This window comes from Pan troglodytes, chromosome 1 (assembly GCF_028858775.2).
Source record: "Pan troglodytes isolate AG18354 chromosome 1, NHGRI_mPanTro3-v2.0_pri, whole genome shotgun sequence".
In the NCBI taxonomy this organism is placed as follows: Eukaryota; Metazoa; Chordata; class Mammalia; order Primates; family Hominidae; genus Pan; species Pan troglodytes.
Window position 1 is genome coordinate 99850847 of NC_072398.2, and position 72089 is coordinate 99922935.

Genomic DNA, 72089 nt, shown 5'->3' on the forward strand with positions numbered 1-72089 from the left:
GTTAATTTTCCTTAACAGGGGTTCCTGGCAAGTCATTTCTCCCTCAGGCCTTCGGTTTCCTAACCTACAAGATGAGAAGGCTGCACCAGATGGAAATTCGGGGCGTAAGGCGATGTCTGCGCGCAGCCCACCCCGCCCACGGGCCCCTTGAGCCTCCATCACAGTTCCCAACACGCACCCGCCCCACAAATCCTGCCCAAGGTGAGGGCTGGTCCCGGGTCCTCCGGCCGCCGCATCAGCGACTCCAAGAGGGAGGAGAAGCCTCCAAGGGGGTGACGCGGGCTCAAGGATGCAACTCGGCCAGGAGTGAACTGGGGCCCCGAGGGAGATGTCCAGTCCAGTGCTAGAGCCCAGCCCTGGTCCCTGATCCCCTTACCTGCATGGTCCGTATCTCCTGCTGGGTGAGGTCCTTGGACACAGCGCACTTGGTGCGCAGCCCGCGCAGGCTGCCAAGGGAGATGCCGATGAGCTTCTGAAGCTGCCCGCACTGCTGCAGCACCCGGCTGGCTGCGGCCCCTGCGCCTCTCTCCGTGATAGCCGCGTCACCCCCTCCACCGCTCTCCTTCTTCTCTCCCATCGGGCCGAGCGCAGCGCAGCTCTATGCAGGCTGCAGCTGCCCAGGAACAGAGCCTGGGGCGCGGGTGTCTAGGCAAGGAACCCCCGAACCGGGAGAGCTGGACCAGGAGTGACCCTCGGCGCTGCCTTAGCCAGGACGCAGGGAGATCTGGAAGCTGAGTCTGCTGATCCCACCCTCAGACCCGCGGCGGTGGGGGCAAAAAGTCAGGGCGGTGGGGGCAAAAACCCACGACCGCGGGGTGAAAAAGCCGCAGTGGTAAAAACCTGTGGCGGCAGGAGTAAAAAGCCGCGTCGGCAAAAAGCCGCAGTGATGGGGGCAAAAAGCCGCAACGGTGGGGTCCAAAACCGGGGGCGGTGGGGGAAAAAGCCGGGGCGACGGGGGCAACAAGCCACGGCGGCGGGGGCAACAAGCCACGGCGGCCGGGGCAACAAGCCACGGCGGCCGGGGCAAACAGCCGCGGCGACAAAAAGCTGCGGTGGCGGGGGCAAAAAGCCGCGGCGGCGGGGGCAAAAAGCTGCGGTGACGGGGGCAAAAAGCCGTAAAAAGCCACAGCATCGGGGACAGAAAGCCACGACGGCGGGGACAAAAACCGCGGTGGCGGGGTAAGAAGCCGCGGCGGCAAAAAGATGCTGCGGCGGGGGCAAAAAGGCGCAGCGGGGGCAAAACGGTGTGGCGGCGGCAAAAAGCCGCGGTGGCGGGGGCAAAAAGCCGCGACGTCTGGTGCCAAAAGCTGCAAAAAGCCGCGGCGGAGGGGGTAAAAAGCCGCAAAAAGCCACGACAGAGGGGGCAAAAAGCAGGGGCGGCAAAAAGCCACGATGGTGGTGACATGAAGGCGCAAAAACCCTCAGCGGCAGGAGCAAAAACCCGTGGCGGCGGGGGCAAAAAGCAGCTGGGGTGATAAAAAGCCGCGGCGGCGGGGGCAGGAAGCCGCGTATGGGGCAAGGAGCCGCGGCAGCGGGGGCAAAAAGCTGCGGTGGCAGGGGCAAATAGCAGCAAAAAGCCTCTTCTCTCTGGATCTGTGAGTAATAAACCTACTTCTGTGATTTCCCATGTTTGGTTCTGTGGGCTCCATGTGTCTGAGCTGACCTACACTGGAACCTAACTCTCCTCCTGGCCAGGGTCTCTGAGAGTGGCTCTTGTCAGAAATACACAGGACACAGGTCAGGCAACAGTCACCAGGCATCTCCTAGTCTCAACAGATGTTCTGTGAGAGGGAGGCCTGGTCGTGGGATACGCACCTGGCCATTGCTGGGGTAAGGAAGTGTCCTGTGAAAGGCACATGTTTAGCATCCACAACCCCCTGACCAGAACCCCAGAAAGGCAGGGCTGCAATTGTCAGTCACTCTCCAGAGACAAACCTCAAGCCCTAACTGGAGGAAAAGAAAACAATGTAAAAAGTTGAATTTATCTTACTATTTCAATGCTCCAGTAAAGACATTCTATGCCTGTACACCACATATTTTCTTCGATTGTGGATTTATTTTAGATAGAATTTTAGGTCTGGCTTTCACTTTAGCCTGGTCCCTACCTCAAGCATAAGGTAAAGATTTTCCATGTGTTCTTTTCTGGTACTACTACCTGCCAGTGTGGGGTCATGTCCTAGTCTATCTTGAGGGAATCCCCCTGTTCATTATTGTCAGAGTGCGACTGTTAAGTCTTGATTTCCCTGGACAATTTCACTGCATGACTTTTAATATGATTTTTTAATATACCCTTTACTGGACAATAAATTCTATAGTTATCTGAGTAAGAGATATGGTCAGGAAGAGGCATTGCCTCATTCAGCTTTTCTCTTAGGTGAACTCGCATATGTTCTCCTCACCCGCCAGTCACCTCTAAACAGTATTGTTCCAAGACAACAAACAGAACTCGAGTGTGTATCTTTCACCACTGGATTTGTGTTTGCTCCATAAAGCTTCATGCTTAACAGGGTTTCTGTTAGCATTTTCTCTATTTATTTTCCCATAAAATATCACAGGCCTTCTTCCTATGGAATTATGGGTGATTTCCTTCAATCTGCATCATATCAAGTTGAGGTTCATGTTGATGAAAAGTAAAGCATACGTTGAAAATATCAGTAAGGATGTTTTCCCCTCCTTTTTAGCACCTGTGCTTGTGATACAAGCACATTTAAATACAATTGTGGTCTTATGCTTTGATCATTCCTATGATGAAAATAACATTTTTAGATAAAATATCTGAGTTTTATGAGGCCTTTAGTATGTGATGTGATAGAATATCAGAAGACCATACTTTTCTCTAGGTTTCCGTGCAATTCTGTCATTATTTCATCTTTACTCCTACCAGAGTAATTTTGCAAAATAGATATCTTGTCATTCTTCCTGTTGTTATCAGTAAATAAGTGAAATGAAAAGCTAGATTATATAATCTATCTAGAACAAGAAAGTGGAATTGAATCTATATTCATTAATGAGACTAACCAGTCAATTACACAGATAGGCATTTTACATTTTGAAGATCATATGGACCCATTGTCAGAAATATTATTATTTATGTCTATATGGACATCACCTGTGCATATTTACATAGAAATCAATGAGAGCTGATTTTTATTTTTATTATATATATTTTTTGAGATAGGGTCTTGCTTTGTTGCCCAGGCTGGAGTGCAGTGGTGCAATCACTGCTCACTGCAGCCTCAGCCTCCCAAGCTCAAGGAATCCTTCCACCTTGGCCTCCCAAATAGCTAGGACAACAGGTGCACATCACCATGCCCACTTTTTTTTTTTATTATACTTTAAGTTTTAGGGTACATGTGCACATTGTGCAGGTTAGTTACATATGTATACATGTGCCATGCTGGTGCGCTGCACCCACTAACTCGTCGTCTAGCATTAGGTATATCTCCCAATGCTATCCCTCCACCCTCTCCCACCCCACAACAGTCCCCAGAGTGTGATATTCCCCTTCCTGTGTCCATGTGATCTCATTGTTCAATTCCCACCTATGAGTGAGAATATGCGGTGTTTGGTTTTTTGTTCTTGCGATAGTTTACTGAGAATGATGGTTTCCAGTTTCATCCATGTCCCTACAAAGGACATGAACTCATCATTTTTTATGGCTGCATAGTATTCCATGGTGTATATGTGCCACATTTTCTTAATCCAGTCTATCATTGTTGGACATTTGGGTTGGTTCCAAGTCTTTGCTATTGTGAATAATGCCACAATAAACATACGTGTGCATGTGTCTTTATAGCAGCATGATTTATAGTCCTTTGGGTATATACACAGTAATGGGATGGCTGGGTCAAATGGTATTTCCAGTTCTAGATCCCTGAGGAATCGCCACACTGACTTCCACAATGGTTGAACTAGTTTACACTCCCACCAACAATGAGAAAAACAAGCAATGGGGAAAGGATTCCCTATTTAATAAATGGTGCTGGGAAAACTGGCTAGCCATATGTAGAAAGCTGAAACTGGATCCCTTCCTTACACCTTATACAAAAATCAATTCAAGATGGATTAAAGACTTAAACGTTAGACCTAAAACCATAAAAACCCTAGAAGAAAACCTAGGCATTACCATTCAGGAAATAGGCATGGGCAAGGACTTCATGTCTAAAACACCAAAAGCAATGGCAACAAAAGCCAAAATTGACAAATGGGATCTAATTAAACTAAAGAGCTTCTGCACAGCAAAAGAAACTACCATCAGAGTGAACAGGCAACCTACAACATGGGAGAAAAATTTCGCAACCTACTCATCTGACAAAGGGCTAATATCCAGAATCTACAATGAACTCGAACAAATGTACAAGAAAAAAACAAACAACCTCATCAAAAAGTGGGCGAAGGACATGAAGAGACACTTCTCAAAAGAAGACATTTATGCAGCCAAAAAACACATGAAAAAATGCTCCTCATCACTGGCCATCAGAGAAATTCAAATCAAAACCACAATGAGATACCATCTCACACCAGTTAGAATGGCAATCATTAAAAAGTCATGAAACAACAGGTGCTGGAGAGGATGTGGAGAAATAGGAACACTTTTCTTTTTTTAACTTTTGATAGAGACCGGGTCTTGCTATGTTGCCCAGGTTGCTTGTGAACTCCTGGGCTCAAGGAATCCTCTCATTTCAGCCTCTTCAACTGCTGGTATTACAAGCATGAACCACCATATGGGCTGGAAGCTGATTTTTAAAATACTGAGATCATATAGATGACAGCACCTGAAAAATAGACAACACCAAGCTTTATGTTAAAAGGTGTGAGGGTATCAATATTGTTGTGGCTATTGGGGAGGAAACCATTAGTAAAACCAGTAAGTTAAAGCTCTTGCTTTAAACTTTGGCTTTAATTTAACAAATGTTCTATGCAGTGACAGTATGTATGTAACCATGCTATGCCCATTCACAGATGCAGTAGAGGGAAGAATTTCTCAAAGACAACTGTTCTAACACTCAAATTAAACCGTACTGGGTTTGAAAAGAGAAAGTCCAGGAATTACCAAATATTTTAGATATCAGATACAAGAGAATGCCAGGTATGCGATGATAATCAGCAATTGTTGTTCACACAATACATCAAATCAGTATTTGAATTAGCTTTTGAATTACAAGGACAAATGGATCAAGTCTAGATTCTTTAGTAGATAAATCTTATTAGGCTGAGATGTGTTTCCCCCTGTTTGTCCACAAGGAGATTACAAATTGGCAAACCTCAGCTGCTCTCATTTTATGCTCTCACCAAGCCAAAAGCTGAAGTTCATCAATCAGTGTGTCTAAGTGTTTACTGGTTATATACCATTTTGTAGTTTCAGCTATCTTTCCAACTTCCTACATCATCACTTTCATTTGATCTTGTTTTTTTCCACTATCACTTCTTATTGACCATATAAAGAATATAAGTAAGTTCTTATTTTGTTATTGTTCATTTTAGTCTAATTTCATCAAAAGATCACAATCTTTTAATTTCATTTTAATTTCAAAGATTAAATGAAACCTACATAGAAATGAGTGTAAGATTTGCATTTGCATTATTTTGGCATCAATTTGCTATCCTCCCTCATGCACATAGAGATCATTTCCATGTACGTGATTTCAAACATCCAAGTGCAGTATTAAAAGCAGTTGTAAATTATGGTTCTCATTTTCATGATACAATTACAATATAAACTTTCTCTTGCTGCTGTAACCAATTACCATAAACTTCATATCTTACGACCGTTAATCCTACAGTTCTGTAGTTCAGAAGCCTTAAATTAAACTCACAGGGCTAACATCAAGTTTTGGGCAGGGCTGCAGTTTTTCTGAGGGCTATTTGGCAGAATCTATTACTTGATTTTTTTCAGCATCCAGAGGCCACCTTTATTCCTTGGAACATGACTTCATTCTTAGATCCTATTTTTCTTTTTTTTTCTTTTTTTTGTTTTTTTGAGATGGAGTCTCCTTCTGTCACCCAGGCTGGAGTGCAGTAGCACAATCTCAGCTCACTGTAACCTCTGCCTCCCGGGTTCAAGTGATTCTTCTGCCTCAGCTTCCTGAGTAACTTGGACTACAGGCACTTGCCACCACGCCCAGTTAATTTTTTGTATTTTTAGTAGGGATGGGGTTTCACCATGTTAGCCAGGATGGTCTCGATCTCCTGATGTCGTGATAAACCCACCCCAGCCTCCCAAAGTGCTGGGATTAGGCGTGAGCCACCACGCTGGGTCCTCATTCTTGTATCTTAAAAGTCAGTGATGTTGAGTAATTTCTCATGCCACCACCTCCAAGGTTGCCTTTCTTCTGCCTTCTTCTTTCACTTATAAGGAAGTTTGTGATTTCATTGATCCCACCCATTTAAGACAATCTCTCTATCATTTTTCCGCAACCTTAATTTCACTTGAAATCTAATTTCACACTGCCGTGCAACCTAACATATTTGCATGTTAGACTCTGGGAATTAGGACATGAAAATTTTTGGGAGGCCATTCTTTGGCCTACAGCAGACAAAATCTGTTTACCTGCAGATTAAAGCGTTCTTTATTTTTCTGTCTCCCTCTCTTAATTTTTTAAAATAATATTAATTGTAGTAAAGAGAAAGAAAGAAAAGAAAACAAAGAAAGAAAAAGAAGGAAGGAAAGAAGGAAGGAAGGAAATAAAGAAAGAAAGAAGAAAGTAAAGAAGGAGGAAATGAGAGAAGGAAGGGAGGGAGGGAGGAAGGGAGAAAGGCAGGAAGGGAGAAAAAAGAAAGCATGAACAAAAGAAAGAAAGAAGGAAAGAAAGAAAGAAAGAAAGAGAAAGAAAGAAAGAAAGAGAAAGAAAGAGAGAAAGAAAGAAAGAAGGGAGGAAGGGAGGAAGGAAAGGAGGAAGAGAGAATGGTAAAAGGGAGGAAGGCACAGAAACAAAGAAAATAAAGAGTCAAAGGAAGGAAGGAAAAAGAGGAAAGGAAGGGAGGGAGGAAGGAAGAAAAGGAGGGCGGGAGGAAGGGAGAAAAAAGGAAAGAAAGCAAGAAGGTGAGAAAGAAAGAAAGAATATGAGAAAAGAAGGAAGAAAAGGGAGGGAGAAAGGAAGGGAGGGAGGAGGGAAGGAAGAATAATAAGAAAGAAAGAAGGAAAGAAGGAAGGAAGGAGAAAAAAGAAAGAAAAGAAACAAAGGTAAAGAAAAAAGAAAAGGAAGAGGAAAAGAAGAAAGGAAGGAAGAAGGCAAGCGAAGGGAAGAGAAGAGAAAGAAAGATGGAAAGAAAGAAGGAAAAACGCAAATGTTATAAATTCTGGGTTTGTTAGAGAATATGCCATACTGTTTTTTTTTTTCACTTGAAAGGAAAGAGTATCTGCCATTGAAGATTGGATGTCTTGTTGGTGATATTGTTGTTCTTATCTTCCACATGATTACTGAGTTAGTGCCTAGTCTTTCCATTTCTAAGACAAAAGTGTTGATGTCGGCCAATATAATTTTGGATTTTTCCAGTTCACCTTTGATTTCTTTCCTGTTTTACCTCATGTATTTGGAGATTCTGTTGTTAGCTGCATACCCTAATTAGTAGGATGTTTACATCTTCTTGAGAATTGATTATTCTATTATCTATTATCTCTCATCTCTGATACTATTTCCTGTTCCGAACTCTGTTGTGTCTAATATCAATGTAGTCCTTCCACAGCCTTATTTTAGTGTTTCCATGATATGGCTTTCTCCATATCTTGATGATAACCTCTTTATATCTCTATATATTTGGAGCAAGATATAAAATTTAGACTTGATTTTTAAAAGATTTTTCAAGATGTAATTCTTATTTCTTTTGGTTCTATTTGACATTCTCTGAGTTTCCTATATTTGAAGTTTGATTTTCTGTCACTTCGTTTAGAATATTTTTGGCAGTTATTTTGAAAAATATTTCTTTTGCTCCATTATTTTTCCCTCTTTTCTTTTTGGGATTTCAATCATAACTAGAGTAGGTAATTTCATCTCAGTCTTATGCAGGTACTTTTTCTCAGGGTCTCAGGAATGTAGCCTTTTCACACTGCTGTTCTTTTCCTGGCTGTGTTGGTGAGCTCAGTGATATTCCTCCTTCACCTTCAAGAGTAGTTTTCTTTTGTTTTTCCTGTTTTCATACTCCCAGCATCAGGAGGATCCTAAGTGTGGCAGTTTTTGTTGCTTTCCCCTACATATTAAGTGGAATATCTTGCTCTATTTGGACTCTTATAACAAAATAACATAAACCGGGTAACTAAAAAACAACAGATATTTCTTTTTTCACACTTCTTGAGGCTGTAAGAACTCAGGTCAAGATGCTCACAAATTCAGTGTTGATGAGAGCCCATTTCATGGTTCATAGGTGGTGCCTGCTTTCTATGTCCTCACATAGTGGAAGGCACACAAGAACTCCATTGCGCTTCTTTTATAAAGGCACTAATCCCATTCATAAGGGCTCGGCCCCCAAGACCTGGTCACCTCCCAAGTGTTCTGCTCTCCCTGATCTGTATCATATACAGACTCTCTTGGATTCCTTACCAATTGCTTGAGAGATCGCAGTGGGTTTGTGGGGAAAAAGTTTTCAAGATGATGGATCTTTCCCAACTTCTGCAGCTGTCAGCGGTCTCCCAATCTCACCAGCCCCACTTTGCCTTTAGGAATTTATTGATTATTCCAGCTTTACTTGTCATAATGGTGTCTATTTGCATCTGTCTTATGTAAGTGCATCCGTCCTCTTTCTCCTTGCAGGTGCTTTTTTTCCCTCACATTTTGACTCAGTTCTTGGCAACCTCGTTGCTATAAAAATAAAGTCATGACTTTGAAGTTAGTTTGGGTCTTTCATTGTTGTCAGGTTAGGAACCCTATTCCATCCCAGATCTCCAAAACCCAGACTTTTTGGGGGGTTGAAATTTTAGGCTTTCTCTTTGAATTGTAGTTTTATCTTCTTTCAGTTACCATTTGCATTTTCATAATGATTAATGAGACTAAGCTTTTTTTGTGTAGTTGACTGTAACTTTGGATTTTTTTCCCAAATACCTTTTTATTTCTTCCTTTCATTATGGTTTTAGAAACTGTAGTTCACATAATTGCAGCTTGATTTTTTACTCAGTTAATGGCATGCTTAATGGAGAGAAAAAATATTAATTATATTTCCCTTTTTAATTACTGTGTTTTTTTCTTTTCTAAGGAAATGTTTCATTATGTTAAATTTCAGTGTTATTCTACTTAGCTATTCCTTAAATATTATAGTATTTTGGATTTCACACGTAAATTTGTAACATATCTTGAGTTTATTATGTATAGAGTAAGGCTATTTTCTCTTTTTGTTTTTTAAGGTAAAAATCACATAATATAAAATTAATAACCACCATTTTAAAGCATACAATGCACTTGCTTTTAGCATATTCACAATGTTCCAGGGCAATTTCATCATGCCTGTTCCAAAAACCCATTATGCATAAAGTTGTTACACCCTAATCTGCTTCCTTGAGCCCTAATGACCACTAATCTGATTTATATCCCAATTGATTTGCCAATTCCTGATGTTTCATGTGAATAAAATCAAGTAATATTTGTCCTTTTGTGCACTTAACATAATGCTTTCAAATTTCACGAATATTATACCATATATAAGTACTTCATTCTTTGTTATAGCTGAAAGTTGGGTGTCCATTTATGAGTCAACAAGCATATGGATTGTTTCCACTTTTTGACTGTATGAATATTACTGCTGTAAATATTCATGCACATGTTTATTTTTTGAGCACCTATGTTTTGTAAGATTAACAGCTGACTTAAGAGAAACAATAGAAGCAAGAGGCAGTAGAATAATATATTCAAAAGATGCAAAGGAAAAAAAACTCTCAGCCACGAGTTCCTTATCCAGCAATTATTTTTCAAAAATGAAGATAACACAAAGACTTACCCAGATAAACAGAAATATTAACTGAAGTTGTTGCTGGCAGACCTACTATATAAAAAAAAAACTCTAAAATAAATTCCTAAGGCTAAAAGCAAGTTACAGAAGACAGTCACTTGAATCCACATTTTTAAAAAAGCACTGGTATAGGTAATGACATTATAAAAGACAGTAAAAATGCATTTTTTCTCTTTATCATAAATTGTTTATTAAATAACATGTGTATAATGGCCGGGCACGATGGCTTACACCTGTAATCTCAGCACTTTGGGAGGCCAAGGCGGGCATATTACGAGGCCAGGAGATCGAGACCATCCTGGCTAACACAGTGAAGCCCCGTTTGTACTAAAAATACACAAAATGAGCCGGGCGTAATGGCGGGCGCTTGTAGTCCCAGCTACTTGGGAGGCTGAAGCAGAAAAATGGCATGAAGCCGGGAGATGGAGCTTGCAGTGAGCGGAGATTGTGCCACTGCACTCCAGCCTGGGTGACAGAGGGAGACTCCGTCTCAATGATAATAATAATAATATGTGCAGAATGTATTGCTGAGTATTTGACATGTAGAAATGGAATACGTCTATAACATATTTTCCAGTAACATCAAAAAGGAGGTAGTTGGAAGAAAAATGTATTGTGATAAGGTAATAACTCTAGATGGTAAAGTAATAATTACTAAAATGTATTGTTGGCTTTGTAACTTTAATAGATGTAATGTGTAAAGTGATAATACTTTAAAATGGAGGAAACAAAAGAGATTTATATAAGAATGATGTTTCTATGTATTACTAAAAGTTTACTAGTATAAATTGGAAGATGGTTTGAATAATTAATTTTCCATATAACTATATGGTAAACTTACAACAACAACAAAAATTCTCAAAAATATCTAATAAAATAATTCATTAGTAATCTAAAGTTCCCTATTTTAGAAAATATTCTTTCATTGCAAAATAAAGCAATAAAGAAAAATATTTGAGAAATATATAAAACAAACGGTAAAATGGCAGACATAAATAGAATTATACCAATTATAATCTTAAATGTGAGCAGATTAAAATCCATTCCAGAGGCAGAGATTGTCAGACTGGATTAAAACAAGTGATCCCAATATACGCTGAGATGCAAGGATACTAATGGATTGAAAGTAAAAAGATGACAAAAAAATATCATGCAAAGAGCAATCATAAGAACACTGAACTCATTATACTCATAACACACAATATAGACTATTACATATGTGAATAGGATTTTAAAAATTTATATTGCAGTAAAAAGGGGGTCCACGCTTTAGGAAGACATAGCTATTACAATCATGTATGCACAGATAGGAGCTAAATTGTTTCCTCTATATAGATGCTGAAATTCTAACCACTGAATATGACCTCATTAGGAAATAGGTTGTTTGCAGCTGATCAAGTTAAGATACAATCAGATGAGCCTGAATTCAATATGACTGATGTCCTTGTTAAAAGAAGAAATTTGAGTAGAGGGAGACATACACACAGGGAGAGTACCACGTGATTATGAGGACAGAGATTAGCCAAGGAATGCCAAAGACTGCCACTAAACCACCAGAAGTGAGAAAGAAGGCACAGAGCAGGCTTTCTTTCATAGCCCTTGAAGGGACCATCCCTGCTGACACCTCAGTCTCAGACTTTTAGCTTACAGGACTATAAGACTATAAGACTATAAATGTATGTTGTTCAAGGCACCCAGTTTGTGTTACTTGGTTATGGCAGCCCTAGAAAACTAATACATGAACTAATAACAAAGCATAATAACATGAAGCAAAAATTGACAAAAGAGGAGCATCAGCAAATTGGCAGTGGAGACAGCTGCAATCTTTCATTTCCCCACAGAAACATCACACAACTAAGAGAAACTGTCCGAATAAACTTCGCCAAAACTCTGGAAAATGGTCAAAAGATTACAACAACCAAGTGAAAGCAGACTCAAGAAAAAGACAACTGGAAAACTTTACGACATTTTTAACTTGCCTTTGCCCCAGCAAATTGGCAGTTCTGAAGGGTCAGAAGCCCACGTTCCCAGTGAGGAAGCCTGGTCCATGGTCCAAAGGAACAAGAGAAGATCTTACCCGCAAATTATTATGTGTCTGTTCTGACTGGTCTAGGGGATACCTAAAGGACTCATGAAAGGCTTTTTTTTTTTTCTGTGTTGCTAGAATACAGAACAGATAAGGAATGGACATTATTAAGAAACTCTGCAAGGAGACCTAACAAACCACAGATGCTTAGGGCAAAAATTAAAGTTTATGCATATAGTAGATCACCTTCAGCACAGCAAGAAAAGTTGGAGAAGAGTATTTCAAAAACTAAGACATACAAAATCATTCACGTACATGGGAGAGTCTACAAAGTCACATGTATTCACAGGTTAAGCCACATGCTGACAAATGTCATAAGAAGACCCTACACTTTTACCTTGGCTGATCCCTCCCCTCAGTGCAAGCTCTGTGCAAGAGTGAACTTGAACTTCACTCAGTGCAAGAGTGAACACACACTTTGTGCCAGCTTTAAAGAACCCAGCACAAAGCCAGTCTGCATGGCCTAGAGACATATTTTGCTGGACAATGATTACTTGTTTTTCTTTTTGTTTTTCTTGTATTTGCCTGTTTGATTGGTTCCTGACATACCAGAAGATCACTGTCAAAACATTAGCTTAACATTTGTTAAGGAAACAAAAAGACTTTGGTGACCACACCTTATAAACCAAACAGTTTTGTAAATCACTTTGGAAAATTTCACTAAAAAAAAAAAAAAATCCTTAACAATATAATAAGTAAAGAAAATTTAAAACCACAAAACATTACTGTGTTTGTAGGGGGGGGCTGATTTACAGAGTAACCACATAGTAATTATAATTATTAGAATGTCCAGTTTTCAAAAAACGTTACAAGGCATACAAAGAATGGGAAAGTGTGGCTCATTCAAAGGACCAAAATAAATTGACAGAAAATATCCCTAAGGAAACCCAGACATCAAACTTACCAGACAAAGACTTTAAAACAACTCTCTTCATTATACTCAAATGTCAAAAGGAAAACATAAAGAAAGAAATAAAGGAATCAGAAAAAATATTAAAAAGTAGGAATATCAGCAAAGAGATAACAGAAATTCTGGAGTGGAAAACTACAATGATAAAAATTTTAAAATCACCAGAGGGATTTAAGAGTATATTTGCACACACAGAAGAAGCCATGAACTTGAAGAGAAGAAAATGGAAAATACTAACTCTGAGAAACAGAAAGAATAAAAAATAAACAATGAGCAGAGACTAATGAATCTGTGGGACATCATCAAATAGACCAACATTCATATTCTAGAAGGATAAATTATGTTGTTAAAAAGTTTACCATTCTTTCTTTTCACCTTTCTTCCTTCCTCCTTCCCTCTCCTCCTCCTTTTTACTTTTCTTCCTCTTCCTTTCTCTTCTTCTTTCTCTCCTTCATTATCCCTTTCGCTGTTTCTCTTTCTCCCTTTCTCTTTTTTCTTTTCTTTCAATTTTCTCAATTACTAAGAGATGTTTAAGTACGCTTACCATGTTAGTAGATACGGTTATTTCTCCCTTTAATTCTCTTTTGAGATTTATAGTCACTCAAATAAAGAGATAACCCAAACATAAGCGTCACAAACAGGCTTTCATACCATTCTTAATTTGGTCCTGTAATTCTTCATTGCTGTATTAACTTTCTGATGCTTTTAAGGATGTTTTATAACAAATTGTGTAGCTTTTGCCAATGGAATGTTTATTCTGAATTATCTAATTCATATTGTAAGTATAGAGGGAGTTTAATATAAAATTATTAAACTAATATTTGTGAAAGAATGTATTTGTGCATTTAACAAATATGTTAATCCTCAGACTGTTATTGGGCAGCTGAGCATACAGGAATAAAAATAACACAATTTTTATGTGTACAATATTTATGGAATACGTTACTGGACCCAATAAATAATTTAGTTAATAACATGACAAAGAACAGAAATTGTATACACTATAGAGCATAGTAATGGAATAATGAATGATTAAAGTTATTAATATTAGGTAGACAATGAAGGGTATCTTTAAGAGCAGAACTCAAGAAAGCAAGCAATTTGCCTTATGAGGAAAGAGTTACCTGTGGATAAAGGAGAAACTGAAAAATTTACAAGTCAAGACTTTTTGAGCAAAAACAAAGAAAAATGACTATTAGTCACCAATTCAGTACAGTGAAAAAAAAGTTGAAGAGATATCTTGGAAGTAAACCATGTTGTGGAAGAGCATGTAGGGTTTTGATAATCATGGGATGATTCTGAATTAATTTTAAATGCGATAGGAATATATGAGATAATTTCACCAGAGAATAACATGATTGTGTTTGCATTTCAAAGGGGTGTATCTGGTGCACTGTGTAGAATAAATAGGTTATGTGAGCAAATAAATTGGGAGGCTACTCTAATCCACAGAAAAAAGGTAGTGACTTAGGTGAGAATGCTGTCAGGATGAGTGGTAGTAGTGGTGAGAAGTCGTTAGGCCATGGATGTATTTCATAGGACTGGCCAAGAGAACTGCAGCTAAATTGGAGTGTAGGGAGTGAAATGGAGAACTCAAAGATGACTCTCAGCACTGGAAGGTGACAGCTGTCACTGAAGCATGCTGATGCCTCTTATTAAGAGAGTTACTTGGGAATGGCAAGATCAAAACTTCTCACTTTCAAATTTATGAAAAATATTGTTTTCAGAACGAGTGACTTTGGGATCAGAAAGCCACCATTCTAATTGATGGTTCCACGACTGCACGGGCTCACACTCCCAAGAGCAAAAGTAAATCATCACAAAGGTGCTTCTTGATAATTCTAGAGAATGGAGAATTACTGTAACATCTTTCTGATTTTAGGAGAGGTAGCAGTTCTCTTTTTAGCCTAAACGCTATGTTTTTTTAAAGCTCAGCCAAGAGACTCCATTATAATTTTCAAATGTGTGTAACTTAAATTCTCATATGAAATACCACTATGCTTAAATTAGTCAAAACATTTTCCCCATCTACAACTCTATCTTGTCATTGCAATCATTTTCAAAAAAGTGACTGCAGCTCACAGACCCTAAAAGGAGAAAATCCAGGGTAGGTTATCTGATCTAGTTAGTTTCAAAGACAGGATCTAGAGATTATTTAATATGAAATAGGTCACCTGAAATGAAGTGTTTACTGAAAACAGCTTGGATCAGCCCAGTTTTCTACCACTGAACCATGCATTTGGTTTAAAAAACACAACAACTCTGGGGAATATCGGCTGCTTCCAACTGTGTTGAAGGTGTTAAAGAAAAGGGCATACAATTTAAAATGATCATCTGAGGCCTTTATAGTCTCTGCTCAAGAGACTAGAGTCTTCCATTCTTAACGAAACACCCAAATATCTTAATAATTGGGCAAAATCTAAATATCAGAGATAATTTTATCTTGAAGATTGTTAAATTATAATGGTGATTCACTACCTTGCCACGTCTCTGAGTCAAAAATTAGGGCTTTGTTTAGGAATCAATCGTAATCTGCAATTTGGAAATAGGAAGATTTTAGAAGACTCAGACATTGACTTTCTTGTGTGCCAAAAAAAAAAAGACGTATTGAGATAAGACAAGTCTTTCCTTGCAAGGATACCTCTAATGCTCATACACCACCTCCCTTAACATTAATATAGCTTCCAGGTCACTAACCAGTGTCAGAGAGCAGCCCATGCAACTAGAAATTCAAAAGATGTCGAACATAGGGTCAAGCTTAGAATAAGACATCTTAGCTAATTAAGTATGCTTTTTTCCCGAAATTCATATTAACAAAATCTTGGATATGTCAGAGAATGCATTCTAAGTTCACTCAACCTAGGAGGGAGAAACATAATTTTAAATTAAGAGCTGAAGCATTCTTGTCCTAACAGAAAGCAAGGAAAACGAAATATCACACCACAGGAGGGATTTCACAAATTAGTGTCAACATCAAAACCTTAAAATAGGCAAGGAGAATGCAGATTCACAATGAACTCTTGTACTTGTTTTGTTCAGAGAAGAGATGGTTCTGAGAGAATGACAGTGAACTAACCCCAGCTAGTTTAGTTGGTGCTTTCAACTGCTGCTTCTGATCAACTCCTTTAGCTAGAATAAATTGATGAGGATTTTGGCATGTGGTATTAGAGATGGTTATTAATTTTTTCCTCTTATTTGCGTTGTTCAATATAGTAAATACTAGCTGTATATGGCTACTTCAATTCAAATTAATTACAACGAAATATACTTAAATATTGAATTTTTTAGTCACTCTTGGTTCATTATTGAATATCTTCAGCTAAGATTTCCCAACTAAAGACACTAAGAGGTGGCTTAGTTAACTGGTCGTCCACAAATATTGAAGCTGTTGTTAACTCCTGATATATTCTCTGCAAAGAGACTATTCATGAGCCTCCTCCTGAAATCAGCAGCCTAGAGATAGTTTTATAAACGGGATATAAGTTGGAAATCTATATACTCTTTAAGTGTTTGAAATATTAGCTTCCCAGGGAAGAAAATCAAATTCATGATATGTTAGGACAATTTAACTCAAGATGTTCAAAACTGAAATGACATATTCTACAACATGTGATAAAACCACCCCCTAACAACTTAAAGCAAAACAGGGATTGACCTTAAAGACCTGCCTTTTCCTCATCCCCCAGCCAATCAGTTTTTAAATCTTGCATTTTATTTTGAAAGGTCCTTATCCCCCTGGTCTCTTGTTTCTAGACTTGGCACATATTTAAGTTTGTTACCTCTCTCTACTGACTTTTCTCTCTTCAAACAGTATCTATGCCTGCCAGATGTGAACACACAAAAAACAAATCAGAATGTGCCATTCTGATTTAAACTGCTTATTAGTTAATACCCTCCAGATAACATCTGGGTTCTTAGCTTCAATGAGTCAAGCCTACTTACATCTTTTTTTGTCTTTGGCTGCACATTTCCTATCACATAGCATTCCAGCAATGCCAAGCTGTGCCGGCCTTCTACCCCATCTCCATTATTTTGCCCCCCCCCACCGCCGCGGCTTTTTGCCCCCCCTGCCGCTGCGGCTTTTTCCCCCCACTGCGCCTCGGCTTTTTGCCTGCGGCAGCTTTTTGCCCCCCCAGCGCCAAGGCTTTTTGACCACCGCGGCTTTTTGACCTTCGCCGCTGCGAATTTTGCCGCCCTGGCTTTTGGCCCGCTGCGGCTTTGTCCCCCACCCGCCGCCGCGGCTGTTTGCCCCCTGCCGCTTTTTGCCCCCCGCCGCTTTTTGCCCCCCCGCCGCCGCGGCTTTTTCACCGCCATGGCTTTTTCCCCCCTGCCCCCGCGGCTTTTTACCCGCCGCGGCTTTGTGCCCGCCGCGGCTTTCTGACCCCGCCGCCGCCGCGGCTTTTCACCCCCCCGCCGCCGCGGCTTTTTGTCCCCCGCCGCCGTGACTTTTTGCCCACAGCGGCTTTTTACCCCCCGCCGCTGTGGCTTTTTGCCCCACCGCTGCCGCGGCTTTTAGCCCCCACCCCGCCTCGGCTTTTTGCCCGCCGCGGCTTTCTGCCCAACCCCCCCCGCCGCCGCCGCGGCTTTTTGCCCCCCCCGCCGCCACGGCTTTTTGCCCGCCGCGGCTGTTTGTCCCCGCCGCCGCGACTTTTTGCCCGCAGCGGCTTTTTAGCCGCCGCTGCCATGGCTTTTTGCCCCATCGCCGCCACGGCTTTCTGCCCCCACTCGCCGCCGAGGCTTTTTCCCCGCCGTGGCTTTTTCCCCCCTGACCCCGCGGCTTTTTACCCGCCGAGGCTTTTTGCCCCCCGCTGTCGCGGCTTTTTGCCCCCCCGCCGCAGCGACTTTTTCCCCGCCGTGGCTTTTTGCCGCCGCGACTTTTTGCCACTGTCGCCGCTGCTTTTTGTCCCCGCCGCAGCGGCTTTTTGTCCCCGCCGCCGCGGCTTTTTGCCGCCGCGACTTTTTGCCCCCGTCGCCGCCGTTTTTTGCAACCGCGACTTTTTGCCCCCGCCGCCGAGTATTTTTGTACCCGCCACCGCGGCTCTGAGGGCGGGAGCAGCAGACTCGGCTGCCAGCTCTACTGGCGTCCTGGCAAGGGCAGCGCCGAGGGGTGCTCCTGGTCCAGCTCTCCTGGCTCAGGGATTCCTTGCCTAGGCGCCGGCGCCCTGGGCTCCTTGCCTAGGCCCCTGTGGCCTGTATAGAGCGGCGCTGCCTGCGGAGGCGATGGGAGAGAAGAAGGAGGGCGGTGGCGGGGGTGATGCGGCGGCCACGGAGGGTGGCTCAGGGGCTGCGGCCAGCCGGGCGCTGCAGCAGTGCGAGCAGCTCCAGAAGCTCATCGTCATCTTCATTGGCAGCCTGTGCGGGCTGTGCACCAAGTGCGCTGTGTCCAACGACCTCACCCAGCAGGAGATACAGACCCTGGAGGTAAGGGGTTCGGGGACCCGGGTTGGGCTCCAGGAGCGGCCCAGACACCTCCTTCGGGGCCCCAGTTCACTCCTGGCCGAGTTGCATCCTTGAGCCCACGTCACCCCCTTGGAGGCTTCCCCTCCCTCCTGCACTCACTGACACGGCAGCCAGAGGACCCGGGACCAGCCATCACCTTGGGCAGGATTTGTGGAGCGGGTGCGTGGTGGGAACTGGGATGGAGGCTCCAGGGTCCTGTGGGGGTGGGGGTGGGCTGCGCGAGGACATCCCCTTACCCCCTGAATTTCCATCTGGTCCAGCCCTCTCATCTTGTAGGTGAGGAAACCAAAGGCCTGAGGGAGAAATGACTTGCCAGGAACCCCTGTTAAGGAAAATTAACAAAGTGTGGTTATTAAAGAAGAACTGAGTTGGGAGTCAGACCTGGAGGCCCGCACCCTTGTTGAAGACATTATGCCACCTTGAGTCTGGCCTGTTGACTGAGGGTGAGCCGCTCCATCCTCATGTGATTGTGGGGTCTTAACCTCAAGGGGTTTCCTGCGGGAAGAAGCAAATGGGTTTGCTTTCCTAGCTCTGTCCAGTACGTTAGGGACTCTGAGGACTGAAGAGACTCTTGGAGAGCCATCTGGTGTATGTCATGGGTGGGTCTTTTTTGAAGGTCAGTCTGCCCAGTGGGCTGGCTCAGCCCGAATGAACTGTCTTGAATCTTTGGAGTTGTCTGTGTACTTTTAAGGGCTTCTCAGCCTTGCACCAAAAGATCCCCCTGGAAATTAGGTGGGAAAAACCTTAACTTTTGTGGGGCCTTGTGTTTGTCTTAAAAGTTCATGCACATAGCCAGGTGTGGTGGCTCCCACCTGTTATCCTTTCCTGGATCCCTTGAGTCAAGGAGTTTGAGACCAACCTGGACAATATAATGAGACCCCATCTCTACAAAAAATAAAATATTAGCCGGGGTGGTTGTGCGCATCTCTAGTCCCAGCTACTACTGTGGCTGAGGCGGGAGGAGCACTTGATCCTGCACTGAGCTCTGATCTCACCAGTGTACTCCAGCCTGGGCCACAGAGCAAGACCGTGACTCAAAAAAAAAAAAAAAAAGACAAGAAAAATTGTTGAAGATTTTGCATTCTGTCCCACTATCCATTGGTTTTCATGTCAAGATAATGTCAGAAATTCTTTACAATTGCTTCCAGAAGGAGTAGCCTTCTGATCTAGTGCACAGGTGTCCAGTCTTTTGGCTTCTCAGGGCCACATTGGAAGAAGAATGCTCCTGGGCCGCACATAAAATACATGAATGCTAACAACAGCTGATGAGGTTAAAAAAAAAAAAAAGGTTTGTGCATAATTTTCATGCTACCCACCACCACAGATAGGTGGAAAAGTCCTTGTAGTCAAAGGGTTGGACACGGCTGATCTAGTGTCTTGTCGTCCGTTTTGGCTTTCTCCCTGATTCCAGAATGCAGGTAGAGATGTAGAGACATGCTCTCAGGACAGCTGTTGAGATAAAAAAATTCATTGTCATTTATTCCCAAGCACAGCTGTTTCTCATTGCATTGAAAAAGTCTCCATTCAAACTGCTGTCACATATAAAATCTATTTATGTAAGTCTGTATTTTTCTGTTGTCTTGGCCTTTGTAGGCAGTAGTGTGTTTTAACCGAGCAAACTGTCCTTCCAAATAATGAAGCCGAAGTCAGCCTACCTACTTGCCATTTTTCTTCCCCTTCCATTTTTGTAATCTCAGAATAATTGTAAGAATGAATTAAGATTTGTGTTTAAGGCCAGGCACAGTGTCTCAGGCCTGCAATCTCAGCACTTTGGGAGGCGGAGACAGCTGTATCGCTTGAGCTCAGGAGTTGAAGAGCAGCCTGGGCAACATACTGAGACTCGGTCTTGTATAATTTAATTAAAATTGAAAAAAAGAAGAGAAAAAGACCTGTGTTTAAAATTTAAAAAAACGGGGGAAAGTGTAATGCAAAATGTGGACTATGCCAGCTATGATTGGGAAAACTAGTTTTTCATACAGCATTATCTGTAGACTTGTATTAGCAGCATAGTGGTCATAAGCGTTTTGCTTTCCTCAAATATGATGAGGTAAGCTAATTTAAAGTGTGTTGGGGCTTCCTGCCGCGTGGCTTCTGGAGGTGTTGAGTCCCAATTTAGCCAATTAATTTGGGTTTAGTTTTGACATGGATAAGGGAGACCAGCTTCATTCATGGTGTACACACAGTTTTGCCAATAAGGAAAAAAAAAGCCACCTGAATGTTCCTACTCATTAGATGCTGTCTGGAGAGCTCCTACCCCACCCCCACCAAGGCCCGGGTCATTAAAAAGACTCAATGGAGCCTTTCTGTATCTCATACTGTATTCTGCAAGATACTCCTGTGAAAGAAAGTTGTGCTGCATCAGCCATCTCCCTCCTGAAGATCCCTGCGGATGAGGATTTGTGTTTTGAAAGTTCTGAGAATTCCTGCAACAACAATTCTCAAACTTATTTGTCCATGGGGTCTTTTCTTCCACTGAATGTAGTTGGGGAGACACGGCCTTAAGCCTTGAGCGAGAAAGAGACAAGAAACTGTTGGCTCACTTACAACCAAGTGTTGTGTTTGTGTTTTAGGTTTTTATGAAACTGAGGTGCTGTTTGAGGTTCTAAATGAAATTGGGTGGTTGAAGAGAGGCTGGTATCCCTGTAGACTTAGCCAGCCATGAGAAGTTGCCTTTTGTTGAAGGAGGTGTTTTACAAAGGGAAATAGGGTGTCTTCTGGGCATCGCATTAGCAATTAAATACATGTATCAATGAAATGAAATGAACTGATGAGATGATGAAATGATGAAATGAAACGAAATGATGCAATGAAGAAATGAAATAATGAGATGAAATGATGATGAAATGAAATGATGAAATGGAATGATGAAAAATGATGAAATGATGACATAAAATGGTGAAATGAAATGAAATGAAATAATGAAATGAAATAATGAAGTGAAATGAAATGAAATGATGAAATGAAATGAAAGATGAAATGGTGAATTGAGGAAATGATATGAAATGATGAAATGAAATGATGAAGTGAATGATGAAATGATGAAAAAATGAAATTAAATGATGAACTGATGAAATGAGATGAAAAGGTGAAACGAAACGAAATGATTAAATGAAATGAGGAGATGAAAAGATGAAATGAAATGATGAGATGAAGTGAAATGATGAAATGAAATGATGAGATGAAATGAAATAAAGCAATGAAGGATGATATGATGAGATGAAGTGAAATGATGAAATGATGAAATGTAATGAAATGATGAAATGGAATGATGAAATGAAATGATGAAATGAAATTGTGAAATGAAATGAGGAAATGAAATGGAATGATGAAATGAAATGATGAAGTGAAATGATGAAATGATGAAATGAAATGAAAAGATCAAATGGTGAAATGAAGAAATGATATGAAATGATGAAATGAAATGATGAAATGAAGTTAAATGATTAAATGATGAAATAATGAAATGATGAATTGATGAAATGATCAAATGAAATGAGATGAAAAGATGAAATGAAATGATGAAATGAAATGACGAGATGAAAAGATGAAATGAAATCGTGAGATGATGAAATGATTAGATGAAGTGAAATGATGAAATGATGGAATGACGAAATGCAACAATGAGAAGAAATTATGAAATGAAATAATGAAATGAAAGGATGAAATGAGATGAAATGATGAAAGGATGAAATGAAATTATGAAATGAGGAAATGAAATGATGAAATGAAATGATGAAGTGAAATGATGAAATGATGGAATGAAAAGATGAAATGATGAAATGATATGAAATGATGAAATGATGACATGAAGTCAAATGATGCAATGATGAAATAAATGAAATGAAATGATGAAATGAAATGAGATGAAATGTTGAAATGATGAGATGAAAAGATGAAATGAAATGAGATGAAATGAGATGGAATGAGATGGAATGAAATCATGAGATGAAATGATGAAATGAGATAAAGTGAAATGATGAAATGTTGAGATGAAGTGATGAAATGAAATGAAACAATGAAATGAAGTGAAATGAAATGAGATGAAATTATGAGATGAAATGATGAATTGATGAAATGAAATGAGATGAAAAGATGAAATGAAATAATGAAATAATGAGATGAAAAGATGAAATGATGAGATGAAATGAAATGATGAGATGAAATGATGAGATGAAGTGAAATGATGAAATAAAATGTTGAGATGAAATGATGAAATGAAAGAATGAAATGATAAAATGAGAAGAAATGATGAGATGAAATGATGAAATGATGAAATGAAAGGATGAAATGAAATGATGAAATGAGGAAATGAGATGAAATGATGAAATGAAAGGATGAAATGAGGAAATGAAATGAAATGATGAAAAGAAATGAAATAATGAAATGAAATGATGTAATAGATGAACCAAAAATACTTATTCGCTTTTTTTCTTGGCATCCTTCTAAGAATATTTTAGTGAGGTTAATTTCTAAAAATAAATTGCTATTCAATGGCTATACAGTTGGCCTTTGCACCACAGGGGTTTGAACTGTGCACGTCCACTTAGCAAAACCAACAATTCTACATCCTTATCCACACCCTGCCCATGAAAAGGATGAGGATGAAGACCTGTTTGATCATCTACTTCCATTTAATAACTAGTAAATATATTTTCCTTATGATTTTCTTTTTTCTTTTCTCTGGCATGTTTGTTAAGAATACAGTCTATAACATATTAAATATGTGTTAATTGACTGTGTTATTTGTAAGGCTTACAGTAGGCTATTAGTAGTTAAGTTTTGGGGTAGTCAAAGTTATAGTGGATTTTCTACTGTGCAGGGGGGCCAGCACCCCAACCTCCGTGTTGCTTAAGGGTCAACTGTACATGTTATTTCCTTTCCTGTAAGAGAAAAATGATGAGAAGATCTTTTCTCCAATAAGTGTCTTCAAAATGTAGCAGATTTGAAATGTGTTGGCGCCACCATTTTGCGTCTCACTTTGAAAACTCATTATTTAAAATCGTACTAAAGCCTACCTTACTTTTCCAACCTTAGAAAAAATGTTCCAAAGAAAAGGGGTGAAACCATGCTAGTTTGCCCTGAAATTTGACATTATCTTTTAAAAATATATTTTGACATTAATTACTTCCAAACTAGAGATCAGTTGCATACAAATGGCAGGTCACCCTAATCCACCCTATGACTGCACTTAGATTCATGAGGAATTGTGCTATCTAGAAAGGGCAGAGAGGAGGAATAGAGTGCTCTGCGTCTTGAAATATAAACATGCACATAGCCACATGCTTTGATTCCGTTGTCACTGCGTACTTACTGCTAGGAAGAGGGCATGTTTGTGTATTTTTATGCTAATTATTATCCAAGTTGTTAATGATTTACGCTTTCAGAACCATAAAAAGATTTTTTTCCTTTCAGATATAAACTATCTTGCATTGTTCTTCTGATCATATGAGGGATAAATTTGCCTAAATATTCTTCAGACCATAATAGTATGTCCATATAAATGCCAGTAGCAAGAGTAGAAACAACCACAACTGCCTTAGTAATTATTTAAACATGTCTGCCTATAAGTAATTGGCATTTTATATAATCAAGAATCTTTGATATAATAATCTCTCAACTATTTGAAACACAGCTCACATGTATTAATTTTTTAAGCAAATATATATATAATATCACTGTATATGACACTAAATTTTGGACTTTAGAACAGCTTCTTAGAATCCTGACTTAAATGTCTACAGTAATAGTTGGCTTAAAAAAACTTAGCACACTGTCACCATGATGAAAAAATTACTATAAAATATTTAAAAAATTGTTCCACCCTAACATTTAGAATATTCTCACATTTGTGGTTAAAACCTATTGTGATTGTTCTTAGAATTTAGATAAAAAATGTTCCAGAAAGATTGAAGAGAAGCACTTTAGTCAATTTTTAGTTGTTGAAGCATGAAGAAATGGCATTTCATTGACATTTTAAAAATTATTCAGATTCCCTCTTTGAATTCAAGAGTTTCAAAGATATCTTATTTTAAAATACCAAAATAGGAATAGAATATGAAGGGCTGGTTATGAGTAATATGATACAATTTTATGAGAGGATGAGATTACAATAACAATACCTCCTCTCATAGAATAGCCAGCAAGTCTCCACTAAAGAACAGTGCCTTGATTTTATAGATGTTTAATCATGGATATTGAGTTAATGTGAACCATTTGTAGACACAGGAGTTTATTAAAGAATTATATAATATCTTTCAAGTATTTAGAATAGTGTTGAAATTAAGCCTGCATCCCCACGATTTTCAGCGGTGCTGATGCCTAATAAACTCAACCCCTTGCATGCCAAAATTGGCTTAAAGCCCATCTGTTACCGAAGCTACACTTCAAGCATCAAGGTTCAAAAATGTGATTTTGAATATGCAAGAGTTTGAGGAATTCACTACTCACACTTTCTTGAACAGTCTATCCAAGTGCATCAAGCAAAATGTGAGTAAAGAAATTTTGACCAAAGGATTGATAGTAATGTTGAATACATTTAATAGTAGATCTAAGATTAAAAGGTGAAAGTGAGGGTGAGAAGAGTGTGTGAATGCTTTGTGTTCTGACAAAGAGAATGTAGCACCCAGGTCCTACCTGCTTGGATGCATTGCCAGTGCCCACGGTAGGCCATTTTATCCACATTTTTAGGTTTTGTCTTCTTTTGTTTGGTTTTTTTCTTTTCAGGAGTGTTAGTCCAAGACCAATAACTCCGTAACTGGCAGATTTGGAAGACTTTAATAGTGCTTAACATTTTGTACATACCTTTATAACAGTTTTCTTTTTCTTTTTTTCTGAGAGATTCTTTTCAATATACCCCATCATGGTTGAACTCAAAAATCATTGCTTATTTAAAATCTACAACTGCTGACGTTTTGTAACGTTCGCATTCCAGGTAATTGTTTTTTTGTGCATTTTCTGTATTTTTCTCCATCAGTCTACCTAGATATTTGTTAGATTTAATATATTAATATTTTTCTGAAAAAGTGAGCTTTTGCATTTTTAAATATATACCCAGTTGCTTTAATTCTGCTTTTTCTTGTACTATTTCCTCGTTTTTTTCGTTTTTTTTTTTTTTTTTTTTTTTTTTTGACACGGAGTCTTGCTCTGTCGCCCAAGCTGGAGTGCAGTCGTGTGATCTCTACTCACTGCAACTTCCACCCCCCACGTTCAAGCAGTTCTCCCACCTCAGCCTCCCGAGTAGCTGGGATTACAGATGCATGCCACCATGCCAGGCTAATTTTTGTATATTTAGTAGAGAGTGGGTTTCACCATGTTAGACCAGGCTGGTCTCGAACTCCTGACCTCAGGTGATCCACCTGCCTCGGCCTCCCAAAGTGCTGGGATTACAGGCGTGAACAATGGCGCCTGGCTATCTCCTTTATTCTTTATGTTTATTTTACTGGTTTTATGTCTCTCTCTCTCACTGTTTCTCTCCTTCTCACATTCACTTTGCAGTTGTCAAATAGCCCAGGTGATGTTACAGATTTACTCCTTATAAAAGGAGGCATTACACATTACACATGCATCTTAGTGGCCTTACAAAAGTGTTTGGTTTATTTGTATTGACTATTCACCTTTAAAATATTTCAATATTCATTAAAATAGCTTCCAACCAATATTATTACACTTATGTTTCTAACTTTCGTTTTTGTATTGATATCTGCCTTCATTGCTGTTTGTTTAGGAAATATATTCTGTGTCACGTTATTTCCGTGAAAATTGTTTGAATTTGTGGTATGGTCTAGAAAATGTTAATTTTTGTAAGTATTCTGTATGAACATGAAAATAACATGAATTATAATATTCATGTTCCTTATATAATATTTGCCCTTTTTAAAATCCACTAGCTTCTTTTAAAACTTACTCTTTTAATTTTTTCTTTTATCTATTACTGAAAGACGTGTGTTTGAAATGTCTATAATATTTGGGGGCTTATCCATTTCTACTTACTTTCTGATATTTTTGCTTTATATAATTTGACTCTCTCTAAATACGTGAGTGTCTGTGTGTGTGAGAGAGTGTGTGGTTTGTGTGTATATATATGTATGTATCAGGCTAATGCACATTTAAGTCATCACATCTTTTTTTTTTATTATACTTTAAGTTTTAGGGTACATGTGCATATTGTGCAGGTTAGTTACATATGTATACATGTGCCATGCTGGGGCGCTGCACGCAGTAACTCGTCATCTAGCATTAGGTATATCTCCCAATGCTATCCCTCCCCCCTCCCCCTCCCCACCACAGTCCCCAGAGTGTGATATTCCCCTTCCTGTGTCCATGTGATCTCACTGTTCAATTCCCACCTATGAGTGAGAATATGCGGTGTTTGGTTTTTTGTTCTTGCGATAGTTTACTGAGAATGATGCTTTCCAATTTCATCCATGTCCCTATAAAGGACATGAACTCATCATTTTTTATGGATGCATAGTATTCCATGGTGTATATGTGCCACATTTTCTTAATCCAGTCTATCATTGTTGGACATTTGGGTTGGTTCCAAGTCTTTGCTATTGTGAATAATGCCGCAATAAACATACGTGTGCATGTGTCTTTATAGCAGCATGATTTATAGTCATTTGGGTATATACCCAGTGATGGGATGGCTGGGTCAAACGGTATTTCTAGTTCTAGATCCCTGAGGAATTGCCACATTGACTTCCACAATGGTTGAACTAGTTTACAGTCCCACCAACAGTGTAAAAGTGTTCCTATTTCTCCACATCCTCTCCAGCACCTGTTGTTTCCTGACTTTTTAATGATTGCCATTCTAACTGGTGTGAGATGATATCTCATAGTGGTTTTGATTTGCATTTCTCTGATGGCCAGTGATGATGAGCATTTTTTCATGTGTTTTTTGGCTGCATAAATGTCTTCTTTTGAGAAGTGTCTGTTCATGTCCTTTGCCCACTTTTTGATGGGGTTGTTTGTTTTTTTCTTGTAAATTTGTTGGAGTTCATTGTAGATTCTGGATATTAGCCCTTTGTCAGATGAGTAGGTTGCGAAAATTTTCTCCCATGTTGTAGGTTGCCTGTTCACTCTGTTGGTAGTTTCTTTTGCTGTGCAGAAGCTCTTTAGTTTAATTAGATCCCATTTGTCAATTTTGTCTTTTGTTGCTTTTGGTGTTTTAGACATGAAGTCCTTGCCCATGCCTATGTCCTGAATGGTAATGCCTAGGTTTTCTTCTAGGGTTTTTATGGTTTTAGGTCTAACGTTTAAATCTTTAATCCATGTTGAATTGATTTTTGTATAAGGTGTAAGGAAGGGATCCAGTTTCAGCTTTCTACATATGGCTAGCCAGTTTTCCCAGCACCATTTATTAAATAGGGAATCCTTTCCCCATTGCTTGTTTTTCTCAGGTTTGTCAAAGATCAGATAGTTGTAGGTAAGCGGCATTATTTCTGAGGGCTCTGTTCTGTTCCATTGATCTATATCTCTGTTTTGGTACCAGTACCATGCTGTTTTGGTTACTGTAGCCTTGTAGTATAGTTTGAAGTCAGGTAGTGTGATGCCTCCAGCTTTGTTCTTTTGGCTTAGGATTGACTTGGCGATGCGGGCTCTTTTTTGGTTCCTTATGAACTTTAAAGTAGTTTTTTCCAATTCTGTGAAGAAAGTCATTGGTAGCTTGATGAGGATGACATTGAATCTGTAAATTACCTTGGGCAGTATGGCCATTTTCACGATATTGATTCTTCCTACTCATGAGCATGGAATGTTCTTCCATTTGTTTGTGTCCTCTTTTATTTCCTTGAGCAGTGGTTTGTAGTTCTCCTTGAAGAGATCCTTCACATCCCTTGTAAGTTGGATTCCTAGGTATTTTATTCTCTTTGAAGCAATTGTGAATGGGAGCTCACTCATGATTTGGCTCTCTGTTTGTCTGTTGTTGGTGTATAGGAATGCTTGTGATTTTTGTACATTGATTTTGTATCCTGAGACTTTGCTGAAGTTGCTTATCAGCTTAAGGAGATTTTGGGCTGAGACAGTGGGGTTTTCTAGATAAACAATCATGTCGTCTGCAAACAGGGACAATTTGACTTCCTCTTTTCCTAATTGAATACCCTTTATTTCCTTCTCCTGCCTGATTGCCCTGGCCAGAACTTCCAACACTATGTTGAATAGGAGAGGTGAGAGAGGGCATCCCTGTCTTGTGCCAGTTTTCAAAGGGAATGCTTCCAGTTTTTGCCCATTCAGTATGATATTGGCTGTAGGTTTGTCATAGATAGCTCTTTTTATTTGGAAATACGTCCCATCAATACCTAATTTATTGAGAGTTTTTAGCATGAAGGGTTGTTGAATTTTGTCAAAGGCTTTTTCTGCATCTATTGAGATAATCATGTGGTTTTTGTCTTTGGCTCTGTTTATATGCTGGATTACATTTATTGATTTGCGTGTATTGAACCAGCCTTGCATCTCAGGGATGAAGCCCACTTGATCATGGTGGATAAGCTTTTTGATGTGCTGCTGGATTCGGTTTGCCAGTATTTTATTGAGGATTATTGCATTAATGTTCTTCAAGGATATTGGTCTAAAATTCTCTTTTTTGGTTGTGTCTCTGCCCGGCTTTGGTATCAGAATGATGCTGGCCTCATAAAAAAAAGTTTCTGTAAATTTATATATTAGTTGTGTCTCTTGTAACTATGATAGAAACGGATGTTTTAAATTTTGCCAATCTTTGTATTTTAACAAAAACATTGTCTACTTAGGTTTAAGTTAATCTTTGATCATTTATACTTAATTTTGTATTATTAATTTGTTGTGTATAGATATATATATATATAATGTCTCATTTTCTCCTATCACTTTCTGTCTCTTTGTTTTAAAATTATGACTTTCATTTTTATTGTTTTCATAGTTACAACAGAGAGATGCATAATGTCCAGTCAATTTATTAAATTTCCAAAGTCGGTGGCTCGCAGTGGCTCACGCCTGTAATCTCAACACTTCGGGAGGCCGAGGCATGTGGATCACGAGGTCAGGAGTTGGAGACTAGCCTGACCAACATGGTGAAACCCCGTCTCTACTAAAAATACAAAAATTAGCCAGGCATGGTGGCACGCAGCTGTAATCCCTGCTACTCAGGAGGCTGAGGCAGGAGAATTGCTTGAACCTGGGAGGCAGAGGTTGCAGTGAGCGGAGATGACGCCACCTCACTCCAGCCTGGGAGAAAGACTGAATGAGACTCCTTCTCAAAAAAAAAAAAAAAAAAAAGAGTTGCAAAGTCATACCTTTCTGCTCTTGTCAGACAATTAAAGGGTCTTTGAATACTTCAGCCCTTATAATTTGCTTCCTAAAATACATATTGCAGTGCTTATCTAATTTTAAATATCCTTTTGTTTCAACACCTAATTTTCTATTTTGATCTATCTGTATGTTTACAATATATTTTGCTCTGTGTTCTTTGTTTGATTTCAGAACTTCAATCTTTCTAAAGCATGTTTTCAGAGCTTCCTTTTAGTTTCTTTAGTGGAATTTTGCTGGTGATGTTTTGTTTTTTTGTCTCTAAATAAGTGATTTAGCCAGAGGTTGATGAATATTTTTCTTGGTTGAGAATTTCAGAATGGCATTATTATTCTTAACAAATAATATTGTTTATTTTACCTTTCATGCTTTCAGATTTCAATATGATTAAAGGTAATTTGATTTTTCTGGTGCTAATTGAAATATTTTTCCCTTCCTGATTGTTTACTATTTCTCTAGGAGATATGTAGATGTAGGTTTATCTCCATTGTAGCTTGCTTAGCATGCATAGAAGTTTTGAATATGTGGATTAATGTCTTAGAAAGGTCTAGAGAACTTTCAGCCAAAATACCATCACGTATTGTCCCTTCCCAGTTCCCTTCTATGAGAACACTCACTAAACACATGCTACACTTTCTCACTGTATCTTCCATGTCTCTTCATGATTCTGTCCACATTGTGCCTTTTTTTAAATTTCTGTAATGCATTCTGAAATATTTATGAACTCCCACCATGGCCATGTCTAATCTGATGAGTTCATTTTTGAGTTTTTAATTGAAAATACTATACACAAACTACTTTTCAAATTTACTACATCAATTTTTTAGTCTCCTAAAAATATATTCATTTTTTAAAATTTTTTGAAAGCAAATGTGCTTTATAATCTAACAGTGATATTTCTACTAATGAACTTTTGTGGATCTGTTTGTACTCTTTTTCTGCTTTGCTTTCAAATGGCGGAATATCATTTCCTTGCGTACTTAGATGCCTTTGAATGACAAAGATTTATTTTTCTCTGAAAATTATTATTGTGCACTTTTGCATATTAGTAAGAAGAAAATTTGCCAAAGAGAATTTGAATTTTTTGTGAGTCTACTAAAGGCACCACCATTCTGGGGCCACATTATATTAATTCTTGGCCTAAAGGTGTTTGGACGTATGTTTGGACAGCACATTTAAACAATTTTTAAATTAATTGCTGTAAATCATTAATGATTGAGTCTCTTTAAATCTGTCCAATCTCAAGACATTTTTATTTGCCATTTCCAGGGAATGTGAAATGAGACTAATTTACCTCTGATTCTTCTTTATACTGAGGATATAAATTTTGGTGCTAGCTTTAGGGAAGAGCTCCTGTGTGATGCCCTATCTTGGGAAACACTATGTTATTTCTTTACTGTCCTATGTGATGTATGACAGTAGGAATCTGCACTCATTCATTTTGCTACATGTCCGTAGGGCAAAATCAGTTTCAGTGTTTAGGTGTATTTTGTCTGCTCCCTGCATTCCCATGGTTTTGACCTTATATTTTACTTTTTTTTTTTTGTGAACATACCAATGCTTCAGTTTTTTTCCAGTAATATAATCAACTATACTATAAGAGAAAAATTTTGATAAAACACAAATTTCATGTTTTCCTACTCTAATTGGCTTTTATGTAAAAATACAGGTAAAATTTATTTGTGCTTTTTTGCTATTTCTGTTTTGCTATTCTCTGTTTGTCTATGTCTTCACCACATAGGCATAATTAGGGAATTTTGTACACTCTTGTGCCAACTGCTTTGATAGTAACAAAATGTATTTCTCGAACTCCTAGGTATAAAACTCAAGTATCCACGATTTGAATTCTTTTTTGCTCACTTCTATTATGTTTCCAGTCTCAATAGAAATCGATGCCAATCCAGAAATACAAGCATTATTCTAATACTTCTCACACATTACTGATATAGATTAAATTTTCTAGATCTCCTTAAATACTATCATTTTTCACTACTTGTATCTTAACTGTTAAGTTCAACATTTTCTGTAATATTAATATATTGTGAAAATTTCCTTACTTTCTTCTTTGTCCGAGGTTCAATGTTTTGCAGTCTCTACCTCACCCTGTGAAGCATAAAGATTGTACATGCTGTACAAATAATACATCGTTCATGTACTTAGAGATTGCACAATTTTTATTTGGTTGAAAATAGCTAATGTTTTCTTCTTCATTTTCTATTTCCTGATTTTTCTTTATTTATTATATACTACATTGTCATAAAAATAAGAACGTTTTACAAACTAAAGCAAAAGCAACCCTAGGAATAAAATGCACAAATAAAATATATAAACACACGTTTAGATGTACCACGTACCCTTGTAATTTATTTAGACTTTTAATTTTAGTACAATTTTAATTAAGGTCTGCGTATTATCTGTTATCGTCTTAGTATTTTTTATATAACAAATTGTGTAAATCAAAAAGTCTCAATGTCATTATAAACTATCTTGGCAGAGGTTGATCTCCAAGGAATAATTTCTCTCCTAAATTATGCCAATCCAAATTTCGCTCTACCGTCATTCTTTTAATCAGTTTCAGAGGAATAATAAATTTCAAAATTGTTCAAGGTACTTCTTTTAGTTCAAGTACCTTTGGACAGGTGTAAAACGGTAGACAGACTGATACAAACATATTCTAATTGACACAAAAGTATATGGGACCTATTTTAAAATCTAGATTTTAAAATGTCGTGTCAACATACACATGTTCTCCTTGTGAAATAATTGCTTTTTATTCTCTGGATAGAATAATTTAATCTTTAAACCTTCAATTCACTCTTAGAAACAAAATATTACATAAGGATATGCTTATAAAAATAATTCCCAACTAGCTTTTCAGTTCAGAAATATATGTGAAGAATCATCAAACATCTAATGGATTTCAAGGAGAAATGGGTTAGTAATTTATTCCATACGTCTCAATTTTTCCTAGACTCAACGCTTCCTTTAAAATAATTGTAGGCATTTAAGAAACCATGTAAACTAAAAAGAAGAAATTGTGACGCTGCCGCTTAGGCTTTTTAAGTCTTTGGACATGATTCAATATATTTTTTAAATTGTATCTTAATTAGACATTGTGAGTTCACCATCTTCCTGTCAATACAGCATCCAAGCTGATTATCATAGATTACAAGTTCAACTATCAACTGTGTTCTGAGAGTCTAAAAAAATAAATGAACGTATTTGTTTGGGTATTCTTAAAGCAGGAGTGAGGACACAGCGAAAGTGAGACAAGGAAAAGAGAAGAAAATAAAACAGGAAAGAGAGAAAAGCCAATACCACACGTGTTAAGAGGTAAGTTCCTGTGTTAGATATCTGGGCTTAATTCTATGGGAAGCTATATGGAACATGCCTCAGAATTACATCACTGAATCCAGGGAGATTCTTCTTAGTTACCCTCAACTTTTCTTCCCACTTCATGCCCAGTAACAAGCTCCCGTGCTGCTAGAGAAAGTCCTCAGCTAGAAACTGGTGCAAATTCTGGAGATGAGACCTTGTAGAGTGTTAAGAATGGTTTTCTTCCCAGCAGCTACAGGTAAGGAATAGGGACTGGGCTCTTAATACATCTGCTACAAACCAATAAAGCCCTTATGCTCCTTTTGGTGATCGACAATGTATTTAAAAATATTAGATGATCAAGAAGGGCTGCAGAAAGGAGGAAACAGAAACAAACAGCACACCTCTTGGTTTATTTTTATTCATTTCATCAGTTTCAGGGAAAATATGTTGGGAGTTCCTGGTATAGAGAATGTCACAAAGACATGTTTTCAATAGTAGTGCTATCCCTAGGGCAGAGAAGACCCAGAGAAAGCCCAAGTGGCTGCTGGAACAAAGTCAGACATCGTGCCACCTGTCCACACTCCTTGGCTCTGCCATCATGCTGAAGATCGCTTTAAAGGACTGGCTTCCCTCCCCCCAAAATGAAAAGAGCACAAACTGAGAAACTGAATGTGGGAGACAGCGGTGGATTATGCTGTTCTCAGGGGTCACCTCAGGTTTGGAAGCATTCTTTCAAATTAACTCGTCTCAGGCCATCTGCAGAGAAGAAAGGTGGTACCTAACTTTTTTTCTTGTCAGCATTTGGTAGGGGTGTTTTATTGACCAAATATGTTCCCACAACCTAGTTTTTTGTGACTAACTAAATATAGTAGAGTTTTAAATTTTATCATCAAAATCTATAGACAATTTTTGATGAAAATAGACTGCATATCTATGTCCTGCTTTCCTTCTTCTTATTAATTACATTGCTGTATAAAAGAACAAGACTTCAGAATCAAGAATATCTTTTCTCTTGGCATTGAATTTATACAAAGTGCTCTTTCTTTAATGCTGTCTCAAAGGACATATTTTTACTCATTAAAAAGGAAGATCGGAATCTAGTTGTATGAACTGCTCCAACATATTAATAATTAAAATTAGGAGGTAAATGTGGTCAAAGCTATAGAAAGGCTGAGATGTCATTTATATTGATTACTGTATAGCACTCTATAAACAGAAATTGTTAAATAATAGTTTATATAAATATTTTGTAGCATTTCAAATATTTGAGTGCTTGAAGTTTCTCCTCTTCTATAGTTCAGATTATCAATTTGAAGACTTACTCCTCTAGTTAATATGTTTTTAGTCTCGTTTGAGTATTATATAAAAGCAATTTTCAGTTAAATGTCTTCCGCTTACATAAAACATTACAAATTATTGAGGATTTAATTAATTATTCATGTTCCTGTAATGTCTTTAGAAGATTTTCTTATTATTACCTATCAATATACATATGCTTTGTCAAAGAAAAATCAAACATATATATCATTGAAATGGAAACTTTTTAAAAGTACTTATTAATTCTTTTGAAAAACCACATCCATAGGAACAATTACAATATAATATTGTGAACATGTAAACATATAGCCTATGTCTATTTTATGTATAAGCATGTATGATTAAAAATATAGTGAAGAATTTTTAAACCTAGTATTATAAAGTAAAAATTAGTTAACTTCTGATGATTATTTGTTAATTAAGATAAAATTATTTTGATTTGGGTGATTTTAAATAAAGAAAAATATTAAATTACATGACAAAAATTCTTTATAAAATGTTTATGATTTTTACATTGGTTTTATCACTTTTCCCACTATTTTAAGATGACCTGCCTTGTTTAAAACACTATTCATCTTTGTTAAATTAGATTCCATTTGTAAAATAATTAACAAATGATTTGCTCTATTGTACAGTGCGGTTATAAACTGAGTCAGTATCTCAAGATTTGATCCCCATTATCATCATCTGTGGCCCTATTTGTTTGATAAATGTATTGTCTTTTTCCATGCCTGTCACATCTCTATTGCTCTTTCATTTTTCTCTTTGTCCCTTATAGGGAGCATTGCCTATATCTAGATTAAGCAAAAGTTGCATCATAAAAAAGCACAATAACCTGCTCAATCTTTCTCACACAGAGAAATGTTTGTTAAGTAATTGAAGTGTAGATGATGATACAAAGAGCTTGATTAAATTAGATGCCAAAGTACCCTTGTGATTCAGAATATGAATGGTATTTAATTTCTTTGAAATCATTAATTGCTGAGTGACATTAATTAATGCCAATATTCCAGAAGATGTTCTAGTTAGTGAAATGTATACAATGAAAAGCACAATAACCTGCTCAATCTTTCTCACACAGAGAAATGTTTGTTAAGTAATTAAACTGTAGATGATGATACAAAGAGCTTGATTAAATTAGATGCCAAAGTACCCTTGTGATTCAGAATATGAATGGTATTTAATTTCTTTGAAATCATTAATTGCTGAGTGACATTAATTAATGCCAATATTCCAGAAGATGTTCTAGTTAGTGAAATGTATACAACGTGCAAAAGATTCAGAACTCTGAAGGGCAACATTATTCTATTATTAAGAATTAAGAATTAATTCACATTAATTATTGGGGAGAAATAATTATTAAGAATTAATGACTGAGAAAATGTTTTTATTTTTTATTTAGAAAATTATTTTGTGCATGAGCATTACCGCAAGTTTTGCAAGAAACATAAATTTAAGGAAACAATTATGTGCACAAGATGAATTTAATAACATCTTGATATTTTCCACGATTGCGGTTTTATTTGGTAAATCTTTAAATGCACACCATTTAAAGATAATAAATGAATCTTGGAAATCTTGTAGATAAGGGTAAATGTTAGGATGCATCCAGTTACATTTACACACACATACATGCATACAGACTGATTCACGTGTGTATATATATATATGAATTTACTAATTGATGTTAACTAATATTTATAAGAGGCAGTTGAATTGATATATATTGTTGAACCTGAAAAATATGTATTATATACATGTTTAAAATACACACAGAAATAAATAGCAATTGCACTAGGCATTTGAAACTACTAAAATATAAGCTGTGAACATTTTGTGATCATTACAAATTCTTACACTGAATAAATATTTTTATTTTTACAATATTAATGTTTGATACTTGTGTACATTTTTTACAATGTGTTATTTTATTTTTGTCATAGAGTCGTGTCATGCATAATAACATTTTAGTCAAAGATGGATTACATATACAAAAGTGGTCCCATGAGATTATAATAGATATTTTTACATACTTTTCTACGTTTAAGTATGTTTAGATACATAACCTCTTACCACTGTGTTCTTATTGCCTGCAGTATTCAGTAGAGTAATGGAGTACACAGATTTATAGCCTGGGAGAAAGAGGCTATACCATATAACCTAAACGTGGTAGGCTGTACAATCTAGGTGTTCGTAATATTCTCTGTGATGTTTGCAAAATGATGAAATTGCCTATGGATACATCTGTTAGAACGTATCCCTACCATTCAGTGATGTGTGACTGTACTAAAATGTTCAATGTAAGTTTCAGTGCCCTCCATAAAATTGTTGTACTGTGAAATACAAATCTCTCACCCATGGCCTGAATATGTTTGCAAACTTAGCAGATCATGGGAAGGAGAATGTGCTGGCATCGCTGGGATGATTTTCTTGCATAGAGTTAAAGTCGGCATCTCTTTGCTGGGAAATTTATCAAATGGGAGTATGAAGTGTTTTTACAAGATACTTGTTTGTTTGTAGCTGGTAGGCCTACAGTAGCTCATGGCAATGGTTGAGGTTGCTAAGATTTGGTGGAAGTAGGCAAAATGAAATGGCCACTTATATGGTATATGGTATAAGGATCACTTGTTTCTGTTGAGTTACAGACTCAGCTGGCGATTTCTCCCAATGTTAGTTATTTGGAGAAAAAAACGTGATGGTAATTTTGGGGTAACAAACACAATATTTGATGAAAGCAAATTTATTGAGGGTTAGACAAACTACAAGATACTTTAGGCTGCAAAGTCAACACGAGACTTCTGGCCCAAATTGTGCAGAGTTTGCGTCCAGCTGCACAGTTCAAAGGGAGAGGCCATATAAGATGATTCTCACCTCTGACACCAACTGCCAGTTCAGGGGTTTCCCCTGAACACCCTCAGTTTCAAGAATTTACTAGAAAGACTCACAGAACTCATTGAATGCCATTGTACTCATGGTTTATAATAGAGAAAGGGTAGAAATTAGGACCAATAGAAAAGACATATCATATAAGGTGGAATCTAGGAGATTTTGAATGTTAAGTTTCCATTGCCTTCAGGACATATTACCTGTCATTGTTGTACAGCAACAAACATGGAGTACTACCAACCTGGGAAGCTCACCTGATGCTAAAAAGACACTATTTACAAAATGAAAAGACAAATGAAAGGATGAGATAAGATGACGTTCCATATTAAGGCACTGGAACGAATAGCAAACTAAACCTAAAGCAAGCAGAAGGAAGAAAATTAAAATTAGAGAAATTAATAATTTATAATAATAATATTTGTTAGTGTTGAATAATTGATATTAATTCTTGACTAGCTTTTTGAACAAAGAGAAATATTCACTTCCCAATTTATTCTGTGGGGCCAGTGTTACCTTGATACAAAAATTAGTCCAAATAGCATAGAAAAATAAAACTACTATAAGTATAAATGCAAAATTCCTTAAAAAATACTAACAAATCAGATCTAGCAACATATAAAAGAATTATACACTATGACAAAGTGAAATTTATACAAGTAATCCCAGGTTGGTTTAACAGCCCAAAATTCATTAAGGTAATACATCTTATCCATAGAATAAGAAACGAGAATTGCATGATCATGTCGATAGATTCGGAAAAGACATTTAACAAAATCCAAAGGTTTTAATGATTAAAAATAAAAATAAAAACTCAATGAACTAGGAATAGAGAACTTTCTACACCAGATACATGGCACCTGTGAAAAGCCAACAGCAAGCATGCAACTTAATGGTAAAGGATGCTTTCCCACTATGGTCAGAGATAAGAATAGGATATATACTTTGACCTCTTCTAGTCAACACTGTACTAAAGATTTTATGCAGGGCAAATCGGCAACTAAAAAAATAAGAGTCACCCATATTGAACAGGAAGAAATAAAACTTTATTTGAAAATAACATTGTTGTATATAGAAAATTTTAAGGAATCCACCGAACGATAGAACTCGTAAATTATTTCAGCAATATTACAGCAAACAAGGTAAATGTACAAAAATCAAATGCACACATCTGCAATGAAAACCCCAAAATGAATTTAAGAAAACACTTCAATTTAAAATAGCATCAAAAAAAAGAAATAATAATTAATTTGGAAAATGTGATACAAGATTTTACTCTGAAAATTAAAAATTATTGTTTAAAGAATATTTAAATAATTAGCAAACACCTTACGCCCATGAATTGGACGATTTAATATTGTAGTACTTTACAATTTGAACTACAGATTTGATGAAATCCCTGCAAGTATCCCAACAGACTTCTGTCTAGAAACTGACAAGCTGTTTCTAAAATACACATGGAATTGTAAGGGACTCAAAATAGCTAAAATCATCTTGAAGAAAGAAAACATATTAGGATAATTCACACCCCCATGCTCCAAACCTTACTGCAAAGTATCAGTAATCAAGACAACACAATACTGATGAAGGAAAAATATACAGATTGATGGAAGAGAATTGAGAGTCCATATATAAAACTATGTGTCTACAGTCAATGGATTTTTAAAGTGGTACCATGTGCAATTCAATGAGGAAGAGACAGTCTTTGAACACACTGGGTCAACAACGTACACGTGGATCACCACTTGCAAAATAATAAATTCGAACACTTACCCCAAAGCATACAAAAATATTAACTCAAATGAATTAAAGACACACATGTAAGAGGTAGAATAAAGCATATGGGAAAATCTTCAGGATTTTGGATCTAGCAAAGAAATAGCTGTAACCCCAAAAACATGAGCAACAAAATAAAAACTAGATATTTAAAATTTCTTAAAAATTAAAGACATTGGTGTTTCAAAGGACAACCAAGCAAGTCAAAAGGCAGCTCAAAAATTGTGAGAAGATATTTGAAAAACACGTATCTATATGTCTGTATATATATATGTATCTTGAATATAGAAAAATTGTTTTAACTCCGTCACAAATATCCCAACTCAAAACTGATAAATGATAGGAATAGATGTGTTTCCCAAGAAGATACACGAACGGTCAATAATCCCATAAAAATATACTCAATAGCATCACTCATCAGGCAACTACAAATCAAAACCACAGTTAGATACTCTATGGCTACAACTGGCCACTTTGGAAAATAAATTGATGGCTTCTAAATATATGAAACATAGAATTGTCATATGACCCAGAAATTTATTCCTAGGTATACACCCAGATTATTGGAAAGAGGTGTTCAAACACAAATTGTACACAAGTATTTTTAGCAGCAGTACTTAAAATAGCCAAAGTCTGAACACAACTCAAATGTCAATAAAACTATTATTGGATAAACAAAATGTTATATCCATGAAATTGAATGTTATACAGTTATAAAAAGAAATAAAGTACCAATACGTACATGAACCTTGATAGCATTATGCCAACTGAAAGAAGCCAGGCACAAAAGGCCACCTATTGTATGATTCTATTTAGATGAAAATAGAATAGGAAAATCTATAGAGACAGAAAACAGATTTGTGGTTGCTTAGGATTGAGTAGGGGATGGGTGCATAGGAGGTTAACAGCTAGAGAAGGTGGGGTTTCTTTTTGAAGTGATGAAAATGCTCTAAAATTCATTGTGATGATGGCTCCACTTATCTGTGCATATGCTAAAAGCCACTGACTTGTAGACATTAAAGTGTGCCCTCTACACTATGTAAATTATATCTCAATAAATCCTTTCAAAAATACACAGAAGAGTAAGGGGTTTTGGAATGTTGCAGCTGGGAGGCAGTTTGAAATACTGAATAGGCCTCATCGAGAATGTGAAGTTTCAGTAAAGACTTGAGGAAGTTGAATGAGCTGATCAATGGATATATGGAGGGCTATCTTTCCAAGCCAAGAAATTAACTAGAGTCTTGATCATAAGGCAGCATCATGTTGGCATGTCTAGAGGACAGTGAGGTGGCCAGGACCATTGGTAAGATCAAGGGTAAAGATATAAAATAATTTTGGCGGTTAACATGCAGCAGATGATGATGGGCTTGCAGACCATTGTAAGAAATGTTGTTTCTAGTGTACATGAAATGGGGAGACAAATCATTATCCCATTATCAATATTTTAATAAATTGGATCCATGAACCAAATCCAATGAGATTAAATCAATTAATAATAATATGCAAATTTGTATTAAAATTACAAGAATTACTTGCACATTTGAGAACAGGAGAGACATGATTTTTATCAGCAATAATAAACATTATTAATTGTAATTGTGATCAGCTAATTGAGATTAATTGCAATACATCATGCTTTATAATGTGACTGTCAAAAGGAAAATATGACTGTAGTCTTATACTACATCTATCAATGTCTTTTATTCATAAGAGTATAGAGTAAGCCCCTAGTTTTCAAAGCCAACCTATGAAGCAGTGACATTTTATGCAAGTTTGCTGCTTTCTGCCACAGTGATCCTTGGTCAGTGGGCACAAATTGTTTTACAAACGCCCCTAGGTCTAAAAATAGTTTGGATCACAATGAACACAGAAAAACCTTCATCCCTTCAGAAATTCCCATCAATTACTTCCAATACAGAATGAAAAATTGACAAAGGAAATATGTGGATTGTAAAAATGCCAGTTAGCTTGCAACTACATGAGAGAAAAATGCCATTTTTATTACATTAGGTCATTGTTTCACATGAGTTTTGGTATAGCAAAATGTTGAACCAAGGGAAAACAGAGATGAATTAATGAAGTCTTAAGATATCAAGAATTTGAAAGAAAAGGCAGGTCATCTTTGAAGGTTAGTGACATAGCATTCATCTTCTGTTGTCACCTTTCCCGTCATTCCCTGTATGCCTGATGGACAGGTTTCACTCAAGTTCAGAGAACAGCATGCAAAATTAGCTACCAATTAATCTTTATGAAGTGAGCTGCATTTTTAGCCAGACTGAGCTTACGTTTTAGCAGGAAGCATTTTTGGGAAATGTTTATGTTAGAGTTTGCCCTTCTTGACAAGGTGAGACATAAATGTCTACTTTATAGACATGAATTAAGATGGGAAGATATTTGGGGGAATCATTTACTCAAACGCTAAATAATAAAGGTACACAAAGGGCAAATTATACTAGATTTCTTTCCCACTTGTTTTCTATGTCTCATGCAATTCACCTTGATTCCCTTCAGTTTCTGTTTAATGTAGAAAGTGGCATTTTCATTATTTTAAGCTTCTAGCACAATGAAAGAATTTCTCTTTTTCATGAACAGGATCATACATGAAAAGGAGGAAGAGTGTCCTATATCATATTTATTGTTCAACAAAACACTGCTCCATGGCTTAAATTCAGTTTAAAAAAAGAGAATTTATTGAACATCTAACACATACATAAAAGGCAGTAAAGACACATGAGAAGATTGCAGGATATTGAAGTATACAGACTTCAATGCTGAGTTATATATCTTAGGAAGTTACTCCACCTGACAGAGGCTCAATTTCCCCTGATTTAGGAAGGCGATGCTAATGGGTATTGCATAGGTGTAAGTATAAAAATGTTGTATTTAAGAGAATCCCACAAGCTTGGTATAAGGCAGAAAATAAATAGATGTGACATGAATAAGTAGATTATTACATTTGTATGCTACCTGCGGACTAGAGGAAGCAAGAAACACAGCCACTATGCTTCATTAGCATTATAGAGAAGGTACATTGATGGTTGCCAGAAGCTGGGGGGAGGAAGAAATGGGGAAGTGTTGTTTAATGGGTACAGAGTTTCAGTTTTACAAGATGAAACGACTTATGGAGATGGATGGTAGGGACGGCTGCACAATGTTATGACTATATTTAGTACCACTGAACTGTACACTTAAAATGGTTAACAGAGTACATTTTATGTTATGTGTATTTTACCACAATAAAAAAATAAAATACCTTAGGAACATTTTCATGAAAAAGCCCACATAAAATTCATTTTAATGCACGTGTTTATGCATAGCTTTCTGTTTTTCTATTTTCTATTTATATTCCAAATTCTAATCAGAGAAGGGAATCCCCTCTGTACCTCCAAGATATTCAGTAAAGACCACTGGAGGTTCATGCCCTAGTGACAGTGCTCATTTAGCTCCAAATTACAGATGGCTCTAGACTAACTCAACAAAGTTTAAAGAGAAGATTTAAAACAACAACAGACAAATACTCATCCTGAAGTTACTGAACTGCGTGTCACAACATTGTTCAAAGGTAGCCAATAAAATCTAGATATTCAATAGCATAACATCACAATACCCAAAAAAAACTCTGAAATGCAAAGAAGCCGTAAGACATATATAATTAAGACATATATTAACAGGATAAAAATAAGTAATTTATAAATGACAGAAAAGAAGGAAATTTCAAGGTCCTTAAAGTAAATATATTTTATAAATACATATAGATAAATACATATATATGTCAAGGTACTTAAATGAAAATTAAACATAGGAGAAAAATAAAAGTTATAAAATGAAAAATGTGACATATATAGATGAAAAATAAATACTTGAAATAAAAATTCCATGAGATAGAATAAGTAATGGATTTTACCCTAACATCAGAAAATTTATACAACAAATTAGAAGCATTACAAACTAAAGGACAAATGGTAAACTAAAATAAGAAAACCAGAAACTCACTGATATGTCAGACAATATGCATCAGTGTAACATACATGTAATCAATATCTCAAAAAGGATGGGTGGGGTAATTACAGATGAATAAAGAATGGTACACTCATTCCTGAGGGCACCGAGGAGGGAGGATAGCTTTAGATTTCTAAGGGAGGGTATTATCCATTCGTGAAGGTCCAACCCCATGACCAAACACCTCCCAGTGAGCCCCACCTGCAACATTGGGGATCAAATTTTAACATGAGATTGGAAGGGGCAAGCATTCAAACCATAGCAAGAGTTAAATTTCCTTTTTAAAAAATTCACTGATATGATTCCATTTCGCCATAGATAAAAGCTAGTATTTCAGCCTACCAGTGAGCGTGCTTATAGCTCACCAAAAGGGCACTCTGTCTCGGGAATACAGATTTGCATAGAGGTATCCTATTGCAGTCAAAGAAAGAGCAATGAGGGGTAGAAAAGGTTAGTGATGGAGACACCAGCGCTGCATTTTGCAACAAACAATGTAAAAACTTTACGGATTGGTTCTGCTCTACTTACTACAGTTTACATTCCTCTCAGGTGGGAGAATTGTTGCGGTTTTTCTTAAGTTAGAAAAGCAATTCAGGTAATCTGAAATCTCCGCAAGAAGGATAAGAAGCACAGCAGAAACTATTCTAGGCAGGAAGTCAATCCTTTCAACTGTCTTTGCTCCATAGAAACAATTGTCTGCACTGGGAGTCATATGAGGTACAGACAACAGCCAGACCTCTGATTCTCTCATTAGTGATTTCAGAAGAAATTACCAGTCAACTGAGTAACTCACTGAGTATAGTAAACATTTGGCACTGAAAGAGGTTAGACGGATAACTATTTGTATCACCATATTCATGAAGCTGGAATATTTTCCATTACTGGTATCACATCCGAATGGAAGATGTTAAAAGGTCTCTCATCTTGTAAGATAGATATGAAATAATATTTTCTGAGAAATGAAATTATTTACACACCTGCGAGGTGCATGGAAGAGAAAAAAAAGAATCACCTTGAGATCTTCTCCTTGATAAGAGAACTCACTAAAAACATAAAGAGAAAAATACAAGTTTAAAATAATTAACCAGAAGAAGACGACTCTAGAGATTTTAAATTGCTGATAAGATTTTAATTTGCTCCAAGTTGAAAATAATTATATTGCTTGTGTTTTAAGGCACATAATGAGCAATTATATCACACATGATAGTTTCAGCAGTAAAATATTATCCATTAACAGCTGGAACTCATAAAAGCATAGCACAATGTGAAGATGGAATTTGCCAAAATAAACCATCTGCTGAAAACTGCTATTCTGCAAATTTAAAAATAAAGTTTAAATGTTATTTGTCTTATTTAATAGGTCTGTGAAAAAAATGCGCTATTTGAAAAGCAGCTGCTACCTTAATTAATTCTTTATATTAGACGGCTGGTTACAGTAATGCACAGTAAGGTGCTACATAGATACATTGCTAAATTTTCTGCATATACTATGTATTTGGCTTAAATTATTTGAAATTTTATAGTTAAAATAACAAATGTATATTTAAAAGTTTTGACACAAATTGCAAATATACGTTTAAAAAGCGTCTTACACTCTAAATATTATTTGTCACCTATACATTTGTCTTTTCTCTATAGGAAAGTTTAGGGGGGGGAGGAGCCAAGATGGCCGAATAGGAACAGCTCCAGTCTACAGCTCCCAGCGTGAGCGACGCAGAAGACGGGTGATTTCTGCATTTCCATCTGAGGTACGGGGTTCATGTTACTAGGGAGTGCCAGACAGTGGGCCCAGGCCAGTGGGTGCGCGCACCGTGCGCGAGCCGAAGCAGGGCGAGGCATTGCCTCACCTGGGAAGCGCAAGGGGTCAGGGAGTTCGCTTTCCGAGTCAAAGAAAGGGGTGACGGACGCACCTGGAAAATCGGGTCACTCCCACCCGAATATTGCGCTTTTCAGACAGGCTTAAAAAACGGCGCACCACGAGACTATATCCCACACCTGGCTTGGAGGGTCCTACGCCCAGGGAATCTCGCTGATTGCTAGCACAGCAGTCTGAGATCAAACAGCAAGGCGGCAGCGAGGCTGGGGGAGGGGCGCCCACCATTGCCCAGGCTTGCTTAGGTAAACAAAGCAGCCCGGAAGCTCGAACTGGGTGGAGCCCACCACAGCTCAAGGAGGCCTGCCTGCCTCTGTAGGCTCCACCTCTGGGGGCAGGGCACAGACAAACAAAAAGACAGCAGTAACCTCTGCAGACTTAAATGTCCCTGTCTGACAGCTTTGAAGAGAGCAGTGGTTCTCCCAGCACGCAGCTGGAGATCTGAGAACCAGCAGACTGCCTCCTCAAGTGGGTCCCTGACCCCTGACCCCCGGGCAGCCTAACTGGGAGGCACCACCCAGCAGGGGCACACTGACACCTCACACAGCAGGGTATTCCAACAGACCTGCAGCTGAGGGTCCTGTCTGTTAGAAGGAAAACTAACAAACAGAAAGGACATCCACACCGAAAACCCATCTGTACATCACCATCATCAAAGACCAAAAGTAGATAAAACCACAAAGATGGGGAAAAAACAGAACAGAAAAACTGGAAACTCTAAAACGCAGAGTGCCTCTCCTCCTCCAAAGGAACGCAGTTCCTCACCAGCAACGGAACAAAGCTGGATGGAGAATGATTTTGATGAGCTGAGAGAAGTCTTCAGACGATCAAATTACTCTGAGCTACGGGAGGATATTCAAACCAAAGGCAAAGAAGTTGAAAACTTTGAAAAAAATTTAGACGAATGTATAACTAGAATAACCAATACAGAGAAGTGCTTAAAGGAGCTGATGGAGTTGAAAACCAAGGCTCGAGAACTACATGAAGAATGCAGAAGCCTCAGGAGCCGATGCCATCAACTGGAAGAAAGGGTATCAGCAATGGAAGATGAAATGAATGAAATGAAGCAAGAAGGGAAGTTTAGAGAAAAAAGAATAAAAAGAAATGAGCAAAGCCTCCAAGAAATATGGGACTATGTGAAAAGACCAAATCTACGTCTGATTGGTGTACCTGAAAGTGATGGGGAGAATGGAACCAAGTTGGAAAACACTGTGCAGGATATTATCCAGGAGAACTTCCCCAATCTAGCAAGGCAGGCCAACGTTCAGATTCAGGAAATACAGAGAACGCCACAAAGATACTCCTCGAGAAGAGCAACTCCAAGACACATAATTGTCAGATTCAACAAAGTTGAAATGAAGGAAAAAATGTTAAGGGCAGCCAGAGAGAAAGGTCGGGTTACCCCCAAAGGGAAGCCCATCAGACTAACAGCGGATCTCTCGGCAGAAACCCTACAAGCCAGAAGAGAGTGGGGGCCGATATTCAACATTCTTAAAGAAAAGAATTTTCAACCCAGAATTTCATATCCAGCCAAACTAAGCTTCATAAGTGAAGGAGAAATAAAATACTTTACAGACAAGCAAATGCTGACCGATTTTGTCACCACCAGGCCTGCCCTAAAAGAGCTCCTGAAGGAAGCACTAAATATGGAAAGGAACAACCGGTACCAGCCGCTGCAAAATCATGACAAAATGTAAAGACCATCGAGACTAGGAAGAAACTGCATCAACTAACAAGCAAAATCACCACCTAACATCATAATGACAGGATCAAATTCACACATAACAATATTAACTTTAAATGTAAATGGACTAAATTCTCCAATTAAAAGACACAGACTGGCAAGTTGGATAAAGAGTCAAGACCCATCAGTGTGCTGTATTCAGGAAACCCATCTCACGTGCAGAGACACACATAGGCTCAAAATAAAAGGATGGAGGAAGATCTACCAAGCAAATGGAAAACAAAAAAAGGCAGGAGTTGCAATCCTAGTCTCTGATAAAACAGACTTTAAACCAACAAAGATCAAAAGAGACAAAGAAGGCCATTACATAATGGTAAAGGGATCAATTCAACAAGAGGAGCTAACTATCCTAAATATATATGCACCCAATACAGGAGCACCCAGATTCATAAAGCAAGTCCTGAGTGACCTACAAAGAGACTTAGACTCCCACACATTAATAACGGGAGACTTTAATACCCCACTGTCAACATTAGACAGATCAACGACACAGAAAGTCAACAAGGATACCCAGGAATTGAACTCAGCTCTGCACCAAGTGGACCTAATAGACATCTACAGAACTCTCCACCCCAAATCAACAGAATATACATTTTTTCAGCACCACACCACACCTATTCCAAAATTGACCACATACTTGGAAGTAAAGCTCTCCTCAGCAAATGTAAAAGAACAGAAATGATAACAAACTATCTCTCAGACCACAGTGCAATCAAGCTAGAACTCAGGATTAAGAATCTCACTCAAAGCCGCTCAACTACATGGAAACTGAACAACCTGCTCCTAAATGACTACTGGGTACATAACGAAATGAACGCAGAAATAAAGATGTTCTTTGAAACCAATGAGAACAAAGACACAACATACCAAAATCTCTGGGACGCATTCAAAGCACTATGTAGAGGGAAATTTATAGCACTAAATGCCCACAAGAGAAAGCAGGAAAGATCCAAAATTGACACCCTAACATCACAATTAAAAGAACTAGAAAAGCAAGAGCAAACACATTCAAAAGCTAGCAGAAGGCAAGAAATAACTAAAATCAGAGCAGAAATCAAGGAAATAGAGACACAAAAAACTCTTCAAAAAATCAATGAATCCAGGAGCTGGTTTTTTGAAAGGATCAACAAAATTGATAGACCGCTAGCAAGACTAATAAAGAAAAAAAGAGAGAAGAATCCAATAGACACAATAAAAAATGATAAAGGGGATATCACCACCGATCCCACAGAAATACAAACTACCATCAGAGAATACTACAAACACCTCTACGCAAATAAACTAGAAAATCTAGAAGAAATGGATACATTCCTCGACACATACACTCTCCCAAGACTAAACCAGGAAGAAGTTGAATCTCTGAATAGACCAATAACAGGAGCTGAAATTGTGGCAGTAATCAATAGTTTATCCACCAAAAAGAGTCCAGGACCAGTTGGATTCACAGCCGAATTCTACCAGAGGTACAAGGAGGAACTGGTACCATTCCTTCTGAAACTATTCCAATCGATAGAAAAAGAGGGAATCCTCCCTAACTCATTTTATGAGGCCAGCATCATTCTGATACCAAAGCCGGGCAGAGACACAACCAAAAAAGAGAATTTTAGACCAATATCCTTGATGAACATTGATGCAAAAATCCTCAATAAAATACTGGCAAACCGAATCCAGCAGCACATCAAAAAGCTTATCCACCATGATCAAGTGGGCTTCATCCCTGGGATGCAAGGATGGTTCAATATACGCAAATCAATAAATGTAATCCAGCATATAAACAGAGCCAAAGACAAAAACCACATGATTATCTCAATAGATGCAGAAAAAGCCTTTGACAAAATTCAACAGACCTTCATGCTAAAAACTCTCATTAAATTAGGTATTGATTTGACATATTTCAAAATAATAAGAGCTATCTATGACAAACCCACAGCCAATATCATACTGAATGGGCAAAAACTGGAAGCATTCCCTTTGAAAACGGACACAAGACAGGGATGCCCTCTCTCACCGCTCCTATTCAACATAGTGTTGGAAGTTCTGGCCAGGGCAATCAGGCAGGAGAAGGAAATGAAGGGTATTCAATTAGGAAAAGAGGAAGTCAAATTGTCCCTGTTTGCAGATGACATGATTGTTTATCTAGAAAACCCCATCGTCTCAGCCCAAAATCTCCTTAAGCTGATAAGCAACTTCAGCAAAGTCTCAGGATACAAAATCAATGTACAAAAATCACAAGCATTCCTATACACCAACAACAGACAAACAGAGAGCCAAATCATGAGTGAACTCCCATTCACAATTGCTTCAAAGAGAATAAAATACCTAGGAATCCAACTTACAAGGGATGTGAAGGACCTCTTCAAGGAGAACTACAAACCACTGCTCAAGGAAATAAAAGAGGACACAAACAAATGGAAGAACATTCCATGCTCATGGGTAGGAAGAATCAATATCGTGAAAATGGCCATACTGCCCAAGGTAATTTACAGATTCAATGCCATCCCCATCAAGCTACCAATGCCTTTCTTCACAGAATTGGAAAAAACTACTTTAAAGTTCATATGGAACCAAAAAAGAGCCCGCATTGCCAAGTTGGTCCTAAGCCAAAAGAACAAAGCTGGAGGCATCACACTACCTGACTTCAAACTATACTACAAGGCTACAGTAACCAAAACAGCATGGTACTGGTACCAAAACAGAGATATAGATCAATGGAACAGAACAGAGCCCTCAGAAATAACGCCGCTTACCTACAACTATCTGATCTTTGACAAACCTGAGAAAAACAAGCAATGGGGAAAGGATTCCCTATTTAATAAATGGTGCTGGGAAAACTGGCTAGCCATATGTAGAAAGCTGAAACTGGATCCCTTCCTTACACCTTATACAAAAATCAATTCAAGATGGATTAAAGATTTAAACGTTAGACCTAAAACCATAATAACCCTAGAAGAAAACCTAGGCATTACCATTCAGGACATAGGCGTGGGCAAGGACTTCATGTCCAAAACACCAAAAGCAATGGCAACAAAAGCCAAAATTGACAAATGGGATCTAATTAAACTAAGGAGCTTCTGCACAGCAAAAGAAACTACCATCAGAGTGAACAGGCAACCTACAACATGGGAGAAAATTTTCGCAACCTACTCATCTGACAAAGGGCTAATATCCAGAATCTACAATGAACTCCAACAAATTTACAAGAAAAAAACAAACAACCCCATCAAAAAGTGGGCAAAGGACATGAACAGACACTTCTCAAAAGAAGACATTTATGCAGCCAAAAAACACATGAAAAAATGCTCATCATCACTGGCCATCAGAGAAATGCAAATCAAAACCACTATGAGATATCATCTCACACCAGTTAGAATGGCAATCATTAAAAAGTCAGGAAACAACAGGTGCTGGAGAGGATGTGGAGAAATAGGAACACTTTTACACTGTTGGTGGGACTGTAAACTAGTTCAACCATTGTGGAAGTCAGTGTGGCGATTCCTCAGGGATCTAGAACTAGAAATACCATTTGACCCAGCCATCCCATTACTGGGTATATACCCAAAGGACTATAAATCATGCTGCTATAAAGACACATGCACACGTATGTTTATTGCGGCATTATTCACAATAGCAAAGACTTGGAACCAACCCAAATGTCCAACAATGATAGACTGGATTAAGAAAATGTGGCACATATACACCATGGAATACTATGCAGCCATAAAAAATGATGAGTTCATGTCCTTTGTAGGGACATGGATGAAACTGGAAACCATCATTCTCAGTAAACTATCACAAGAACAAAAAACCAAACACCGCATATTCTCACTCATAGGTGGGAATTGAACAATGAGATCACATGGACACAGGAAGGGGAATATCACACTCTGGGGACTGTGGTGAGGAGGGGGTAGCGGGGAGGGATAGCATTGGGAGATATACCTAATGCTAGATGACGAGTTAGTGGGTGCAGCGCACCAGCATGGCACATGTATACATATGTAACTAACCTGCACAATGTGCACATGTACCCTAAACTTAAAGTATAATAAAAAAAAAAAAACCAAAAAAAAAAAAAAAAGAAAGTTTAAATTTTTCCCTTGAAGCTTTATTTGGGTCTATAAAACAAACTGATAATGTACAAATTAGTAGGAAAAAAAGGTTTACAGATATGTGCACAAGTATGCACTTGGAGTTTACATAATATATATAAATATATCTATACAAATATTTGTATATTATAAAGAGATATACAAATATATACTCTTTATATAAAAACTCCAGGAAAGGGAGGGTACTCAACACGCCTATGCTGTCTTGAGGTTTCAGAAAACACAGAGCTGTAGGTTGGTAAATCAGGCTTTGTGGAAGACAGATGACGACAAGGAAGAAAGAGGAGCCTGACAGCAGAGGTGGTCTTGTTACATGGATGAAACCTCACAGGGAGCAGCCCTCTTCTTGGGAAGTATAGATAGGAAATGGTTTTTAGAAATGTAAACATGTCAGGCTCAGTTAATCATTCCTATACCCAGACAAGGGAGTATCTCAGGGAAAGCCTCTGTATATCAATGCAGATTTTCTCTACAAATGCAAATCTCCCCAACAAACACAGCTTTTCAGCTATTCTTGTAGAAGAAGCTATCTCCAGTCTTCCGAGTAGCCATCGTGAAATATGTCAAAAAGCTGGCCAGGCGCATGCCTGTAATCCCAGCACTTTGGGAGGCTGAAGTGGGTAGATCACCTGAAGTCAGGAGTTGGAGACCAGCCTGACCAACATGGTGAAACCCCGTGTCTACTAAATACAAAAAATTAGCCGAGCGTGGTGGTGCACGCCTGTAATCTCAGCTACTTGGGAGGCCGAGCTAGGAGAGTTACTTGACCCTGGGAGGCTGAGGTTGCAGTGAGCCAAGATTGTGCCATTGCACTCTAGCCTGGGCAATAAAAACAAAACTCCATCTCAAAAAATAATGTATTTTAGGGTAATATTTTGAGTATCTTTACCTCCATGTGTACAATAAAAATTATTGCGAATTTTAATCTTTTCTGTGGAGAAAACACAGGTGTGATTTCTAGTGTAGCTGAACATCGTTTATTTGACAATATTGCACTTGTGTGTGGGTGTGTGCGTGTGTAGCTACTTTTTAATTTGGTTCTCACAAAATCATTAGATACTAACAATTAATTCAGTAAAATGTAAGTTTAGCAATATTTCTCCATGTTATTATGCTTTAAATTAGTTTAATCATGCCCCTATAATGTGTACATTTTAACCTTTGACTATAGGTCTGAATCTTACTTTGGTTCCTGTATTTGAATTTATGCTAATAAAGTCCTACAGCTTAATAAGATTACATAAACTTTTTAATATAATTTTTACTAGTATTCTGGTGTCATTTTAAATTATGTAATGAAATCAAATTTTAATTTGGATTATTGTTATCTGAGTTAAGGATCTAAATTTTTAATTTTCTTATAAATATTACATAATTATTTCTGAACCATATATTGGCTAATCTGCCCTTTATATGATGTGTATTATAAGAGCTTGGGATTGTTTCATTTGCAAAGATGAATGCTTGAGAAGTAGATATTAAATCATAAAATTTCAAAATGTACTGGATAACCTAGAATTGATAAATAGCCTATAGGTTGAAAAACTCCTGTAGTGAAGAAAGAAAATAACTAATATACAGTGACAATATAAATATTATAAGTATTTATTTTATGATCACCCTGAAATTTGATAATACAAACATGTAATATCTACATATCATCCATATATCAGGTCATAAATCAATACATTCTTCAAAAATTTAGCATAACAGAAAATGCACTCTCTCTCCTTGATGGAATTAAGTTGCAAATAAAAGTAAAAATAAGTAGATAAGTAGATGGAAGTAGATGTTTAAAAACAAAGAAAAATATTTGTTTTGGATAACATAAAATCTCAATTGACAATTCCAATATTTCCAGAACTTTGCCTGTCAACTGGTGGAGAGTTTTCCCCAGGAGACATTTGTCAATGTCTAGGGTTATTGTGCTCATGTCAAGACTAGTGGAGACGTGAAATTTAGAGGTCAAACGAAACACCTAGCATTGCTAGGGCAGCCTCCCACAACAAAGAGTCCTCTGGTCCTAAAGGTAAGTAGCACCAAGGTTCAGAAACTATAATCTAGACAGGAAACCCTACGTAGCTATTCCAAGTGCTCAGGAAAACACATCAGTGCCCTCGAGGGGAAAAGCGTAAACATTTTAATTGCTGTACATGGTGACACAAATCCATGTTGTTAATCTAAGTGGAAGGGGCTGAAGCACAAAACGTAATTCAAAGAGTTTACTTGAGCCACAATGAGGACAGCTGCCTGGAAGAAGCAGACCCAAGTATCCTTGGATATGAACTCCCTTTGGAGTTTTGCAACAAGCAGTTTCTTAAAGGCAAAAAAGGGTCCAGAAGTGGGATGATGCAAAGAGGTTTGTCACAAATTCTCATTGGCTTATGGAAATAACATTTATTAGTGACTGGCTATACACTGTTACACTATTATGGGGTGTGGATTATAGTGTCTGGTGTGCCGTTATTGGTTAATTTATAGCTACTGTGGCAACAGCAAGCAGCCTAGATGAACACACAGCTCAAAGAGGAGCAGGAAAGAACTGCTGTCTCATTTGAATATCTCTCTGGGCCTGATTACTTAAAAGGACTTGCATTTCTCACATGAAAGTTATTTTCTTTTCTCAATGTCCCTAAATGAGAATAAATAGAAGTAAAATAGATCTTTTCGAGGATGAAGTAAATGGAATGAAAAACAAAACCCAAGCTGACCAGAAATCATAGAGGGAAGAAAAGCTTATAAATATATGGATTTTTCAAAGTGATTTTAAGCTATTAGGAATCAGTTAAATGTTGGGGGATTTTGTCTGAGAATGGGCTAAAGGAGAATGTCCCTTTTGCCTTCTGAAGTTTCCCTGAAAATCACTAATAGGAGGCAGATAAATAGTAGAAAAGGCATACAGGTTTCTGCAATGTGTGTACACTGGAGCCCTTAGAACGAAGACCCGGACACACGATGCGTGCAGAAGCTTATCTACCACATGAAGTTTACAAAAGAATGGGGTCTTGGATCACAGGGAAAAAAAAGGAAAGGTTATGTGAGAAAATGACCCTGGCTAGCAGCAGTGGACTTATTACCTAGGTGGAACCTCACTGGGAGCAGTCCTCAGAGAGAATAGACAGAAAATGTTTCTTTCAGACCTTTGGAGACCTCAGACTCTCAGTTAAATTTTCCTAGATCCAGACAAGGGTGCAGACCTCAGAGAAAGCCTGGCTGCATCAAGGCAGATTCTCTACCGATGCAAATCTCCCCAAGACAGCTTTGCAGCTAACTTTGCATTTCCAGCCCTTCTCAATAGCCATTTTGAAATATACCAAGGAAATATATTTAGGGGTAAAATATATTAGTTTCCCTCATACAGCTATAAAACATACAGGAATAATTTTTGTCAATGTCTACTACAAATCAAATATAGCAGTAATTATAAAACCCACGAGATATTGAAGAAAAAATATGTAGAGTACCTCAATTACAAATGTTGATACTAAAAGGCCAAATAAAATAAAAATAATATCCAACAACATTTGAAACAGTAAGACAAGAAATTGGCAAAAAAAAAAAAAAAAACCAGATGTCCACCTTGGGGATGAAAATGTGTTTCTAAATTTGGTAATCCAATAATATTAATAATCATATTGATTAGCCCAAATGAAAAATAAATAGGGGATTCTCAGTACATGCTAAAATATATTCGTTAAAAGGCAATATTCATGTCTTTACAGATTTTAAATGCTATAAAGGGTCTGATATTCTATATGCAATCATGTGTATGTCCATTAGAAGAAGAGAGGCCTGATTTTCATATGTTACTACATAGAGATAGAGAAGTGGATCGATTAATTTGTATATGCATAGAGGAACCATAAAATAGAAATTGACTATCATATTAAAGGAATTTTAATTCAACAATAAAATAATTCAAAGGTAAAATTTTAAATATTTTTAACAGGTACATTATTAATATTAGATAATATTTATAATAATTGTGAAAATACTCAATGCTAAAATAAGATACAATGTCTAAACATCAGTATTAAAACTAGTATAAATATTAGCTTGTTTATACAAGGAAAATTCAAGCTCGACCTAAAATTATATGGGAAATAAAAGAAAAATTTTAAGGGAGCTCTTTAATAATGTAAACATATATATATACACACACACATATAACATGTATATATGTTATATGGGATAGATATAGATTTAACATGTTATATCTATATTTGTATCTATAACTATAGCTGTATGTATCCACATTTCTACATATTTACTCAGTGATATAAATATAGACTGGAATAAATATAAGGACATATATGATTCTTGGATAAAAAGGACTTACTATCATAAAGACAAATTCTTTCCAAATTCACTTATGAATTCACAACAGTATACAGTTTCATTAGTATAATTTAAAATTTTTAAATACATTCCAAGATTCATTTAAAGGAATATACATGTATACAAGCAGTCAAGAAAGAAGCAAGAGTGCACTAAACTAACTTGCTATTAAAATACATTTTTAAACTTAGTAAAACTGAGCAGTACTGATTTGGAGTACTGGAATTTAGGTATATGGGATCTCAAAAGCACAGAGCTCAAAGGAGACCCCTGTATGCACGAGAGCTTAGGATGTGCTTTGGAAGGCATTACCAAACCATGGGCAAAGTTCCTTAAGTGTCTTAGTCTTACTAGGTTTGAAAAGCCAGAGAAAAGACTCAAGACCACCATATAAGAGCAAAACAAAAGGACAGGGAGAGAATGTGAAGATACTGAAACATTTTACATAAAGTTGTATAAAACATCCTTTAAAGAAAATGTAAAGTTTAGGATATACATCAAAATCAGCAGAGCCACTAAATAAATAAATAGGCATTGTAAAATAGCAAGAGAAAATTTAAATGGATTTCTAAAAAACATTGTCACCTGTGATTTTTAAAATATGTTTAAGAAAGCCCGTATTTCACAGGGCAGCCTTTCACAACACAGATATGTTAGGACATAAAGGTCCTTCTGTTTTTAATTTACTAGTGTTTATAGGGTTACAAATGTCTTCTACCCTTGTCTTTTGTCTGATGGTGCAAAAAATTTTCATAAGCATGTATTTCTGAATGCCTGATGGATTGACATATATAATATACTGCTAGTATTAAAATATGAGACGGAAAACGCATACAATCTTCTCACTGTTTACATAAATTCTAGGTTTCTCCTCTTTACCTCAAGCACGTATGGAGCGAATTCTTACCTTTTAATATTGCCATGGCATTCACATTGAACATAAGTTGAACTCTCTCATATGGTAGCTGGGTTCGGATTCCCTTGACAATTTCCAGTTCTAACCCTCACAGTTCCTCAGTGTGGTTGGCCGAGATATTGACCCTGCAGAGTTGTCTCCTCCTAGTGACTACCAGCTATGGAACCGTTGGATACAACCTACCTGACTCACCCCACAGACCTCACAGCACACATGGACAGCCCCACACGCCACAGTAACCTCCTCGGTTGCAACGGGAGTCAAGAAATGTGCCTGCTGGCACTCACCCCACCGACTAGTGCCCCGTGGAGAACTTATTTGGGTAATGTTCTGGGCCCAATAAAGGCTGGAGTCCCACAGACCCCTTTTCTCTCTCCTGCTCCCCATTCATCTTCCCCATTTTGTTCAGCCCTATGAGGTGTGCTACTGTATTAGTCCATTTTCACACCGCCGGTAAAGACATGCCCAAGACTGGGTAATTTCCAGAAGAAAGAGGTTTAATAGATGCACGATTCCACATGCCTGGGTAGGCCTCACAATCACGGCGCAAGCTGAAAGGCACGTCTCACATGGCAGCAGACAGGACAAGAGAGCTTGTGCAGGGAAACTCCCCTTTATAAAACCATCAGATCTTGTGAGACTTATTCACTATCAGAAGAACAGCATGGGAAAGACCTGCCCCCATGATTCAATTACCTCCCACCTGTTCCCTCTCACAATATGTGGGAATTCAAGATGAGATTTGGCTGGGGACACAGCTAAACCCTCTTCTCAGCTACCCTCTTCTCTCTGGATCTGTGAGTAATAAACCTACTTCTGTGATTTCCCATGTTTGGTTCTGTGGGCTCCATGTGTCTGAGCTGACCTACACTGGAACCTAACTCTCCTCCTGGCCAGGGTCTCTGAGAGTGGCTCTTGTCAGAAATACACAGGAGACAGGTCAGGAAACAGTCACCAGGCATCTCCTAGTCTCAACAGATGTTCTGTGAGAGGGAGGCCTGGTCGTGGGATGCACACCTGGCCACTGCTGGGGTAAGGAAGTGTCCTGTGAAAGGCACATATTAAGCATCCACAACCCCCTGACCAGGACCCCAGAAAGGCAGGGCTCCAATTGACAGTCACTCTCCAGAGACAAACCTCAAGCCCTAACTGGAGGAAAAGAAAACAATGTAAAAAGTTGAATTTATCTTACTATTTCAATGCTCCAGTAAAGACATTCTATGCCTGTACACCACATATTTTCTTCGATTATGGATTTATTTTAGATAGAATTTTAGGTCTGGCTTTCACTTTAGCCTGGTCCCTACCTCAAGCATAAGGTAAAGATTTTCCATGCATTCTTTTCTGGTACTGCTACCTGCCAGTGTGGGGTCATGTCCTAGTCTATCTTGAGGGAATCCCCCTGTTCATTATTGTCAGAGTGAGACTGTTAAGTCTTGATTTCCCTGGACAACTTCACTGTATGACTTTTAATATGATTTTTAAATATACCCTTTACTGGACAATAAATTCTATAGTTATCTGAGTAAGAGATATGGTCAGGAAGAGGCATTGCCTCATTCAGCTTTTCTCTTAGGTGAACTCGCATATGTTCTCCTCACCCGCCAGTCACCTCTAAACCGTATTGTTCCAAGACAACAAACAGAACTCGAGTGTGTATCTTTCACCACTGGATTTGTGTTTGCTCCATAAAGCTTCATGCTTAACAGGGTTTCTGTTAGCATTTTCTCTATGTATTTTCCCATAAAATATCACAGGCCTTCTTCCTATGGAATTATGGGTGATTTCCTTCAATCTGCATCATATCAAGTTGAGGTTCATGTTGATGAAAAGTAAAGCATACGTTGAAAATATCAGTAAGGATGTTTTCCCCTCCTTTTTAGCACCTGTGCTTGTGATACAAGCACATTTTAATACAACTGTAGTCTCATGCTTTGATCATTCCTATGATGAAAACAACATTTTTAGATAAAATATCTGAGTTTTATGAGGCCTTTAGTATGTGATGTGATAGAATATCAGAAGACCATACTTTTTTCTAGTTTTCCATGCAATTCTATCATTGTTTCATCTTTACTCCTACCAGAGTAATTTTCCAAAATAGATATCTTGTCATTCTTCCTGTTGTTACCAGTAAATATGTGAAATGCAAGCTAGATTATATATAATTTGTCTAGAACAAGAAAGTAGACTTGAATCTGTATTCATTAATGAGACTAACCAGTCAATTACACAGACAGGCATTTTACATTTTGAAGATCATATGGACCCATTGTCAGAAATATTATTATTTATGTCTATATGGACATCACCTGTGCATATTTACATAGAAATCAATGAGAGCTGATTTTTATTTATATTATATATATTTTTTGAGATAGGGTCTTGCTTTGTTGTCCAGGCTGGAGTGCAGTGGTGCAATCACTGCTCACTGCAGCCTCAGCCTCTCAAGCTCAAGCAATCCTTCCACCTTGGCCTCCCAAATAGCTAGGACAACAGGTGCACATCACCATGCCCACTTATTTTTTTTAACTTTTGATAGAGACTGGGTCTTGCTATGTTGCCCAGGTTGCTTGTGAACTCCTGGGCTCAAGGAATCCTCTCATTTCAGCCTCTTCAACTGCTGGTATTACAAGCATGAACCACCATACGGGATGGAAGCTGATTTTTAAAATATTAAGATCATATAGATGACAGCACCTGAAAAATAGACAACACCAAGCTTTATGTTAAAAGGTGTGAGGGTATCAATATTGTTGTGGCTATTGGGGAGGAAACCATTAGTAAAACCAGTAAGTTAAAACTCTTGTTTTAAACTTTGGCTTTAATTTAACAAATGTTCTATGCAGTGACAGTATGTATGTAACCATGCTATGCCCATTCACAGATGCAGTAGAGGGAAGAATTTCTCAAAGACAACTGTTCTAACACTCAAATTAAACCGTACTGGGTTTGAAAAGAGAAAGTCCAGGAATTACCAAATATTTTAGATATCAGATACAAGATAATGCCAGGTATGTGATGATAATCAGCAATGGTTGTTCACACAATACATCAAATCAGTATTTGAATTAGCTTTTGAATTACAAGGACAAATGGATCAAGTCTAGACTCTTTAGTAGATAAATCTTATTAGGCTGAGATGTGTTTTCCCCTGTTTGTCCACAAGGAGATTACAAATTGGCAAACCTCAGCTGCTCTCATTTTATGCTCTCACCAAGCCAAAAGCTGAAGTTCATCAATCAGTGTGTCTAAGTGTTCACTGGTTATATACCATTTGGTAGTTTCAGCTATCTTTCCAACTTCCTACATCATCACCTTCATTTGATCTTGTTTTTTTCCACTATCACTTCTTTATTGACCATATAAAGAATATAAGTAAGTTCTTATTTTGTTATTGTTCATTTTAGTCTAATTTCATCAAAAGAACACAATCTTTTAATTTCATTTTAATTTCAAAGATTAAATGAAATCTACATAGAAATGAGTGTAAGATTTGCATTTGCATTATTTTGGCATCAATTTGCTATCCTCCCTCATGCACATAGAGATCATTTCCATGTACGTGATTTCAAACATCCAAGTGCAGTATTAAAAGCAGTTGTAAATTATGGTTCTCATTTTCATGATACAATTACAATATAAACTTCCTCTTGCTGCTGTAACCAATTACCACAATCTTCATATCTTACAATAAGGTGACCGTTAATCCAACAGTTCTGTAGTGCAGAAGCCTTAAATGAAACTCACAGGGCTAACATCAAGTTTTGGGTAGGGCTACAGTCTTTCTGAGGGCTGTGTGGCATAATCTATTACTTGATATTTTTCTGCATCCAGAGGCCACGTTTATTCTTTGGAACATGACCTCATTCTTATATCCTATTTTTCTTTCTTTTTTTTTTTTTTTTTTTGAGATGGAGTCTCCTTCTGTCACCCAGGCTGGAGTGCAGTGGCACGATCTCAGCTCACTGCAACCTCTGCCTCCCGGGTTCAAGTGATTCTTCTGCCTCAGCTTCCTGAGTAGCTTGGACTACAGACACTTGGCACCACACCCAGTTAATTTTTTGTATTTTTAGTAGGGATGGGGTTTCACCATGTTAGCCAGGATGGTCTCGATCTCCTGACCTCGTGATAAACCCACCCTAGCCTCCCAAAGTGCTGAGATTAGGCGTGAGCCACCTCACTGGGTCCTCATTCTTGTATCTTAAAAGTCAGTAACGTTGAGTAATTTCTCATGCCACCACCTCCAAGGTTGCCTTTCTTCTGCCTTCTTCTCTCACTTAAAAGGAAGTTTGTGATTTCATTGATCCCACACATTTAAGACAATCTCTCTATCATTTTTCTGCAACCTTAATTTCACTTGAAATCTAATTTCACACTGCCGTGCAACCTAACATATTTGTATGTTAGACTCTGGGAATTAGGACATGAAAATTTTTGGGAGGCCATTCTTTGGCCTACAGCAGACATACTCTATTTACCTGCAGATTAAAGAATTCTATATTTTTCTGTCTCCCTCTCTGAATTTTTTTAAAAATAATATGAGTTGCAGTAAAGAGAAAGAAAGAAAAGAAAACAAAGAAAGAAAAAGAAGGAAGGAAAGAAGGAAGGAAGGAATAAAGAAAGAGAGAAGAAAAGAAGGAAGAAATGAAGGAAGGAAGGGAGGGAGGGAGGGAGGGAGAAAGGCAGGAAGGGAGAAAAAAGAAAGCATGAACACAAGAAAGAAAGAAGGAAAGAAAGAAAGAAAAAAGAAAGAAAGAAAGAAAAAGAAAGAAAGAGAGAAAGAGAGAAAGAAAGAAAGGAGGAAGGGAGGAAGGAAAGGAGGAGGAGAGAATGGTAAAAGGGAGGAAGGCAAAGAAACGAAGAAAATAAGCAGGCGAAGGAAGGAAAGAAAAAGAGGAAAGGAAGGGAGGGAGGAAGGAAGAAATGGAGGGCGGGAGGAAGGAAGAAAAAAGGAAAGAAAGCAAGAACGTGAGAAAGAAAGAAAGAATATGAGAAAAGAAGGAAGAAAAGGGAGGGAGAAAGGAAGGGAGGGATTAGGGAAGGAAGAATAAGAGGAAAGAAAGAAGGAAAGAAGGAAGGAAGGAAAGAGAAAAAAGAAAGAAAAGAAAGGAAAAGAAAAAAGAAAAGGAAGAGGAAAAGAAGAAAGGAAGGAAGAAGGCAAGCGAAGGGAAGAGAAGAGAAAGGAAGATGGAAAGAAGTAAGGAAGAACGCAAATGTTATAAATTCTGGGTTTGTTAGAGAATATGCCATACTGTTTTTTTTTTCACTTGAAAGGAAAGATTATCTGCCATTTAAGGTTGGATGTCTTGTTGGTGATATTGTTGTTCTTAACTTCCACATGATTACTGAGTTTGTGCCTTGTCTTTCCATTACTAAGACAAAAGTGTTGAAGTCTGCAAATATAATTTTGATTTTTTCTAGTTCACCTTTGATTTCTTTCCTGTTTTACCTCATGTATTTGGAGATTCTGTTGTTAGCTGCATACCCTAATTAGTAGGATGTTTACATCTTCTTGAGAATTGATTATTCTATTATCTATTATCTCTCATCTCTGATACTATTTCCTGTTCCGAACTCTGTTGTGTCTAATATCAATGTAGTCCTTCCACAGCCTTATTTTAGTGTTTCCATGATATGGCTTTCTCCATATCTTGATGATAACCTCTTTATATCTCTATATATTTGGAGCAAGATATAAAATTTAGACTTGACTTTTTAAAGATTTTTCAAGATGTAATTCTTATTTCTTTTGGTTCTATTTGACATTCTCTGAGTTTCCTATATTTGAAGTTTGATTTTCTGTCACTTCTTTTAGAATATTTTTGGCAGTTATTTTGAAAAATATTTCTTTTGCTCCATTATATTTCCCTCTTTTCTTTTTGGGATTTCAATCATAACTAGAGTAGGTAATTTCATCTCAGTCTTATGCAGGTACTTTTTCTCAGGGTCTCAGGAAATGTAGCCTTCTCACACTTCTATTCTTTTCCTGGCTGTGTTGGTGAACTCAGTGATATTCCTCCTTCACCTTCAAGAGCAGTTTTGTTTTGTTTCTCTTGTTTTCATACTCCCAGCATCAGGAGTATTCTAAGTGTGGCAGTTTTTGTTGCCTTCCCCTACATATTAAGTGGAATATCTTGCTCTATTTGGACTCTTATAACAAAATAACATAAACTGAGTGACTAAAAAGCAACAGATATTTCTTTTTTCACACTTCTTGAGGCTGTAAGAACTCAGGTCAAGATGCTCACAAATTCAGTGTTGATGAGAGCCCATTTCATGGTTCATAGGTGGTGCCTGCTTTCTATGTCCTCACATAGTGGAAGGCACACAAGAACTCCATTGATCTTCTTTTATAAAGACACTAATCCCATTCATATGGGCTCGACCCCCAAGACCTGGTCACCTCCCAAGTGTTCTGCTCTCCCTGATCTGTGTCATATACAGGCTCTCTTGAATTCCTTACCAATTGCTTGAGAGATCGCAGTGGGTTTGTGGGGAAAAAGTTTTCAAGATGATGGATCTTTCCCAACTTCTGCAGCTGTCAGCGGTCTCCCAATCTCACCAGCCCCACTTTGTCTTTAGGAATTTATTGATTATTCCAGCTTTACTTGTCATAGTGGTGTCTATATGCATCTGTCCTATGTAAGTGCGTCTGTCCTTTTTCTCCTTGCAGGTGCAAGTACTCAGGAGTACACTGTTGTTACTAATTACTCAATATTGGTTGGTACATTGTCAAAGATCAAAGAACATTTTTAAAGATAAAAAAAAGTCTTGGAGGTTGTGTAATGAAGGGTTAATTCTGCAGACATGGCTTTCCAAAACCTTGCGCATTCCAAAGGTCTTCAGGACTGGCCCTTGACAAGCTCCTGGGAGATGATAACCTATGATCCCTTGGTATATGTTGCCTGATGTGAGTCTTTGTATACCTGAAAACGTAGGTCATATCAAATAGCTGATGCTAACAACGTGATTTCTTGTGAGCACCTGTTTCTGTACGCCTATGACTTTGTGTAATGCCATATTAATATGACCTCTCTTAAGGCATAGGGAGGTTGGGAACTGAGTAGCTATGTTCAGTCACAGAACGCTCGATGCATATGTGGTGGAATCCTAATAAAAACCCTGGACTCAAGACTGACTGAGCTTCCCTAGTTGGCAACAAGTTCACACATGTTGTCTCACACCACTGTAAAGAAAATTAGTCAGTGTGAAGTCCCCAGTATGAAAGGACACCTGTAAGCTCACATCTGGTTTGTCCTGGACTCAACTTTATGTGCTTTTATCCTTCTGATTATTTTAATCTGGTTTCTTTCACTGTTAGAAACTATAACCACACAAAAAAATCAGCTTTCTTGGGTTATGTGAATCATTAAACCAAAGGGGGACTTGCGGACCCCCAATAAAATGTATATATATTCTTAAAAAGAAAAAGAAAACTGGCTATAGCAGATATTGCTGATGACTTGTCTTCTATGTCCTGGACTCAATGTGTTCACCTGAAATTCACCTGTTTCCAGCTAACTGAGAGCTCCCCACATCATGCCTGTCTTTCTGATTTTTGGGCCTGCCTGTAAGCTTCTTGAGGCTAACCAGTGCTTCTCAACCACACATAGGAACAAAGAAGGAGTTAGGGGTGGAGAGTTAATGATTCTAAGACAATCCTTAAGCAATAAGAGACGGGGATTCCAGCATCCCCATCTCTTTGTAAAGTTATTTTGACACAATCTCCATACCTCCATCATTACTGAGCACATAGCAGTAACTACTCATTCACACTGGCTTCGTGTTCTGTTTCATTTTCTCCACTTCTGTGCTTTCTCACTCAATTTCTGATTAAAGTATCTGACCCCAGATATTTGTTTCATAGTCTATTTTTGAGGGAATCCAGAGCCAAGACAATAACAATGGGAGCTTTGGAATGAGGGAGGGTGAGTATAATCATCAGAAGGTTACCTACCTCACTGGGAACATGAAGGCCTGGAGAGCTTGCTGTTTCAATAAGAGAAACATGTTGAATCTCAGTTCAATACCTATATATATATATATGTGCAATAAGACGTGCCCTTTATTTATATCAAAGGAAAGTGCTCTTTACCTCTCTTTGTTGTTGTGTTTTTATCACTATTGCCTACACAAGCAGAATATCATACCCAGGATTTAAAGCCCTCTCTGCAGGATTTTCAAGCTCATGTTTTTATCATAAGTCACTCTGCTTCCATGTGTTTTCAATCTAATCCTCATTCCTCTGCTTTTACACCAGAGAATTCATCACTGACTTATTTTTGACTGACCTCCTTATAGAGCTGTCAAGTACACAATTTCTGCTGTGACCTTTCTCTTAGAGTTCAGTCATATAGCCTCTCACTAGATATCATTTCCTCTTATCTTTCCTAATAATGAATTGTCAGTTAAAACTCAACATTTTTAAGATTGAGCTTACCATCTGCACACACACACACACACCATTATTGGTGTATTCTCATAGCCTTGAAACACTAATGTCACCTTGATGTCTGCCTTTTCTCTCTCTGCTACCTCATTCCTCATCCTTAGATTATTCTAAAAGATTCAATTAGATCAAATTGGCTAATTATATTTTTAAGAACCTCTCTACCCTTCCCAAAATTTCGTTTAACAAAATTTAAAAATTTCTGGCAGGAGACTGTTGAAATCCCCATGGATGACTATGGTTTTACTATTTTACCTTTCAGTTTTAATAGGTTTTATATTATGTATTTTGAAGTAATGCTATTGTGTGCATACATATTTCTTATTTACATGACTTCTTGGTGTATTTTCCCCTTTGTCATTTTGAAATGTTATTCTTCATCCCCAGTGATATTTCCTGTTCTGATGTCTACTTTGCTCATCACAGTTTTAGGGGGTTTTGGTTTGTTGGTTTTTCTATTGTTTGGTTCAAGTAAGTTTCTTATAAATCTCTTCAATTCCATTTGATGATTCCATTTGATTCCATTCGAAGATTCCACTCGATTCCATTCGATGATGATTCCATTGGAGTCCATTTGATGATTCATTTCGATTCCATTTGATTCCCTTCGATGATGATTCCATTAGAGTCCATTCGATGATTCCATTCGAGTCCATTTGATGATTCCATTCGATTCCATTCAATGATGACACAATTCAAGTCCCTTCATTGATTCCATTCAATTCCATTCTATGATGACTGCATTCAGTTCCATTCAATGATGATTCCAACGGATTCCATTCAATTTCTCCATTCGATTCCATTCCTTGCTGATTCCATTCAATTCCATTAGATGATAACTCCACTAGATTCCATTCAATGTTGATTTCATTAGATTCTATTCGATGATGATCCAATTTGATTCTATTCAATGATGATTCTATTCGATTCCGTTCAATAATTTCATTCAATTCCATTCGAAGATTCCATTCATTTCCATTCGATGGTGATTCCTTTCCTGTCCAATCGATTATTCCATTCGATTCCATTCGATGATGATTCCATTTGAGTCCATTCGATGATTCCATTCGATTCCATGTGATGATGATTCCATGGAGTCCATTCGATGATTCCATTTGATTTCATTAGATGAGGACTGCATTCGGTTCCATTCGATGATGATTCTAACGGACTCCATTTGAAGACTCCATTCGATTCCATTCATTGATGATTCTATTTGATTCCATTTGATGATGATTCCTTTCAAGTCCATTCGATGATGATTCCATTCGATTCCATTCGATGATGATTCCATTCGATGATGATTTCATTCGAGTCCATTCAATGATTCCATTTGATTCCATTCAATGATGATTCCATTCAAGATCATTCGATGATTGTATTCGAATCCATTTGATGAATGCTTTTGATTATATTCGATGATGATTCCACTCGAGTCTATTCGATGATTCCGTTCGATTCCATTCGATGATGATTCCATTCGAGTCCATTTGATGATTCAATTTGATTCCATTCTCCAATGATTACATTCGAGTCCATTCGATGATTCCACTCGATTCCATACAATGATGATTCTGTTCAATTCCATTCGATGATTCCATTCTATTCCATTCAATGATGATTCCATTCAGGTCCATTAGATGATTCCATTTGATTCCGTTCGATTCCATTCGATGATTATTCCATTCGAGTCCATTCAATGATCCCATTTGATTCCATTTTATGATGATTCCATTTGGGTACAATAGATGATTCCATTCGATGATGTTTCTATTGCAGTCCATTAGATGATTCCATTCGATTTCATTTGATTATGATTCCATTCGAGTCCATTCAGTGATTCCATGCGATTCCATTTGATGATGATTCCATTCGGTTCCATTCGATGATTCCATTCGACTCCATTCGATGATGATTTCATTCGAGTCCATTCGATGATTCCATTTGATTCCGTTAGATGATGATTCCATTCAATTCCATTCGATGATTGTATTCGAATCCATTTGATGATTGCTTTTGATTATATTCGATGATGATTCCACTCGAGTCCATTTGATGATAATTTCATTCGAGTCCATTTGATGATTCTATTCAATACTATTTGATAATTATTCCACTCGAGTGCATTCGATGATTGCTTTTGAGTCTATTTGAAGATTCAATTCGATACCATTCGATGATGTTTCCATTCGAGTCCATTCGATAATTCCGTCCAATTCCATTTGATGATGTCTGCATTTGGTTCCATTTGATGATGATTCCAAATCCTTCCATTGGATGACTCCATTCAATTCAATTCATTGATGATTCCATTCGATTGCACTTGATTATGATTCCATTCAATTCCATTCGATGATGATTTAATTCAATTCCATTCCATGATGATTCCATTCGATTCCATTCAATGATGATTCCATTCAATTCCATTCTAAGATTCCATTCGATTCCATTCAATGATGATTCCATTCGATTCCATTTGATGATTCCATTTGATTCCATTCGATGATGATTCCATTCGATTCCATTCAATGATGATTCCATTCGATTCCATTTGATGATTCTATTTGATTCCATTTGATCATGATTCCATTCGAATCCATTCAATGATTCCATTCGATTCTATTTGATGAAGATTCCATTAGAGTCCATTTGATGATTCCATTCAAGTCCATTCGATGATTCCTTTCGATTCCACTCGATGTTGATTTCATTTGAGTCCATTCGATGATTCCATTCGAGTACATTCCGTTATTCCATTCAATTCCATTCAATGATGATTCCATTCGAGTCCATTCATTGATTCCACTTGATTTTATTCGATGATGATTCCATTTGATTCTGCTCGATGATTCCATTCGAGTCCTTTCAATCATGATTCCATTCAATTGCATTCGATGATGATTCCATTCCATTTCATTCAATGATCCTATTTGATTCCATTCAATGAAGATTCAATTCTATTCCATTCGATGATTCCATTCAATTCCATTCGATGATGATTTGATTCGATTCCATTCGATGATGATTCCATTCAATTGCATTCGATGATGATTCCATTCGATTCCATTCGATGATGATTCCATTCGATTCCATTTGATGATGATTTGATTTGAGTCCATTCGAAGATTCCTTTCAATTACATTCCATAACGATACCATTTGTGTCCATTCGATGATTCGATTCGACTCCATTCGAGGATGATTCCATTCAATGCTATTCGACGTTTCCCATCTATTCCATTTGATGATGATTCCATTCACCTCCATTCGATGATTCCATTCGAGTCCATTCGATTATTCCATTAGATTCCTTTCGATGATGATTCAGTTCGATGCCATTTGATGATTCCATTAGATTCAATTCAATGATGATTGCATTCGTGTCCATTTGATTATTCCATTCAATTCCATTCGATGATGATTCCATTCTAGTCCAATCGATGATTCCATTCAATTCCATTCGATGTTGATTCTATTTGAGTCCTTTTGATGATTCCATTTGATTCCATTCTCCAATGATTTCTTTCGAGCCCATTCAATGCTTCCACTCGATTCCATATGATGATGACTCCATTTGATTAAATTTGATCATGATTCCATTTGATTGCATTCCATGATGATTCCACTGGGGTCCATTTGAAGATTCCATTCGATTACATTCCATGATGATTCCATTTGAATCCATTCGATGATTCCATTCGACTCCGTTCGACGATGACTCCATTCGATGCTATTCGATGATTCCATTCGATTTCATTCGATGATGATTCCATTCAACTCCATTCGATGATTCCATTCGACTTCATTCGATTATTCCACTAGATTTCATTCGATGATGATTCATTTCAATACCATTCAATGATTCCCTTTGATTCCATTTGATCATGACTCTATTAGAGTCCATTCGATGATGACTGCATTCAATTCCATTTGATGATTCCATCTGATTCCATTCGATGAAGGTTCCGATCAATTCCATTCGATGATTCCTTTTTTTTTTTTACTATTTTTTTTTAAAATTATACTTTAAGTTTTAGGGTACATGTGCACATTGTGCAGGTTAGTTACATATGTATACATGTGCCATGCTGCTGCGCTGCACCCACTAACTCGTCATCTAGCATTAGGTATATCTCCCAATGCTATCCCTCCCCCCTCCCCACTCCCCACCACAGTCCCCAGAGTGTGATATTCCCTTTCCTGTGTCCATGTGATCTCATTGTTCAATTCCCACCTATGAGTGAGAATATGCAGTGTTTGGTTTTTTGTTCTTGCGATAGTTTACTGAGAATGATGGTTTCCAATTTCATCCATGTCCCTACAAAGGACATGAACTCATCATTTTTTATGGCTGCATAGTATTCCATGGTGTACATGTGCCATATTTTCTTAATCCAGTCTATCATGTTGGACATTTGGGTTGGTTCCAAGTCTTTGCTATTGTGAATAATGCCGCAATAAACATACGTGTGCATGTGTCTTTATAGCAGCATGATTTATAGTCCTTTGGGTATATACCCAGTAATGGGATGGCTGGGTCAAATGGTATTTCTAGTTCTAGATCCCTGAGGAATCGCCACACTGACTTCCACAATGGTTGAACTAGTTTACAGTCCCACCAACAGTGTAAAAGTGTTCCTATTTCTCCACATCCTCTCCAGCACCTGTTGTTTCCTGACTTTTTAATGATTGCCATTCTAACTGGTGTGAGATGATATCTCATAGTGGTTTTGATTTGCATTTCTCTGATGGCCAGTGATGATGAGCATTTTTTCATGTGTTTTTTGGCTGCATAAATGTCTTCTTTTGAGAAGTGTCTGTTCATGTCCTTTGCCCACTTTTTGATGGGGTTGTTTGTTTTTTTCTTGTAAATTTGTTTGAGTTCATTGTAGATTCTGGATATTAGCCCTTTGTCAGATGAGTAGGTTGTGAAAATTTTCTCCCATTTTGTAGGTTGCCTGTTCACTCTGATGGTAGTTTCTTTTGCTGTGCAGAAGCTCTTTAGTTTAATGAGATCCCATTTGTCAATTTTGGCTTTTGTTGCCATTGCTTTTGGTGTTTTGGACATGAAGTCCTTGCCCACGCCTATGTCCTGAATGGTAATGCCTAGGTTTTCTTCTAGGGTTTTTATGGTTTTAGGTCTAACGTTTAAATCTTTAATCCATCTTGAATTGATTTTTGTATAAAGTGTAAGGAAGGGATCCAGTTTCAGCTTTCTACATATGGCTAGCCAGTTTTCCCAGCACCATTTATTAAATAGGGAATCCTTTCCCCATTGCTTGTTTTTCTCAGGTTTGTCAAAGATCAGATAGTTGTAGGTAAGTGGCGTTGTTTCTGAGGGCTCTGTTCTGTTCCATTGATCTATATCTCTGTTTTGGTACCAGTACCATGCTGTTTTGGTTACTGTAGCCTTGTAGTATAGTTTGAAGTCAGGTAGTGTGATGCCTCCAGCTTTGTTCTTTTGGCTTAGGATTGACTTGGCGATGCGGGCTCTTTTTTGGTTCCATATGAACTTTAAAGTAGTTTTTTCCAATTCTGTGAAGAAAGTCATTGGTAGCTTGATGGGGATGGCATTGAATCTGTAAATTACCTTGGGCAGTATGGCCATTTTCATGATATTGATTCTTCCTGTCCATGAGCATGGAATGTTCTTCCATTTGTTTGTGTCCTCTTTTATTTCCTTGAGCAGTGGTTTGTAGTTCTCCTTGAAGAGGTCCTTCACATCCCTTGTAAGTTGGATTCCTAGGTATTTTATTCTCTTTGAAGCAATTGTGAATGGGAGTTCACTCATGATTTGGCTCTCTGTTTGTCTGTTGTTGGTGTATAGGAATGCTTGTGATTTTTGTACATTGATTTTGTATCCTGAGACTTTGCTGAAGTTGCTTATCAGCTTAAGGAGATTTTGGGCTGAGACGATGGGGTTTTCTAGATAAACAATCATGTCATCTGCAAACAGGGACAATTTGACTTCCTCTTTTCCTAATTGAATACCCTTCATTTCCTTCTCCTGCCTGATTGCCCTGGCCAGAACTTCCAACACTATGTTGAATAGGAGCGGTGAGAGAGGGCATCCCTGTCTTGTGTCAGTTTTCAAAGGGAATGCTTCCAGTTTTTGCCCATTCAGTATGATATTGGCTGTGGGTTTGTCATAAATAGCTCTTATTATTTTGAAATACATCCCATCAATACCTAATTTATTGAGAGTTTTTAGCATGAAGGGTTGTTGAATTTTGTCAAAGGCTTTTTCTGCCTCTATTGAGATAATCATGTGGTTTTTGTCTTTGGCTCTGTTTATATGCTGGATTACATTTATTGACTTGCGTATATTGAACCAGGCTTGCATCCCAGGAATGAAGCCCACTTGATCATGGTGGATAAGTTTTTTCATGTGCTGCTGGATTCGGTTTGGCAGTATTTTATTGAGGATTTTTGCATCAATGTTCATCAAAGATATTGGTCTAAAATTCTCTTTTTTGGTTGTGTCTCTGCCCGGCTTTGGTATCAGAATGATGCTGGCCTCATAAAATGAGTTAGGGAGGATTCCCTCTTTTTCTATTGATTGGAATAATTTCAGAAGGAATGGTACCAGTTCCTCCTTGTACCTCTGGTAGAATTTGGCTGTGAATCCATCTGGTCCTGGACTCTTTTTGGTTGGTAAACTATTGATTATTGCCACAATTTCAGCTCCTGTTATTGGTCTATTCAGGGATTCAACTTCTTCCTGGTTTAGTCTTGGGAGAGTGTATGTGTCGAGGAATGTATCCATTTCTTCTAGATTTTCTAATTTATTTGCATAGAGGTGTTTGTAGTATTCTCTGATGGTAGTTTGTATTTCTGTGGGATCGGTGGTGATATCCCCTTTATCATTTTTTATTGTGTCTATTTGATTCTTCTCTCTTTTTTTCTTTATTAGTCTTGCTAGCGGTCTATCAATTTTGTTGATCCTTTCAAAAAACCAGCTCCTGGATTCATTGATTTTTTGAAGGGTTTTTTGTGTCTCTATTTCCTTCAGTTCTGCTCTGATTTTAGTTATTTCTTGCCTTCTGCTAGCTTTTGAATGTGTTTGCTCTTGCTTTTCTAGTTCTTTTAATTGTGATGTTAGGGTGTCAGTCAGATTCACCAAAGTTGAAATGAAGGAAAAAATGTTAGGGGCAGCCAGAGAGAAAGGTCGGGTTACCCTCAAAGGGAAGCCCATCAGACTAACAGCGGATCTCTAGGCAGAAACCCTACAAGCCAGAAGAGAGTGGGGGCCAATATTCAACATTCTTAAAGAAAAGAATTTTCAACCCAGAATTTCATATCCAGCCAAACTAAGCTTCATAAGTGAAGGAGAAATAAAATACTTTACAGACAAGCAAATGCTGACCGATTTTGTTACCACCAGGCCTGCCCTAAAAGAGCTCCTGAAGGAAGCACTAAACATGGAAAGGAACAACCGGTACCAGCCACTGCAAAATCATGCCAAAATATAAAGACCATTGAGACTAGGAAGAAACTGCATCAGCTAACGAGCAAAATCACCAGCTAACATCATAATGACAGGATCAAATTCATACATAAAAATATTAACTTTAAATGTAAATGGACTAAATTCTCCAATTAAAAGACACAGACTGGCAAATTGGATAAAGAGTCAAGACCCATCAGTGTGCTGTATTCAGGAAACCCATCTCACGTGCAGAGACACACATAGGCT

At 37.7% G+C, this 72089-nt stretch overlaps 1 long non-coding RNA gene across 4 annotated transcripts; it reads left to right on the top strand.

The window, feature by feature from the left end:
* The first annotated feature begins 29260 nt into the window (after positions 1-29260).
* Positions 29261-34188, top strand: LOC112208407 (uncharacterized). 4 transcript variants are annotated; one of them, XR_008546399.2, is made up of 5 exons: positions 29261-29402; positions 30045-30062; positions 32912-33002; positions 33135-33243; positions 33498-34188. It is a non-coding gene; the product is annotated as an uncharacterized LOC112208407 (long non-coding RNA). The 4 variants fall into 4 exon arrangements; XR_008546396.2 differs by having other exon boundaries at positions 29263-29402; positions 32915-33002; XR_008546398.1 differs by lacking the exon at positions 29261-29402 and having other exon boundaries at positions 29899-30062.
* Positions 34189-72089: the final 37901 nt, after the last annotated feature.